This window comes from Elephas maximus, chromosome 2, assembly GCF_024166365.1.
Source record: "Elephas maximus indicus isolate mEleMax1 chromosome 2, mEleMax1 primary haplotype, whole genome shotgun sequence".
Lineage (NCBI taxonomy): Eukaryota > Metazoa > Chordata > Mammalia > Proboscidea > Elephantidae > Elephas > Elephas maximus.
Genome location: NC_064820.1, coordinates 204,752,194 through 204,824,282, shown reverse-complemented (window position 1 = coordinate 204,824,282; position 72,089 = coordinate 204,752,194). Strand labels below are relative to the sequence as shown.

Genomic DNA, 72,089 nt, shown 5'->3' with positions numbered 1-72,089 from the left:
CCTTGTCTTTTAAGAAATACCATTACTAAGATTGGAAAGAAAATGTAAATATGGGATGTACTCACACAATGAGACTAACCTCTTCTTTTTCATTCGTTGAGTTAAAAACTCATTCCAAGCAGTTTTAAGAGAATTGGTATCTGTTCATAGAAGTGTAGAGTTCGGATAGAGTGTAGATGGAATGATGCCATCACAATGCCTCCAGCTTCAGTATGAACAATGCTAGTTTAATTTGATACTTTAAAAACTTCAATTCTTGTGTGTTGTGTTTACATTAAAATAGAAATAATTATTTATGCATTAGTTATTGCTATTTAATGAATAATTCCTACAAGTGTTTGCGTATTCCTCCCCTTTGTCAAACACTGTACTATATATTCAAGTGCTACGTGGATGGATAGGTAAAATCCCCTAAAATAAAATACAATAAAAATAAATACAATACTTTCTACTTCAGTTGTAATTCTAGGGTATTCTCCCAGCATATTAAAAAAGAGTATGTCAACATTTGTTCATGATTCATTCCCTAGTTTCCAAACCAGTGTCTTCATATAAGTCATCCAAAATATCTTAAAAGATTGAGTAAATTATAAATAAAATATTTAATAAATATGTGAATTAATCAATTGATTACTATATTTATGAAAAAATATACCTTATAATTATTCAGGTTGAAAATTGCATCCTTCAAATCTTTGTAGAAAAGGCAAGAAATCATTTTCTCTTACACTTTCAGGGACAAGAACACTCATGCAATATTGTAGTCACTCATGGCAAACTTTCTTACACAGGGTATCTCCTGCCCATCTGCAGGTAAAGAAATGGTCTCCTTTTTACAGTGTCTTTCAAATCAATTCAGAACATTACATATCGTCATATCCCTTTAATAGAAAACTACTTTAGCAGTTGGTGAGTGGTGGCCTTTTCCTTTGACTTTTTTTTTAATTGTTTTAAAATGGTAATGAGTGTGTGTTAGACGAAGAAATGTAAATATTGAAGGGACCACATGCTTACTGTATTTGCTGAGTGCTTCTTTTTTTTTTTTTTTCTCCATTGGAGCATTCTAAAATATAAAATTCATCATGTCGGTTTTATTAAAAATTTTATAGATGAAGCTGAAGCTGAAAGGTGCTTGAGAGACGCCCCATAGCTACATAGCAATTAAATGGGAGAGTCCGGATGCAAAACAAATCTTTCTCTGAAGGTGCGAAAACCTCAGTTCCACTAAGCTGCAACACAGAACTTCAAGGTAGAAACCTAAAATTGATTGGTGAGTATGAAATAATAAGGGTTTTTCATTCTGTTTTCAAGCTGTGAAAGCCTGCTGCATTTCTATAACATGATATTAGAAGGCTGATATAGCCTTTAATGAAAGAAAGAGGTAAGAAATTTTTTCTTAAATGCAAACCATCAGAATGAAAGCAGGAGGATTATGGTAAAACTACTTATACTACTGAAATAGCCATTCTTTACCGAGACAATGATACCAAGAAATTGTCAGGAAACATGTTGGTATTTAAAATAAACAAACAAACAAAAACTAATGAAACATTTGAAATGGTGTTGAAATAAAGAGCAGAAGAAAAAGAGAAAAATTAATCTTACACGTATGAAATCAGTCAGAAAGATACAACTTCTGGCAGTTGGTAAAGGTTCTATATGTTGCATGTAGTTACTTTTTTCATGAGAAAAAGGGAGCAAAACAACAAGACAGTGATATATGGCAGCATGACAAATTTTCCATTATAAGTATGAAGTTGAGGGTGCAAGGATAAGCCAGTCTGGAAATGCACTTGCTGTTGTTTCAAGTAATCAAGGGAAAAACTTTATGCAATTCTAGGAGAATGTGTGATGTCCTAAGGTACAGTAATTCTTTACAGACCAGCAATTCTTCTTGTTTGATTTTAGGAGCTCCCAGTTATCTAGTTCCTCTTGTGGTGTTTGTGCATTGTTAGTAATGTTTTGTATACTGTTTATACCATGTATTAGGTCTGCTAGTGTTGTCCCTATTCTTTCTTCCATGATCTTTATCGTTTTAGATTTTATATTTAGGTCTTTGATCCATTTTTTAAAAAAATTTTATTGTGCTTCAAGTGAAAGTTTACAGACCAGGTAAGTCTCATACAAAAAATCATAAATACCTTGTTATATACTACTATATTTCTCTCCCCCTAATGAGACAGCACACTCCCTACCTCCACTCTATCTTTTTGTGTCCATTCGGCCAGCTTCTGACCCCGTCTGCCCTCTCATCTCCCCTCCAGACAGGAGATGCCAACATAGTCTCATGTGTCTACTAGATCCAAAAAGCCCATTTTTTACCATTATCATTTTCTATCCCAAAGTCAGTCCAATCCCTGTCTGAAGAGTTGGCTTTGGGAATGGTTCCTGACTTGGGCTAACAGAAGTTCTGGGGACCACGACCTCCAGGGTTCTTCTAGTCTCAGTCAGACCATTAAGTCTGGTCTTTTTATGAGTAATTTGGGGTACGCATCCCACTGCTCTTCTGCTCCCTCACGGGTTCTCTGTTGTGTTCCCTGTCAGGGCAGTCATTGGTTGTAGCCAGGCACCATCTAGTTCTTCTGGTCTCAGGCTGATGTCGTCTTTGGTTTAGGTGGCCCTTTCTGTCTCTTGGGCTCATAATTACCTTTTGTCCTTGATGTTCTTCATTCTCCTTTGCTCCAGGTGTATTGAGACCAATTGATGCATCTTAGATGGGCGCTTGCTAACGTTTAAGACCTCAGAAGCCACTCTCGAAAGTGGGATGCAGAATATTTTCTTAATAGATTTTATTATGTCAATTGACTTAAATGTCTCCTGAAACCATGGTCCCCAAAACCTCTCCCCTGCTACGCTGGCCTTCAAAGGGTTCAGTTTATTCAGGAAACTTCTTTGATTTTGGTATAGTGCAGTTGTGCTGACCTCTCCTGTACTGTGTGTTGTCTTTCCCTTCACCTAAAATAGTTCTTATCTACTATCTAATTAGTGAGTACCCCTCTCCCTCCCTCCGTCCCTCCCTCCCCTTCTCATAACCATCAGAGAATATTTCTTCTCTGTTTAAACTATTTCTCATGTTCTTATAATAGTGGTATCATACAATATTTTTCCTTTTGCACCTGACTAATTTCACTCAGCATAATGCCTACCAGATTCCTCCATGTTGTGAAATGTTTCACATATTCATCACTGTTCTTTATTGATGTATAGTATTCCATTGTGTGAATATACCATAATTTATTTATCCATTCATCCATTGATGGGCACCTTGGTTGTTTCCATCTTTTTGCTATTGTAATCAGTGGTGCAGTGAACATGGGTGTGCATATATCTGTTCGTGTACAGGTTCTTATTTCTCTAGGATATATTCCAATGAGTGGGATTGCTGGATTCTATGGTAGTTCTATTTGTAACTCTTTAAGAAAGCACCAAATTGATTACCAAAGTGGTTGTACCATTCTACATTCCCACCAGTAGTGTATAAGTGTTCCAGTTTCTCCACAAACTCTCCAACATTTTTTATTCTGTTTTTTGCATTAATGATAGCCTTGTTGGAGTGAGAAGGAAACTAATTGTAGTTTTGTTTTGCATTTCTCTAATGGCTAATGATCGTGAGCATTGCCTCTTGTACCTGTTAGCTACTTGAATGTCTTCTTTAGTGAAGTTCCTGTTCATATGCTTTTCCCATTTTTTAATTAGGTTCTTTGTCTTCTTGTAGTTGAGTTTTCGCAGTATCGTGTAGATTTTAGAGATCAGACACTGATCAGAAATGTCATAGCTAAAAACTTTTTCCCAGTAGGTAATCTTTTTACTCTTTTGGTGACGTCTTTGGTTGAGCATAAGTGTTTGATATTTAGGATGTCCCAGTTATCTAGTTTCTTTTCTGGTGTTTGTGCATTGTTAGTAATGTTTCGTATATGGTTTATGCCTGTATTAGGGCTCCCAACATTATCCCTATTTTTCTTCTGTTGTCTTTATCATTTTAGATTTTATATTTAGGTCACTGATCCATTTTGAGTTTGTTTTTGTGCATGGTGTGAGGTACAGGTCTTGCTTCATTTTTTTGCAGATGGATATCCAGTTATGCAAGCACCATTTGCTAAAAAGACTGTCTTTTCCCCAGTTAACTGGCTTTGGGACATTGTCAGATAGCAACTGCTCATATGTGAATGGATTTGTGTCTGCATTCTCAATTCTGTTGCGTTGTCTACATATCTGTTGTACCAGTATCAGGCTGTTTTGACCAATGTGGTGGTTTAATAGGTTCTAAAGTCAGGTAGAGTAAGCCCTCCAACTTTGTTCTTCTTTTTCACTAATGCTTTACTTATCCGGGGCCTCTTTCCCTTCCATATGAAGTTGGTGATTTATTTCTCCATCTCCATAAAAAATGTCGTTGGAATTTGGATTGTAATTGCATTGTATCTATAGATTGCTTTTGGTAGAATAGATATTTTTACAATGTTGAGTCTTCCTATCCATGAGCAAGGTATGTTTTTCCACGTATGTAGGTCTCTTTTCGTTTCTTGCAGTAGTGTCTTGTAGTTTTCTTTGTATAGGTCTTTTACATCTCTGGTAAGATTTATTCCTTGGTATTTTATCTTCTTGGGGGCTACTGTAAATGGTATTGATTTGGTGATTTCCTCCTCAATGTTCTCTTTGTTGGTGTAGAGGACTCCAACTGATTTTTAAAAAATATTTATTGTGCTTTAAGTGAAAGTTTACAAATCAAGTCATTCTCTTACACAAAAACTTATACACACCTTGCTGCATACTCCCAATTGCTCTCCCCCTAGTAAGACAGCCACTCCCTCCCTCCATTCTATTTTCCTGTCCATTTCGCTGGCTTCTAACCCCCTCTATGCTCTCATCTCCCCTCCAGGCAGGAGCAGCCAACACAGTCTCAAGTGTCCACCTGATCCAAGAAGCTCTCTCCTCCCCAGCATCCCTCTCCTAAACATTGTTCAGTCTACTGCCTGTCTGAAGAGTTGGCATTGGGTATGGCTCCTGTTCTGGGCCAACAGAAGGTGTGGGGACCATGACCACCGGGGTCCTTCTAGTCTCAGTCAGAACATTAAGTCTGGTCTTTTTATGAGAATCTGGGGTCTGCATCCCACTGCTCTCCTGGTCCCTCGGGGGTTCTCTATTGTGTTCCCTGTCAGGGCAGTCTTCAGTCTTCGGTTGTGGCTGGGCACTGTCTAGTTCTTCTGGTCTCAGGCTGATGTAGTCTCTAGTTTCCGTGGCCCTTTCTATCTCTTGGGCTCATAATTACCTTGTGTCCTTGGTGATCTTTGATCCAGGTGGGTTGAGACTCATTGATGCATCTTAGATGGCTGTTTGCTAGTGTTTAAGAACCCAGACGCCACTCTTCAATGCAGGATGTTTTCTTAATAGATTTTATTATGCCAATTGACTTAAATGTCCCCTAAAACCACGGTCCCCAAAGCCCTGCCCCTGCTACATTGGCCTTCGAAGGTTTCAGTTTACTCAGAAAACATATGCTTTTGGTTTAGTCCAGTTGTGCTGATCTCACCTGTATTGCGTATTGTCTCTCCCATCACCTAAAGTAGTTCTTATCTACTATCTAATTAGTGAATACCCCTCTCCCACCCTCCCTCCCTCCCCGCCAGCCATCAGATAATATTTTCGCCTCTGTTTAAACTATTTCTCCAGTTCCTATAATAGTGGTCTTATACTGTATTTGTCCTTTTGCAATCGACTAATTTCACTCAGCATAATGCCTTCCAGATTCCTCTATGTTATGAAATGTTTCACAGATTCATCACTATTCTTTATTGATGTTTAGTATTCCATTGCATGAATATGCCATAATTTATTTATCTATTCATCTGTTGTTGGGCACCTTGGTTGCTTCCATCTTTTTGCTATTGTAAACAGTGCTGCAATAAACATGGGTGTGCATACATCTGTTATTTTTCTAATGTTCAACCATCCCTGCATACCTGATATGAATACAACTTGGTCATGGTGAATTATTTTTTTAATATGTTGTTGAACTCTATTGGCTAAAATTTTGTTGAGGATTTTTGCATCTAAGTTCACGAGAGATATAGGTCTGTGATATTCTTTTTTTGTGGTGTCTTTACCTGGTTTTGGTATCAGGGATATGCTGGCTTCATAGAATGAGATTGGGAGATTTCCATCCATTTCCATGCTCTGAAATACCTTTAGTAGTATTGGTGTCTGTCACATGTCTGTCAGTTTGTCATACTGTGGGGGCTTGTGTGTTGCTGTGATGCTAGAAGGTATGCCAGCGGTATTCAGATACCAGGAGGGTCACCCATGGAGGGCAGGGTTCAGCAGAGCTTCCAGACTAAGGCAAACTAGGAAGAAGGACCAGGTAGTCTACTTCTGAAAAGCATTAGCCAGTGAAAACCTTATGAATAGCAGCAGAATATTGTCTGATATAGTGCTGGAAGATGTGCCCCCCAGGTTGGAAGGCACTTAAAAGATGACTCGGGAAGAGCTGCCTCCTCAAAGTAGAGTTGACCTTAATGATGTGGATGCAGTAAAGCTTTTGGGACCTTCATTTGCTGCTGTGGTATGACTCAAAATGAGAAGAAACAGCTGAAAACATCCATTAACATTCAGAACATGGAATGTACGAAGTATGAATGTAGGAAAATTGGAAATCATCAAAAATGAAATAGAATGCATAAACATTGATATCCTAGGCATTAGTGAGCTGAAATGGACTGGTATTGGCCATTTTGAATCAGAAAATCATATAGTCTACAATGCTGGGAATGACAACTTAAAGAGGAATGGTGTTACAATCATCATCAAAAAGAATATTTGAAGATCTATCCTGAAGTACAAAGCTGTCAGTGATAGGAAAATATCCATATGCTTACAAGGAAGACCAGTTTAATACGACTATTATTCAAATTTAAGTACCAACCACTAGGGCCAAAGAAGAAGAAATAGAAGATTTTTATCAGCTACTGCAGTCTGAAATTGATCAAACATGCAATCAAGATGCATTGATAATTACCGTTGATCGGAATGTGAAAGTTGGAAACAAAGAATAAGAATCATGACTTCTTCATTGCAAATACCTTTTTTCGCCAACATAAATGGTGACTATACACATGGACCTCGTGAGACGGAATACACAGAAATCAAATTGACTACATCTGGGAAAGAGATGATGGAAAAGCTCAATATCATCGGTCAGAACAAGGCCAGGGGCCGACTATGGAACAGGCCATCAATTGCTCATATGCAAGTTCAAGCTGAAACTGAAGAAAATCAGAGCAAGTCCACGAGAGCCAAAATATGACCTTAAGTATATCCCATCTGAATTTAGAGACCATCTCAAGAATAGATTTGATGCACTGAACACTAGTGACTGAAGACCAGACGAGTTGTGGAATAACATCAGGGACATGATACATGAAGAAAGCAAGAGGTCATCGAAAAGACAGGAAAGAAAGAAAAGACCAAGATGAATGTCAGAGGAGACTCTGAAACTTGCTCTTGAACATTGAGCAGCCAAAGCAAAAGGAGGAATTGATGACGTAAAAGAACTGAATAGAAGATTTCAAACGGCAGCTCAGGAAGACAAAATAAAGTATTATAATGACATATGCAAAGACCTGGAGATACAAAACCAAAAGGGAAGAACACACTTGGCGTTTCTCAAGCTCTAAGAACTGAAGAGAAATTCAAGCCTTGAGTTGTAATAGTGAAGGATTCCATAGGGAAAATATTAAATTATGCAGGAAGCATCAAAAGAAGATGGAAGGAATACGCAGAGTCATTATACCAAAAAGAATTAGTTGATGTTCAAACATTTCAAGAGGTAGCATGTGATCAGGAACCGATGGTACTAAAGGAAGAAGTCCAAGGTGCTCTGAAAGCATTGGTGAAAAAAGAACTCCAGGAATTGATGGAATATCAATTGATATGTTTCATCAAACAGATGCAGCACTGGAGGTGCTCACTCATCTATGCCAAGAAATATGGAAGAGAGCTTCCTGGCCAAGTGACCAGAAGAGATCCAAGAAAGGTCATCAAACTGAATGTGGAAATTATAGAACAATATCATTAATACCACATGCAAGCAAAATTTTGCTGAAGATCACTCAAAAACAACTGCAGCAGTATATTGTCAGAAAACTACCAGGTATTCAGGCTGGTTTCAGAAGAGGACGTGAAACCAGGGATTTCACTGCTGATGTCAGATGGATCCTGGCTGAAACAGAGAATACCAGAAGGACATTTACCTGTGTTTTATTGACTATGCAAAGGCATTCGATTGTGTGGATCATAACAAATTATGGATAATATTGTGAAGAATGGGAATTCCAGAACACTTAATGGTGCTCATGAGGAACCTTTACATAGATCAAGAGGCAGTTGTTTGGACAGGACAAGGGCATACCGACTGGTTTAAAGTCAGGAAAGGTGTGTGTCAGGGTTGTATTCTTTCACCATATCTATTCAATCCATACGCTGAGCAAATAATATAAGAAGCTGGACTATATGAAGAAGAACAGGACATCAGGGTTGGAGGAAGACTCATTAACAACCTGCGTTATGCAGATGACACAACCTTGCTTGCTGAAAGTGAAAAGGACTTGAAGCACTTACTAATTAAGATCAAAGACCACAGCCTTCAGTATGGATTGCACCTCAATATATAGAAAACAAAAATCCTCAGAACTGGACCAATGAGCAACATTATGATAAATGGAGAAAAGATTGAAGTTGTCGAGGATTTCATTTTACTTGGATCCACAATCAACAGCCATGGAAGCAGCAGTCAAGAAATCAAAAAACTCATTGTATTGGACAAATCTGCTGCAAAGGACCTCTTCAAAGTGTTGAAGAGCAAAGATGTCACCCTGAAGACTAAGGTGCGCCTGACCCAAGCCTTGGTATTTTCAATCACATCATACACATGTAAAAGCTGGACAATGAATAAGGAAGACCGAAGAAGAGTTGAACCCTTTGAATTGTGGTGTTGGCGAAGAATATTGAATATACCATGAACTGCCAAAAGAACGAACAAATCTGTCTTAGAGGAAGTGCGGCCAGAATGCTCCTTAGAGGCAAGGATGGCGAGACTGCATCTTACATACTTTAGACATGTTGTCAGGAGGGATCAGTCCCTGGAGAAGGACATTACGCTTGGCAGAGTACAGGGTCAGTGGAAAACAGGAAGACCCTCAACAAGGTGGATTGACACAGTGGCTGCAACACTGAGCTCAAGCATCAAGAACAATTGTAAGGATGGCTCAGGACCGGGCAGTGTTTCATTCTGTTGCCATAGGGTCACTTTGAGTCAGAAGCAACTAGATGGCACATAACAATGACTATCTCTGCTTCATATTAGTTTAGGTAGGTAGTGTGTTTCTAGAAATTTGTGCATTTCCTCTAGGTTTTCAAATTCGTTAGAGTACAAGTTTTCATAGTATTCTGTTAAGATTCTTTTAATTTCAGTTGGGTCTTTTGTGATATCACCTATATCACTTCATATTCAGGTTATTTGCTTCCTCTCGGGTTTTTCTTTTGTCTGTTGTGGCCAGTGAAACCACTGATTTTGTTGATCTTTTCAAAGAACCAGCTTTTGGTCTTGTTTCATCTTTAAGCTGTTTTTCTTTTCTCTGTTTCGTTTAATTCTGCTCTAATTTTTATTATTTGATGTCTTCTAGTGCCCCAGTACTGCTTTTGCTGCTGTCTTTCTATTTGTTTAAGTTGTAGGGATAATTCTTTTATTTGGGGCCTTTCTTCTTTTCGAATGTGTGCATTTATTGCTATAAATTGACCTCTGAGCACTGCTTTTGCTTTGTCCCAAAGGTTCTGATAGGAAGTGTTTTCATCCTCATTTGATTTTATTTATTTCTTCTGTCCTTAATTTCTTTGATAACCCAATAGTTTTTGAGCAAGGTATCATTCCGTTTCAATGTTTTTGATTTTTTTTTTCCTTGCTTTTTCTGTTATTGATTTCTACTTTTATGGCTTTCTGGTCAGAGAGGATGGTTTGTAATATTTCGATGTTTTAGAGTCTGTTACGTCTTGCGTTATGACCAGATATGTGGTCTATTCTGGAGAATTTTCCATGTGCATTGGAAAAGAAAGTATACTTGGCTGATTTGGGGTGGAGTGTTCTGCATATGCCTATGAGGTTAAGTTGGCCGATTGTGGCATTTAGATCTTCTGTGTCTTTCATAAGCTCCTTTCTGGATGTTTTCTCCTTCACCAAAAGTGGTGTGTTAAAGGCTCCTACTATTATTGTGGAGCTGTCTATCTCTCTTTTCAATGCTGTTAGAGTTTGTTTTATAATATTTTGAAGCCTTGTCTTTGGGTGCATAAATATTTATTATGGCTATATCCTCCTTGTATATTGACCCTTTAATCATTGTATAGTGTCCTTCCTTATCTTTTGTGGTGCCTTTTACTTTGCAGTCTATTTTGTCAGAAATTAATATGGCCACTCCTGCTGTTTTTTGATCGTTATTTGCTTGATGTATTTTTTTCCCCATCCTTTCTATATTTGTTTGTGTCTTTAAATATAAGGTGTATCTCTTGTAGGCAGCATATAGATGGATCTTGTTTTTTTAATCCTTTCTCCTACTCTCTGTCTCTTTATTGGTGCATTTAGTCCATTTACTTTCAGCATAATTATGGATAGGTTTTTTTAATGAGCTTAGTGCCATAATTTTGATGTCTTTTTTTTTTTTTTGGTATGTTGTTGAAATTTCTTTTTCTGCTTAATTTTCTGTGCTGGGTAGTTTTTCTTTATATATTGCCTTTTCCTCTTTTTCATTTTTGATGCTTTTCTATTTGCTGAGTCTTTTTGTTTATTTTGATGAGTATGATTGTTAGTCTCCTTTGCATTACCTTAATATTTACCCCGATTTTTCTAAGTTTAAACCGATTTTTTATTTCTTTATATCGCCTTAGCTTCCTCTCCATATGAAAGATCTATGACTTCATTTTTTAGTTTCTTTTTTGATTTAATGTTGTCATCTTTTACATAGTAACTTCTCTGTTTCCCTATTTTGAGTGTTTTAGCTTTGATTTATTTTTATGATTTTCCTATCTGGGTTGATATCTAGTTGCTTTGTCCTGTGCTCTAGCCTTGGCTGTTATTTGATGTTATTGATTTTCTAACTGGAGGACTCCCTTTAGTATTTCTTTTAATTTTGGTTTGGTTTTTGCAAATTCCCTAAACTACTTTCTGTCTGGAAATGTCCTAATTTCACCTTCATTTTTTAGAGACAGTTTTGCTGGATGTATAATTCATGGCTGGCAATTTTTCTCCTTAAAGGCTTTATATGGTTCATCCCATTGCTTCTTGCCTGCACAGTTTCCGCTGAGTAGTCCAGCTTAGTTTTATTGACTCTCCTTTGTAGATGAATTTTCATTTACCCCTATTCTGCTCTCAATATTCTCTCATCTTTGGTTTTGACAAGTTTGATTATAATTATCTTTGTGACTTTCTTTTGGGATCTACATTGTGTGAGGTTCGGTGAGAATCTTGGATAGGTGTCTTCTCATCTTTAAAGATATCGGGGAAGTTTTCTGCTGACAGATCTTCAACAATTTTCTCTGTATTTTCTGTTATGCCACCTGTTCTGTACTCCAATCACTCATAGGCTATATCTCTTGATGGAGTCCTGCATAATTTTTAGGGTTTCTTCATTTTTTTTTTAATTATTTTATTTGATTTTTCCTCAAATATGTTGGTGTCAATTGCTTTATCTTCAATCTCACTAATTCTGACTTCCATTGGCTCAATTCTGCTCCTATGACTTTCTGTTGAGTTGGCTAATTCTGAAATTTTATTGCTAATCTTCTGAATTTCTGTTTCCTGTCTCTCCATGGATTCTTGCAGCCTATTAAATTTGATTTTATGCTTGTCTCTAATCTCCTTAAGTTCCTCTAATGCTATATCTGTGCAATCCTTGGTGTGTTCTGCGTTTTGCCTGATCTCCATTCTGATCTCTTGAAGATTTATTTATACTAATCTTTTGCATTCTACCTCTGATAGTTCCAAGAAGTTCTCTTTATCCAGAAGATTTCTTGATTCTTTGTTTTAGGACATTGCTGAAACCATGTGGTCTGCCTCTTTTTGTGATTTGATATTGACTGTTGTCTCCAAGCCATCAATAAGTTATTGTATTTATTTCTTTTATTTTTGCTTACTGTATCCTATCTTCTTGTTTTGTTTCGATATGCCCAAATAGGCTGCTTGAGTGGTCTAGTTTGATTATTGACACTTTTGAGCACTAAGGTCCTGTCACCAGGTGGTTAGAGGTGTGACTAAATATATGAGCCCAGGATTCCATTTCCTTTTCTTGTATAGTTTCAGCTCAGGTGTGCAGGTAATTGGTCAACAAGTCAGTGGTGCAGTTTCTCACCTACAGTGTTAGATGAGCAGGGTGATTGGTACAGGCACAGGCATCTGTTTGCAGCAGGGGATCATGCTCTGAGGAAGGCAGAGGTGACTAATAGAAATTTCTGCAATATGTACATTAGATTATATTTTATACCACTACCTTGGAAATAAACTGTACAAGTAATAAGAAAAAGGGATCAGAAGAAAGTATGATATTATTTTGTACTAAGCAATACCAACTAAAAAAAAAAAAACTGGAGAAGATAAAATTGTATAAACGTTAGAAAAGGAACATACTGAGGCTAATTTTTCCCTCATGTTTCATGCTCTCCATTTTTTTCCAAAATTATTTGCATTTGTCTCTCCTGTCCAAAGCAAAGTACCCAAAGATGCCTAATTCTACCACAGTGACTGAATTCCTGCTTACAAGATTTTCTGATGTGTGGGAGCTCAGAGTTTTGCACTCCATTTTATTCCTACTGATGTACTTGGCAACCCTAATGGAGAACTTTCTCATTGTCACAGTAACCACTTTTGACAAGAGTCTTCACACCCCCATGTATTTCTTCCTTAGGAATCTATCTGTCCTGGATACATGCTACATTTCTGTTACTATACCCAAAGCATGTGTCATCTTCCTGCTTGACAACAGGGTAATTTCCATGGTTGGATGTGCAGCTCAGATCTTCCTTGTGGTTTTGTGTGCTTTTTCCGAGATGCTATTCCTCACTATTATGGCCTATGACCGCTATGTGGCCATCTGCCATCCTCTCCACTACCCTGTGATCATGAACCGTCACGTTTGTGTCCAGATGACACTGATCTCCATACTCAGTGGTATTATCTACTCAGGATTTCACATGGGCAACACATTCTGGTTGATCTTTTGTCAGTCCAACGTGGTTCACCTGTTCTTCTGTGACATACCCTCTCTTTTGAAGCTCTCCTGCTCTGACACCTCCAGCAATGAGATTGAAATTTTTGTCTCTGCACTAGTAATTGCAGGTGGCTGCTTTTTTTTAATCATTATGTCTTATATTCGCATATTTTCCACTGTGTTCAAGATTCCAATTGGGGGAGAGAGAGGAAAGGCCTTTTCCACCTGTGTCCCTCATATTGTTGTGGTAACAATCTTTGCCATCACAGGCGCTGCTGTGTACATGAATCCAATCTCCAAATCCAACTCATTTCAGGACATGATTATTTCTGTGTTCTATTGTATAGCCCCTCCTTTCCTAAATCCTATTATCTATAGTCTTAAAAACAAGCAGATAAAAGAGGCATTAAGCAGAATTATAAAAAGAATGCTCTATTCAGGAAAATGATAGAATAATCATTTCAAGATTTTCCCACTTTGATGACATGAGTTAAAAATGGTACAGAATTAGCCTTCTTGCCTACTTCTAAAACTGGGAACCTGTTTTAATTTCTAAGTGAGAAAAAAGTATTATTTGTCAGCATAGAAATTATACATCAGTACTTTTAAAGTTTTCTCTCTCAAAAGTTCACATACCTTTCCAGATTCTTTAAATATGACTGCTAAAGACTGGTATTTTTGGTAAATATTTCTAATTAGAATTATCTAAAGAGTCCTAGAATAGATAAGCTATATATTAACTTTGGTTTATTTTACAACTATAAGAGAAAAATAATCATTCAATCACTTATACATTTAAAAGAGTTGTAAAAATATATAGAATAGCATATAAATCTGTTTATAAAAATAACACTAAAATGTTAACTTTTTTCTAATAGATAAAAAAAGTATTTAAATATGTGGTTGGGAAGAGAGCTCAATGATATGTTATTTTTCAAAATCTGGAAAAATAAATTTTGAATAAAAATTATTTACAAAATGTGAATCATTGGTTTGTTTAGAAAGTTTAGGATTAAGATTATTTGTTAGCAGGTATTATTATCTCCATAACAAAAAGACAAAAATAAAAGTTTCTTTTTTCTATTTTACTATTCTTATGATGCACCCTTTCAATGTATTAGGGAGATACATATTTAAGTAGTGTTTCATGTGGATGCACATTCCAATTGCCCCTCTGTCAGTCCAATGTGACCCATCAGTTCTTCTTTGACATCCTCTTCTGCTGAAGTTCTCCTTCTCTGACACCTTTAGCAATGAAACTGGAAATTTTTTCTCTTCAGTGGTGATGACTTTATCTTCATCTTCATGTATTAAATTCACATATTTTCTACTGTGCTGAAGTTTCCAACCAGGGGAGAGAGAGGAAAGACCTTTCCACCCGTGTCCCTCATATTCTCATGGTGATAGTTTTGTCAGCTCAGCCATTACTGTGTATATGAAGCCAACCTCCAGCTCATCCACAATTTAGGACATGATTATTTCTGTGTTCCACTCTGTAGTTCCTCCTTTCCTAAATTTTATTATCTGTAGTCTTAGGTACAATCAGGTAAAAGAAGCTGTAGGAAGAATTATGAGATGAACACTCTTCAGGAAAATGATAACTATTTCAACAAATTTCTGCTTTGATGAGGCAAGTTGAAAAATGCTTTAAAATTGTCTTTCTTGCCTATTTCCAAAATTGGGAAATTTGACTTGATTTCAGCCACTGCATTATATGTCAACAAAGACAAACTACATCCATGTTTTAATATCAGGTTTTCCCTCCATAAAATACACATTCTTTGATGTTTGACTGCTGTAGACTTACTTTTTGTAACTATTTCTCTAAATAATCCTAGAATAAACAATAGTGTCACTTTGTGTTTCTTTGCATTTAAAAAAGAGAAAGGAGAATGATTCATTCAGTCATGAATTTTAAATATTTCTAAAAATATACAGAATAACTTCAGAAAACTTGTCAAAAATAATACTAAAATATTATTTTCTGAATTAAAAAACGTGGCTGGTAAGAGAAATCCAGTGATAGCTTATCTTTTTCTTTATAATCTTGAAAGATAAATATTAAATAAAAATTGTTTACAAAATATAGATCACTGATTTGTTTAGAAAATTTAGTGTTATAGATTACTTATTGGTAGGTATCATCATCTCTGGAGCCCTGGTAGTGCAGTGGTTAAGAGCTGCAGCTGCTAATCAAAAGGTCAGAAGTTTGAATCCACCAGCCACTCCCTGGAAACACTAAGGGGTAGTACTACTCTGTCCTATAAGGTCACTGTGAATCAGAATTGACTCGATGGCAACAGTTTTTTTTTTTTTTTTGGTTTATTTTATTTGTTTATTATTGTCTCCATGCCAAGAAGCCAAAAGTAATTTTTTTCTATTTTATCTTATATTGCTTCTGATTCATCCTTTTAAAATATTAAGAAGATAAGATATATAAAATATATTTTTTATATCTAAATGGAATTTCATATAGCTTTCTCATATATGAGGACCCATAATCCCTACAGTAACCCTTAACGTAGACCCAGAATTCTCTTGTAGATAATAAAATATTTTGCCATATTGGATCCATAATTACTAAAACATATGAAATTGTCCAAACTATAGTTTTATGTTTGTGGATTATAAAATGGACACACAGTTGTTTATTACAATAAACACTGATAAGTCTCTTGTTTTTTAGATTCTTTTTATCACACTTTCATTACATGTCATTTCCAGTAAGATAATAATAATTGTGTTGGTTAATTTTAAGTGTCAACTTGGCTAGGCTAGGCTACGGTGACCAGTTGTTAGGTCAAACACTGTCTAGATGCTTCTCTGAAAGAATTTACATTTGATTGCTATTTAAATTAGTTAACTTAAGTAAAGCAAATTACCCTCAGTAGTGTACGTGCTGCCTCTTCCAGTTAGTTCAAGGCCTTAAGTGCAAACAATTAATTAGAAGATTCTGCCTCAAGACTGTAAAAAAACATCCTGCTAGAAATTACAGCCAGTCACCTGACCTACCAATTTGGACACAAAGCTAAAGGAGTTTCCAGGCTATTGTCTGAATGGCAAATTGTGGACTCACAAATCTCCACAGTTGAGAGAGCCAATTCCTTATTCTCTCTTCGTCTATCTCATCTCTCTATCTATACACACACACACACATACACACACATACACACATACACGAGGAGGACAAAGTAGGGGGACTCACACTAATCTCAAAACATACTATATAGGTACAGTAATCAAAACATACAGGTACTGGTATAAGGGGCCAAGATAGCTGACTAGGTAGAAGCTACCTCGGATCCCTCTTGCAACAAAGACTCAGAAAAACAAGTAAATCAACCACATGCATGACAATCTATGAACCCTGACCATCAAACACAGATCTGAAGAGTTGACCTGAGTGGCAGAGACTGAGAACGAACAACCACGGGGAAGCAACGACTGCTTCCAGAGCCTGGAGCCAGCATCCCAGTTAGAAAACCTTGGTGCTGGGCTTTGGACTGGGCACAGGGGAGCTGAGCACGGCATCCTGAGACTTCGCGAACACGGGACGCAGCCCTAGCCCCCAGAAATGACCTCGCGGGAAGTCCAGCCAGTGCACAGAGGCAGCACAGTGACGCGGCTGACAGGAGGAGAAGTCACTGGGAGGCAGTGGCTGATTTTGGAGCCTGGAGTGCGGAGTCCCAGCCGGGGAACCTTGGTGCTGGGCATTGGACTGGGAGCGGAGGAAATGACCAGGACTTCTGAGACAGCACAAGCATAGGACGTGGGCCTGACTCTCAGGGGCATTCTCGACAAAGCCAATGCACACAGGCTACACACCCCTCGGGAATCTCAGATAAAACAGTCATCACTGAACAAGATAAGTAACTTTGTCTACATTCCAGGGTGCTACTCTCTCCTATTTATCTGATCCCTCCCCTCCCCTTCCCAGGCAGCTTCATTAACATTGGAATTTCCTGAGCCAGGGAGTGAAGTGTACTGCAGTTTTTCTATTTCTCTTTTCCTAACCCATTCTTCTGGCCTGAGAAAGAAAAAAAGAAGCAGCTACAAAAAACCCAGGGACGAAAAATTCTTCCCTAATTGGACTAAAAATACAGAACCAGCTCCAGCCAAGTATATGAGATCCACGGTCTTGGGCTTTCATCCCTACAGGAAACAAGGTGGCTATTATAATGCAAAGGCAATTCTGATAGGGATCTGACTATAATTGTTTTAGTGGATTACTGGAAAGACAAGTTTCCCAGGTCTGATATCTCTGCATATTCAACAGAGCCCTCACTGACCCACAACAGGGAACTGAGGGCTGAAGCTCCCCCCAGACCACCTAGCCTCCTGCCTTAGGGGTCTAAGGAGGGAGAGACCTACTAATCTGTAGAGGTACTTGCATTGGGTGTCTAAGGTACAGCTGCAGAGCCCACCCACCAAAATGCTTTAGGAATAGAGACACACCTACCTCACTGGCACTTGGGGGAAGCCAGTTAGCATCCTGCTCCCTTGGAGTGTGACCCCCAGCTGCTACTAGAATCTGGTGCACACAACTATCACCACTACTCCTCTAGGTGGATAGGTGACAGTCTGCACCATACTTGGTGATCCAAAATCAGATTCTACTCAAGAATAGTGAACAGACTCTTAGGCTTATGTATCTGGTAACAGCCCAAACCAGCTGGTAATAGGACCTAAGTGATTCAAGGGCTACAATAATTAAGACAGCGCAATCTAGTTTTTTAATCTAGTAGCCCATCTACATATATTGAAAGAAAACAAAACAAGATAAGACTCAGTGAGCAAATATAAAATAAATCATTACAATATCTTATAGATGGGTCGGAGACAGCAGTCAATATCAAACCACATAAAGAAGCAGACCATGATTGCTTCTACAACTCCGCAAATTAAAGAATCAAAATCTTTCCCAAATGAAGATACAATCCTGGCATTGCCAGATGCAGAATATAGAAAACTAGTTTACAGAATGCTTCAAGACATCAGGGATGAACTCAGAAATGAAATAAGGCAATCTACAGAAAAAGCCAAGGAACACACTGATAAAGCAGTTGAAGAATTCAAAAAGATTATTCAAGAACATAGTGGAAAAATTAATAAGCTACAAGAATCCATACAGAGCATTCAGGAATCCAAAAGATTAACTGTAAAATTACAGAATTAGACACTGCAATAGGAAGTCAGAGGACCAGAATCTAGGAATTGGAATGCAGAGTGGGGGAGGTGGAGGATAAGGGAATTGACACCCATATAGCTGAAAAAAAATCAGATAAAAGAATTTAAAAAAATGAAGAAACCCTAAGAATCATGTGGGACTCAATCAAGAAGAATAACTTGCATGTGATGGGAGTCCCAGAACAGGGAGGGATAACAGAAAACACAGAGAGAACAGCTGAAGATCTGCTGGCAGAAAACTTCCTTGACATCATGAAAGACAAAAGGATATCTATACAAGATGCTTATCGAACCCCATTTAAGATTCATTCAAAAAGAAAATCATCAAGACATATTATCATCAAACTTGCCAAAACCAAAGATAAAGAGAAAATTTTAAAAGCAACCAGGGATAAAAGAAAGGTTTTCTACAAAGGAGAAAGGTTTTCTACAAAGGTTTGCAAAAAAATGAAACAGGACCCATACCTCACACCATGCACAAAAACTAACTCCAAGTGGATCAAAGACCTAAACATAAAGACTAAAACGATAAAGATCATGGAAGAAAAAATTGGGACAACCCTAGGAGCCCTAATACAAGGTATAAACAGAATACAAAACATTACCAAAAATGATGAAGAGAAACCAGATAACTGGGAGCTCCTAAAAATCAAACACCTATTCTCATCTAAAGACTTCTCAAAAAGAGTAAAAAGACCACCTATAGACTGGGAAAGAATTTTCAGCTATGACATCTCCGACCAACGCCTGATCTCTAAAATCTACATGATTCTGTCAAAACTCAACCACAAAAAGACAAACAACCCAATCAAGAAGTGGGCAAAGGATATGAACACACATTTCACTAAGGAAGATATTCAGGCAGCCAACAGATACATGAGAAAATGCTCTCGATCATTAGCCATTAGAGAAATGCAAATTAAAACTACGATGAGATTCCATCTCACACCAGCAAGGCTGGCATTAATCCAAAAAACACAAAATAATAAATGTTGGAGAGGCTGTGGAGAGATTGGAACTCTCATACACTGCTGGTGGGAATGTAAAATGGTACAACCACTTTGGAAATCCATCTGGCGTTATCTTAAACAGTTAGAAATAGAACTACCATACAACCCAGAAATCCCACTCCTAGGAATATACCCTAGAGATACAAGAGCCTTCATACAAACAGATATATGCACACCCATGTTTATTGCAGCTCTGTTTACAATAACAAAAAGTTGGGAGCAACCAAGGTGTCCATCAACGGATGAATGGGTAAATAAATTGTGGTATATTCACACAATGGAATACTACGCATCAATAAACAACAGTGACGAATCTGTGAAACATTTCATAACATGGAGGAACCTGGAAGGCATTATGCTGAGCGAAATGAGTCAGAGGCAAAAGGACAAATATTGTATAAGACCACTATTATAAGCTCTTGAGAAATAGTAAACCTGAGAAGACCACATACTTTTGTGGTTACGAGGGGGGGAGGGAGGGAGGGTGGGAGAGGGTTTTTTATTGATTAATCAGTAGATAAGAACTGCTTTAGGTGAAGGGAAAGACAACACTCAATACATGGAAGGTCAGCTCAATTGGACTGGACCAAAAGCAAAGAAGTTTCCGGGATAAAATGAATGCTTCAAAGGTCAGCGGAGCAAGTGCGGGGGTCTGGGGAACATGGTTTGAGGGGACTTCTAAGTCAATTGGGAAAATAATTCTATTATGAAATCATTCTGCATCCCACTTTGAAATGAGGTGTCTGGGGTCTTAAATGCTAACAAGCGGCCATCTAAGATGCATCAATTGGTCTCAACCCACCTGGAGCAAAGGAAAATGAAGAACACCAAGGCCACACGACAACTAAGAGCCCAAGAGACAGAAAGGGCCACATGAACCAGAGACTTACATCATCCTGAGACCAGAAGAACTAGTTGGTGCCCGGCCACAATCGATGACTGCCCTGACAGGGAGCACAGCAGAGGACCCCTGAGGGAGCAGGAGATCAGTGGGATGCAGACCCCAAATTCTCATAAAAAGATCAAACTTAATGGCCTGACTGAGACTGGAGGAATCCCGGTGGCCATGCTCCCCAGACCTTCAGTTGACACAGGACAGGAACCATCCCCGAAGACAACTCATCAGAAATGAAAGGGACTGGTCAGCGGGTGGGAGAGAGACACTGATGAAGAGTGAGCTAATTATATCAGGTGGACACTTGAGATTGTGTTGGCAACTCTTGTCTGGAGGGGGGATGGGAGGATAGAGAGAGAGGGAAGCCGGCAAAATTGTCAAGAAAGGAGAGCCTGAAAGGGCTGACTCAAGAGGGGGAGAGCAAGTGGGAGTAGGGAGTAAGATGTATGTAAACTTATGTGACAGACTGATTGGATTTGTAAACGTTCACTTGAAGCTTCATAAAAGTTATTAAAAAAAAAAAAAGCAACCAGGGATAAAAGAACGGTTTTCTACAAAGGAGAAGCAATAAGAATAAGTTCAGACTACTCAGCAGAAACCATGCAGTCAAGAAAGCAATAGAATGACATATATAGAGCGCTGAAGGAGAAAAACTGCCAGCCAAGGATCATATATCCAGCAAAACTCTCTCTCAAATACGAAGGCGAAATTAAAACATTTACAGATAAACACAAGCTTAGAGAATTTGCAAAAACCAAACCAAAGCTACAAGAAATACTAATGGAAATTGATTGGTCAGAAAACCAATAATATCAGATACCAGCACAACACAAGGTCACAGAACAGAACATCCTGATATCAACTCAAATAGGGAAATCTCAAAAACAAATTAAGATTAATTTCAAAAAGAAAAAAACATTCAAAACAGGGAGTCATTGAAGTCATTATGTAAAAGATCATAATAATCAAAAAGAGGGACTAAATACAGGAGGCATAGACCTGCCATATGGAGAGGGAAACAAGGCGATATAGGACAATACAAGTTAGGTTTCTACCTAGAAAAATAGGGGTAAATATTAAGGTGACCACAAAAAAGTATAACAAGTCCATAACTCAAAATAAAAACCAAGAAAAATATAACGACTCAGCAAACATAAATTCAACTACTATGAAAATGAGGAACACACAATTTACAAAGAAAAATGTCTCAGCACAGAAAAGTAAGTGGAAGAATGAAATTGTCAGCAACATACACAAAAAGGTATCAGAATGACAGCACTAAACACATACTTATCTATAATTATGCTGAATGTAAATGGACTAAGTGCACCAATAAAGAGACAGAGTCTCACACTGGATAAAAAAAAATGATCCGTCTATATGCTGCCTACAAGAGACACACCTTAGACTTAGAGACACAAACAAACTAAAACTCAAAGGATGGAAAAAAATACATCAAGCAAACAACAAGCAAAAAAGAGCAGGAGTAGCAATATTAATTTTTGACAAAAGAGACTTTAAAGTTAAATCCACCACAAAGGATAAAGAAGGACACTACATAATGATTAAAGGGACAATAGACCAGCAAGATATAACCATATTAAATATTTATGCACCAAATGAAAGGGCTGCAAGATACATAAAACAAATTTTAACAGAACTGAAAAGTGAGATAGACACTTCCACAATTATAGTAGGAGACTTCAATACACCACTTTCAGAGAAGGACAGGACATCCAGTAAGAAGCTCAATAGAGACACGGAAGACCTAATTACAACAATCAACCAACTTGACCTCATTGACTTATACAGAACTCTCCACCCAACTGCTGCAAAGTATACTTTTTTTTTCTAGCGCACATGGAACATTCTCTAGAATAGTTAGGTCATTAAAAAAAACTTTGCAGAATCCAAAACATCGAAATATTACAAAGCATCTTCTCAGACCACAAGGCCATAAAAGTGGAAATCAATAACAGAAAAATTAGGGAAAAAAAATCAAATACTTGGAAAATGAACAATACCCTGCTGAAAAAAGACTGGGGTATAGAAGATATTAAGGAGGGAATAAAGAAATTCATAGAATGCAATGAGAATGAAAACACTTCCTATTAAAACCTCTGGGACACAGCAAAAGCAGTGCTCAGAGGTCAATTTATATCCATAAATGCACACATATATAAAGAAGAAAGAGCCAAAATCAGAGAACTGTCCCTACAACTTGAACAAATAGAAAGTGAGCAACAAAAGAATCCATCAGGCACCAGAAGAAAACAAATAAAAAAAATTAGAGCTGAACTAAATGAATTAGAGAACAGAAAAACAATTGAAAGAATTAACAAAGCCAAAAGCTGGTTCTTTGAAAAAATTAACAAAATTGATAAACCATTGGCCAGACTGACTAAAGAAATACAGGAAAGGAAACAACCCGAATAAGAAACAAGATGGGCCACATCACAACAGACCCAACTGAAATTAAAAGAATCATATCAGATTATTATGAAAAATTGTACTCTAACAAATTTGCAAACCTAGAAGAAATGGATGAATTCCTAGAAAAACACTACCTACCTAAACTAACAAAATCAGAAGTAGAACAACTAAACAGAACCATAACAAAAAAAAAGATTGAAAAGGTAATCAAAAATCTCCCAACAAAAAAAAGCCCTGGCCAGGACGGCTTCACTGCAGAGTTCAACCAAACTTTCAGAGAAGAGTTAACACCACTACTACTAAAGGTATATCAAAGCATAGAAAATAATGGAATACTACCTAACTCATTCTATGAAGCCACCTTATCCCTGATACCAAAACCAGGTAAAGACACCACAAAAAAAGAAAATTACAGACCTATATCCCTCATGAACATAGATGCAAAAATCCTCAACAAAATTCTAGCCAATAGAATTCAAAAACATATCAAAAAAATAATCCACCACGACCACGCTGGATTTCTACCAGGTATGCAAGGCTGGTTTAATATTAGAAAAACCATTAATGCAATCCACCATATAAATAAAACAAAAGACAAAAACCACATGATCTTATCAATTGATGCAGAAAGTGCATTTGACAAAGTCCAACACCCATTCATGATAAAAACTCTCAGCAAAATAGGAATTGAAGGAAAATTCCTCAACATAATAAAGGGCATCTATACAAGGCCAACGGCCAACATCACCCTAAATGGAGAGAACCTGAAAGCATTTCCCTTGAGAACAGGAACCAGACAAGGATGCCCTTTATCACCGCTCTTATTCAACATTGTGCTAGAGGTCCTAGCCAGAGCCATTAGGCTAGACAAAGAAATAAAGGGCATCCAGATTGGCAAGGAGGAAGTAAAGTTATCACTATTTGCAGATGACATGATCTTATACACAGAAAACCCTAAGGAATCCTCCAGAAAACTACTGAAACTAATAGAAGAGTTTGGCAGAGTCTCAGGTTACAAGATAAACATACAAAAATCACTTGGATTCCTCTACATCAACAAAAAGAATATCAAAGAGGAAATCACCAAATCAATACCATTTACAGTAGCCCCCAAGAAGATAAAATACTTAGGAATAAATCTTACCAAAGATGTAAAAGACCTATCCAAAGAAAACTACAATGTACTACTGCAAGAAACTAAAAAGGATCTACATAAGTGGAAGAACATATCTTGCTCATGGATAGGAAGACTTAACATAGTAAAAATATCTATTTTACCAAAAGCCATTTATACATACAATGCACTTCCGATCCAAATTCCAATGACATTTTTTAATGTGATGGAGAAACAAATCACCAACTTCTTATGGAAGGGAAAGAAGCCCCGGATAAGGAAAGCCTTACTGAAAAAGAAGAAGAAAGTGGGAGGCCTCACTCTACCTGATTTTAGAACCTATTTTACTATACAGCCACAGTAGTCAAAACAGACTGGTACTGGTACAACAACAGGCACATAGACCAATGGAACAGAATTGAGAACCCAGATAGAAATCCATCCTCATATGAACAGCTGATATTTGACAAAGGCCCAGTGTCAGTTAATTGGGGAAAAGATAGTCTTTTTAACAAATGGTGCTGGCATAACTGGATATCCATTTGCAAAAAAATGAAACAGGACCCATACCTCACACCATGCCCGAAAACTAACTCCAAAGAACAGTGACGAATCTGTGAAACTTTTCATAACATGGGGGAACCTGGAAGGCATTATGCTAAGTGAAATTAGATGCAAAAGGACAAATATTGTATAAGACCACTATTATAAGATCTTGAGAAATAGTATAAACTGAGAAGAACACATACTTTTGTGGTTACGAGGGGGAGAGGGAGGGTGGGAGAGGGTTATTTACAGATTAGTTAGTAGATAAGAACTACTTTAGGTGAAGGAAAGGACAATACTCAATACACGGAAGGTCAGCTCAACTGGACTGGACCAGAAGCAAAGAAGTTTCCGGGATAAACTGAATGCTTCGAAGGTCGGCAGAACAAGGGCGGGAGTTTGGGGACTATGGCTTAAGGGGACTTCTTGCAAAATAAATTCTATTAAGAAAACGTTCTGCATCCCACTTTGAAGTGTGGCGTCTGGGGTCTTAAATGCAATCAAGTGGCCATCTAAGATGCATCAATTGGTCTCAACCCACCTGGATCAAAGGAGAATGAAGAACACCAAGGTCACACAATAACTATGAGCCCAAGAGACAGAAATGACCACATGAACCAGAGACTTCCATCATCCTGAGACCAGAAGAACTAGACGGTGCGAGGCCACAACCGATGACTGCCCTGACAGGGAGCACAACAGAGAACCCCTGAGGGAGCAGGAGAACAGTGGGATGCAGACCCCAAATTCTCATAAAAAGACCAGACTTAATGGTCTGACTGAGACTAAAAGAATCCTGGCAGTCATGGTCCCCAAACCTTCTGTTGGCCCAGGACAGGAACCATTCCTGAAGACAACTCATCAGACATGGAAGGGACTGGACAACAGGCTGGAAAGAGATGCTGATAAAGAGTGAGCTACTTGTATCAGGTGGACAATTGAGACTGTATTGGCATCTCCTGTCTGGAGGGGAGATAGGAGGGTAGAGAGGGTTAGAAACTGGCAAAATCGTCATGAAAGGAGAGACTGGAAGGAGAGAGCAGGCTGACTCATTAGGGGGAGAGTAAGTGGGAGTATGGAGTAAGGTGTACATAAGCTTATATGTGACAGACTGACTTGATTTGTAAACTTTCACTTAAAGCACAATAAAAATTATTTAAAAAACATACAGGTACTGGTATAACAATAGACGGACAAATAGAATATAATAGAGAATGTATAAATCTACCCACATACCCATGGTCAACTGATTTTTTTTTTTTAATTGTACTTTAGATGAAGGTTTACAGAACTAGCTCTCATTAAGCATTTAGTGCACATATTGTTTCATGACATTGGTTAACAACTCCACAACATGTCAACACTCTCCCTTCTCAGCCTTCGGTTCCCTATTACCAGCTTTCCTGTCCCCTCCTGCCTTCTAGTCCTTGCCACTGGACTGGTATGCCCCTTTAATCTCATTTTGTTTTATGGACCTGTCCAATCTTTGGCAGAAGGGTGAACCTCAGGTGTGACTTCATTACCGAGCCAAAAGGATGTCTGGGGGCCATACTCTCAGGGTGTCTCCAGTCTTTGTCAGGCCAGCAACTCTGGTCTTTCTTATTTATTTATTGTGCTTTAAGTGAAAGTTTACGAATCAAGTCAGTGTCTCATACAAAAACTTATACACACCTTGCTATGTACTCCTAGCTGCTCTCTCCCTAATGAGACAGCATATTCCTCCTCTCCACCCTGTATTCTCCATGTCCATTCACCCAGCTCCTATCACCCTCTGCCTTCTCATCTTACCTTCAGACAGGAGTTGCCCACATAGTCTCAGGTGTCTACTTGAGCCAAGAAGCTCACTCCTCACCAGTATCACTTCCTGTCTTATTGTCCAGTCCAATCCCTGCCTGAAGAGTTGGCTTCAGGAATGGTTCCAGTCTTGGGCTAACAAAGGGTCTGGGGACCATGACCTCCGAGATCCCTCTTTTCTCAGTCGGACCATTAAGTCTGGTCTTTTTTACAAGAATTTGAGGTCTGCATCCGATTGTTCTCCTGCTCCATCAAACATTCTCTGTTGTGTTCCCTGTCAGGGCAGTCATTGGTGGTAGCTGGGCACCATCTAGTTCTTCCAGTCTCAGACTCATGTAGTCTGATTTATGTGTCTCTTTCTATCTCCTGGGCTCTTCTTTACCTTATGTCTTTGGTATTTTTCATTCTCCTTTGCTCCAGGTGGGCTGAGGCCAACTGATGCATCTTAAGGGGCTGCTTGCTAGCATTTAAGACCCCAGACTCCACACACCATAGTGGGTTGCAGAATGTTTTCTTAATACATTTTATTATACCAGTTGACCTAGATGTCCCGGAAACCATGGTCTCCAAAATGCCGTCCCTGCTACTCTGACCTTTGAAGCATTCAGTTGTATTCAGGAAACATCTTAGCTTTTGGTTTAGTCCAGTTGTGCTGACCTCTCCTGTGTTGTGTGTTGTCTTTCCCTTCACCTAAAATAGTTCTTATCTACTAATTAGTGAATACACTCTCCCTCCTTCTCCACTCTTGTAACCATCAAAGAATGTTTTCTTCTGTTTAATTTTTTTCTTGAGTTCTTATAATAGTGGTCACATACAATATTTGTACTTTTGCAACTGACTGATGTCACTCAGCATAATGCCTTCCAGATTCCTCCATGTTATGAAATGTTTCACAGATTCATCACTGTTCTTTATCAATGCATGGTATTCCATTGTGTGAATATCCTGTAATTTATCCATTCATCCTTTGATGGGTACCCTGGCTGTTTACATTTTTGGAAACAGTGCTATTGTAAACAGTGCTGCAATGAATGGGTGTGCATATATCTGTTTGTATAAAGGCTCTTATTTCTCTAGGATATATTCCAAGAAGTAGGATTGCTGGATCACACGGTAGTTCTATTTCTAGTTTTTTAAGGAAGCACCAAATGGATTTCTAAAGTGGTTGTACAATTTTATTTTCCCATCAGCAGTGTATAAGTGTTCCAGTCTCTCCACAACCTCTCCAACATTTACTATTAGGTGTTTTTTGGATTAATGCCAGCCTTCTTGAAGTGAGATGGGATCTCATTGTAGTTTTTATTTGCACTTCTCTAATGGCAAATGATCATGAGCATTTCTTGATGTATCTGTTAGCTACCCGAATGTCATCTTCAGTGATGTGCCTATTAATATCCTTTGCCCATTTTTTAATTGGGATATTTGTCTTTTCGTAGTTGAGTTTTTGCATTATCATGTAGATTTTAGAGATCAGATGCTGCTCAGAAATGTCGTAGCTAAAAACTTTTTCCCAGTTTGTAGGTAATCTTTTTACTCTTTTGCTGAAGTCTTTGGGATGAGCATAGGTGTTTGATTTTTGGGAGCTCCCAGTTATCTAGTTTCTCTTCTATGTTTGTGCATTGTTAATAATGTTTTCTATATGGCTTATGCCATGTATTAGGGCTCCTAGCGTTGTCCCTATTTTTTCTTCCAAGATCTTTATTGTTTTAGATTTTATATTTAGGTCTTTGGTCCATTTAGAGTTAGTTTTTGTTCATGGTGTGAGGTATGGGTCGTGTTTCATTTTTTTGCAGATGAATATCCATCTATGCCAACACCAGTGCTAAACATACTCTCTTTTCCCGATTTAACTGACTTTGGGCCTTTGTCAAATATCAGCTGCATGTATGTGAATGGATTCATGTCTGGATTCTCAATTCTGTCTCATTGGTCTATGTATTTGTTGTTGTGCCAGTACCAGGCTATTTTGACTACTGTGGCAGTATAATAGGCTCTAAAATCAGATAGAGTGAGGCCTCCCACTTTGTTTTTCTTCTTCAGTAATGCTTTACTTATCTGGGGCCTCTTTCCCTTCCATATGAAGTTGGTAATTTGTTTCTCCATCTCATTAAAAAATGTCGTTGGAGTTTGGATCGAATTGCATTGTATCTATAGATTGCTTTTGGTAGAATAGACATTTCTACAACGCTAAGTCTTTCTATCCATGAGCAAGGTATGTTTTTCCACTTATGTAGGTCTCTTTTGGTTTCTCGCAGTAGTGTCATGTAGTTTTCTTTGTATAGGTCTTTTACATCTCTGGAAAGATTTATTCCTAAGTATTTTGTCTTCTTGGGGGCTACTGTAAATGGTATTGATTTGGTGATTTCCTTTTCAATGTTCTTTTTCTCGGTGTAGAGGAATCCAACAGATTTTCGTACATTTATCTTGTATCCTGACACTCTGTTGAGTTCTTCTATTAGTTTCAGTAGTTATCTTCAGGGTTCTTTAGAGGCTTCTGTGTATAATATCATGCCAACTGCAAATAAAGATACTTTTATTCTTTTTTACCAACCTGGATGCACTTTATTCCTTTATCTAGCCTAATTGCTCTGGCTAGGACCTCCAGCACAAAGTTGATTAATAGCAGTGATAAAGGGCATCCTTGTCTGGTTCCTATCTCAAAGGAAATTCTTTCAGGCTCTCTCCATTTAAGATGATGTTGCCTGTTGGCTTTGTATAAATATCTTTTATTATGTTGAGGAATTTTCCTTCTCTTCCTATTTTGCTGAGAGTTTTTATCATGAATGGGTGTTGAACTTTGTCAAATGCCTTTTCTGCATCAATTGATAAGATCATGTGGTTCTTGCCTTTGTTTTATTTATGTGATGGATTAAATTGTTTTTCTAAAGTTGAACCATCCTTGCACATCTGGTACGAATCCCACTTGATCAGGATGATTTTTTTTTTTTGTATGTTGTTGAATTCTATTGGCTAGAATTTTGTTGAGGATTTTTGCATCTAAGTTCACAAGGGATATATGTCTGAATTTTCTTCTTCTTTTTTTTTTTTGTGATCTTTTTACCTGCTGTTGGTGTCTGGGATATGCTGGCTTCACAGAATGTGTTTCAGAGTATTCCACCATTTTCTGTGCTCTGAAATACCTTTAGTAGTGGTGGTGTTAACTCTTCTCTGAATGTTTGGTAGATCTCTGCAGTGAAGCCACCTGGGCCCAGGCTTTTTTTTGTTGTTGGGAGTTTTTTAATAAAATTTCAATCTCTTCTTTTGTGATGAGTTTATTTAGTTGCTCTACCTCTGTTTGTGTTAATTTAGGTAGGTAATGTGTTTCTAGAAATTCATCCATTTCTTCTAGGTTTTCAAGTTTGTTAGATTACAATTTTTTGTAGTAATCAGATATGATTCTTTTAATTTCAGTTGGGTCTGTTGTAATATCACCCATATCATTTCTTATTCAGGTTATTTGCTTCCTCTCCAGTTTTTCTTTTGCCTGCCAGTTTGGCCAATGGTTTATCAATTTTGTTAATTTTTCAAAGAACCAGATGTTGATCTTGTTAATTCTTTCAATTGTTTTTCTGTTTTCTGTTTCATTTAATTCTGCCCTAATTTTTATTATTTGCTTTCTTCTGGTGCCTGATGGTTTCTTTTGCTGCTCTCTCTCTATTCGTTCAAGTTGTAGGGATAACTCTTTGATTTTCGCCCTTTATTCTTTTTGGTTGTATGCATTTATTGAAATACATTGACCTCTGAGCACTGCTTTCACTGTGTCCCAAAGGTTCTGATAGGAAGTGTTTTCATTCTCATTGGATTCTATGAATTTCTTTATTCCATCCTTCATGTCTTCTGTAACCCAGTAGTTTTTGAGCAGGGAATTGTTCAGTTTCCAAGCATTTGATTTCTTTTCCCTGCTTTTTCTGTTATTGATTTCCACCTGATGGCCTTATGGTCAGAGAAGATGCTTTGTAATATTTTGATGTTTTGGATTCTGCTAAGGCTTGCTTTATGACCTAATATGTGGTCTCTTCTAGAGAACGTTCCATGTGCACTAGAAAAGAAACTATACTGGGCTGCTGGTGGGTGGAGTGTTCTGTATATGTCTATGAGGTCAAGTTTGGTGATTGTGGCATTTAGATTTTCAGTGTCTTTATTGAGCTTCTTTCTGGATGTTTTGTCCTTCACTGAAAGTGGTATGTTGAAGTCTCATACTATAATTGTGGAATTGTCTATCTCACTTTTCAGTGAGTTTTATTTATCTTGCCGCCCTGTCACTGGGTGCATAAATGTTTATTGTGGTTACACCCTCCTGGTATATTGTCCCTTTAATCATTGCATAGTGTCCTTCCTTTTCCTTTGTGGTGGATTTAACTTTAAAGTCTATTTTGTCAGAAAGGAATATTACCTTTCCTGATTTTTTTTTTGATTGTTGTTTGCTTGATATATTTTTTTCTATCCTTTGAATTTTAGTTTGTTTGTGTCTCTAAGTCTAAGGTGTGTCTCTTGTAGGCAGCATATAGACAGATCATTTTTTTTTTTAATCCATTCTGTCACTCTGTCTTTTCATTGGTGCATTTAGTCCATTTACATTCAGCATAATTATGGATAGGCATGAGTTTAGTGCTGTCATTTTGATGTCTTTTTTTGTGTGTTCTTTATAGTTTCTTTTTTCCACTTAATTTTTTGTGCTGAGTAGTTAATGTTTATATACTGTCTTTTCCTCTTATTCGTTGTTGATTTTGTTTCTGCTGAGTCTCTATTAACTTTTTTTCTTATATTTTATTTTGATATGTAGCATTGGTAGCCTTCTTTGTGGTCACCTCAATTTTTGCCCCCATTTTTCTAAGTTTAAACCTAACCTTATTTCTTTATATCTCCTTGTCTTCCTCTCCATATGAAAGATCTATGAATACATTTCTTAGTCCTTTTTTATTGTTTTAATGTTGTCTTCTTTTACATTATGAGATTGCTGTTTCCTCATTTTGAAGGTTTGTTTATCTTGGTTTATTTTTGTGATTTCCCTATCTGGGTTGACATCAGGTTGCTCTTTCCTGTGTTCTAGCTTTGGGTTGATATCTGATATTATTGATTTTCGAACCAAAGAAATCCCTTTAGTATTTTTTGTAGTTTTGGTTTGTTTTTTACCAAGTCCCTAAACTTCTGTTTATTTGGAAATGTCCTAATTTCACCTTCATATTTGAGAGACAGTTTTGCTGGATATAGGATTCTTGGCTGGCATTTTTTTTCCTTCAGTGCTTTATAAGTCATCCCATTGCCTTCTTCCATGCATGGTTTCTGCAAGTAGTCCAAGCGTAGTCTTATTGACTCTCTTTTGTAGGTGACTTTTCATTTATCCCTAGTTGCTTTTAAAATTCTCTCTTTATCTTTGCCTTTGGTATGTTTGATTATAATATGTCTTGGTGACTTTCTATTGAGATCTACCTTATGTGGAGTTTGATGAGCATCTTGGTTAGATGTTTTCTCATCTTAACAATATCAGGGAAGTTTTCTGCCAAGAAATCTTCCACAATATCTCTGTATTTTCTGTTATACCTCCCTGTTCTGGTACTCCAATCACTTGTAGGTTATTTCTCTTGATAGAGTCCCACAGAATTCTTAGGGTTTCTTAATTTCTTTTCATTCTTTTATCTGACTTTTCTTTGAATATATTGGTGTCAGGTGTTTTATCTTCAATCTCACTAATTCTGCCTTCCGCTTGCTCAATTCTGCTCCTCTGACTTTCTATTGAGTTGTCTAATTCTGTAATTTTATTGTTAATCTTCTGAATTTCTGATTGCTCTCTATGGATTCATGCAGCTTATTCAATTTTTCATTATGTTCTTTAACAACTTTTTAAATTTCTTCAGCTGCTTTATCTGTGTGTTCTTTGGCTTGTTCTACATTTTCCCTGATCTCTTTCCTGATTCGTTCCTGATGTCTTGAAGAGTTCTGCTTGTTAATCTTTTGTATTCTGCATACGGTAATTCCAGGAAGACACGTTCATCCAGAAGATTCCTTGATTCTTTATTTTGAGAACTTGTTGAATTTATAATAGTCAGCTTCTTTATGTGATTTGATATTGACTGTAGTATCCAAGACAGCTATAAGTTATTTTATTAGTTTATTTTATGTTTGCTTACTATATTCTAGTTTCTTTCTTTGTTTTGTTTTCATATGCCCAAATAGTCTGCTTGAGTGAGCTAGCTTGATTATTTTTACCTTTGAAGCTCTAGCACCTTGTCACCAGATGGCTAGAACTGTTACCATGTACATGATCCTAGGAGCCTATTCACTTTTCTTGTATGGATTCAGCTCAGGTGTCCAGTAACTGGTCATCAAGTGTTTGGTACAGGCTCTATCCTACAGCCTTAGAGGGGCAAGGATGACTGGTGTAGGTACAGGTATCTGGTTTCAGCAGGGATTCATGCTTTGAACAAGGCAGGGGGCTGACAACCATCCCCCAAGTGTCTGTGAGGAAAGCATGTCTCTGTTCCATAAGGTGCACAGGTGGGTGGATTCTGCAGCCAGACCATGGGCACCCAATGCTTTTGGTTGTTATGTCTGGAAGGTACCCCTTTTCCTTGGACCCTTGTCATGGGTGGGTAGGTGACATGGGTGGAGCTACCAGTCCTTAGGCTCCTGGTGTGGGCAGGTGAGGACCCATTTTAATAGGCCAAGCGGTGTGAAACATCAAACACCTATCTTTCCACCACAGTGCTGAAACAGTTGCTGCCTGCCAACAAGAGCCTATTCTTCTGAAATGGGCCCACATGACTACTCCGCCATCTTGGCCCCAGCTCTGAAGTATCCATTTTTAAGCAAGTCTATCATATCAATAAGCTGTCAGTAAATAGGTTGGTATAAAACAGCAAGAACAAAAGCTACTGATTTAACCATTTCAAATGGTCCTAAAGTAATGAGAATCAGAAAAAACAGTTATGTTTTGAAAACGTGAGGCAAATTTGAAAAGTATATTTTCTTTGCTTCCTGAAACTTATCAGAGTTTGGCTAGTGGTTAAGAGCTAGAGCTGCTAATCAAAAATTCGGCAGTTCGAATCCACCAGCTGCTCCTTGGAAACTCTATGGGGCAGTTCTACTCTGTGCTATAGGATCGCTGTGAGTCAGAATCGACTCAAGGGCAATAGGTATACGTTATAGATGTTTACACTGGTCACAAGAACAGAGGAATGGGAAAACAAGAACACGAAAAGTTATGGCATGGCAATTTTTCCACTGTATGTGCGAGGTTGACGGTGTAAGGATAAGCAGGTCTGAAATGCACATTCCATGGTTTAAAGAAAATAGTTTATGCAATTTTAAGAGTATACCTGCTGTCTTTGAGGGTGTAGTGATCCTTTAAGCTACAAGATTGCAATTCTTCTTGTAAAGGATACGATTTTTATTACACACCATTGAGTCAGTTAGGATTCACAGTGAACCTCTGTACTACAGAATGAAATACTACCTGTTCCTGCGCCATCTTCACAATTGTTGCTCTGTTTGATACCATTGTTGCAGCCACTGTATCAATCTATCCCTTTGAGAGCCTTCCTCTTTTTCTCTGACCCTCTACACATACTTTTTCTCTGACTCTTTGACCCTTTACTTTATACATACTCCTTTACAACTTATAGTGACGGTTATGAAAGGGAACATTTTCACACATTTGGGGTTGAGCCCAATATCCATTATCTACTCACCTATCATAAACATTCCATATACTCTGAAAATACACAGAAAACAATATCTTTATGTATTAGGTTACTTTATTGCCAAAATGTTTCAGGTTGTATGGGAAAAATAACAGTAATTTAACCAAAACAGAAGCCTCACCACATTTCATCTTACTCAACTTGATAATGTTATTAAATAAATACTGGCTTTCACAAATAATAGCAATGTATCATAAATTACAAAGAAATATCCTAAGAGCATTTTTTAATTTTTTAGAACTTTAAAATCCTTTGGGGTAAATTTAATGAATGCATCAATCAATCACATTTTCATTTAAGTTTATCATCCCTGCATATTTTTTATCCCTAAGATATTGAAATACATATTTAGGGTAAAAAAGGTATCTTATTTGTCTAATGCTACTATAATAGAGATATCACAAATTGTTGGCTTTAACAAACAGAAATTTATTCTCTTACAGTTTAGGAGGCTAGAAGTAAGAATTCAGGGTACCAGCTCCAGGGGAAGGACTTCTTTCTCTGTTAGCTCTTGAGAAAGGTCCTTGTCATCAATCTTCCCCTGGAGTCAGGAGTTTTTCAGCACAGGAACCCCTGGTCCAAAGGATGTGCTCTGCTCCTGGCTGTTTTTTTTTTTTTTTTTTTTTAGTGGTAGGAAGTCTCCCTACTCTCTGCTTGCCTCTCTCTTTTATATCTCAAAAGAGATTGACTCAAGATACAAACTAATCCTGTAGATTGTGTCCTGAATCATTAACACAACTTCCTCTAATCCTGCCTCATTAAAATCGTAGGTTAGGGTTTATAACACATGAGATAATTACATCAGATCACAACATGGAGGACAACCACCCAACACTGGGAATCATGGCCTAGCCCAGTTGACACAATTTTGGGGGGGCACAATTCAATCTATAACAATAAATATTACAGTTAACAAATTCAAGGAGCAAAAATGGAAACAAAATGCAAGCATAAGTACATATCCCCTCCAGTAATTTCCCAAAAGAATACATTTCAAGGATTTTTGTAATTTTTGCAGAGAACTTTTATTTGAAATATTTTACAAATATTAAATTTATAAGAGAGGCATTATTGGAGATTTCTTGAAGAATTAGTAAGGATGTAAGTTCAATAGCGCATTGACTAAATTTTAAGTATTTTCTATTTATGGCAGGGATCTAAGCTATGCACTCATGACCCATCAACTTTAAGTAGTGTGGGATCTGTTTTTAAAAGATCATTTCAAAGACAGTATTACCAGAAATCAGAAAGACACATATTATGTCTGAAGTCAGTTAGGGTGGTTTCATTTTTTTAAATATTATCTGAGGTATATCTTAGAGACTTGGCAGGATTGTGACAGCTATTGATTGCAATCATAGTAAAGGATAAGGGGGGAACATGAGCGAGGTTTCAAAGGAATGGTAGAGGACAGAGAGAAAGAATTGGAAGAATATATAATAACAGAATAAAGAAGAACAGGAAAAGGGAGAAAGTTAATAATAGGATGAAGGGGAAAATTCCAAACAAAAAATTTTATAATGTAATGATGATGCAATTTAAAACTGGTTATTGAAGAAGGATATCTTAGACGCCCATGTATCTTTAATGGAATGAGTAGCTATAAGAATGTACAGGAACATAAGTGAGCAGAAATGTGGCACCAGTGGAAGAAATCCATGTAGCATACTCCAGTGTTGAGCGGGTCTAAGAAACTAAAAACTGAGGAAGCTGTCGCTTGATTTTCAAGTGAAGATGTCATTGAAATGATATGGTTATATGCTGGCAAAGAGAAACATTGTTAAGTTTCAAGGCAAAATAGAGATGGATAGATATAACACTATGATAAAAACAAAAAATCAAACCCATTGTCATCAAGTCAATTCAACATTATTGAAAGAGCTAATGAAAAGAGGTAGGAGAAAAAAAGTTAATAAATGAATGGATTGGAGATTCAGAAATAAATGTTTTGAACAGAGGATCCTAATCATTTATTTAATTTCAAGGAGTACATGGAAATGGATTATAAACTTAAGATGGTATATAATGAAGAACATAGTGTAAACAGAAGAGGAGAGAGATTGAAGACTAGAGTTGGTGAATTAACCATAGATATTTTTTATAGATGAATCTACATCAAGAGAAAAGATGAGTGAAAATAAATAAGAATTATTTTATATTGAGATTATTAAAATATTAGGATAAAATATCTTAGGGATTTTTACATGTATTTTAAAGTACAATCACATTGAGAAGAGGCACGGCAACATCAATATTTTGCTCTTCTCAGTGGGATAAAATACAGATCATTATATATTGTCTCGTGTTGAAGCCAGAACATACCGTAGTGGAACATCAAGAAATATGGACCAGTATAGAAATATGGTTTTGGACATTTCTCATGATCCACTTATTACTCACTATGTAGGAAATGAATGCAGTTATGTATTAGCTCTGGATTGCCGTGGTTTAAATTAATCCAAAAATTAGTTCTTCTGTTGTTTACATTACTCAGAAAGCGGGAAGGTAATCAAACAAGCGAGTGATCAGCTTGTGTAATGGTCATGTTTTGTGTTGTGAGAAGCAGGAAAACAATAGGATCAGGGTTACTGGTGGAGGAAATGTGGGAATGCACCATTTGAGCAGACAAGCCTGGATTTGAATGCATGCCCTTCCACTTACATTTCCATGGATGAATAAATTACTGCATCTTTCATGACCTAGTCTTTTCATTTTAAAAATTCATATAATTCTTGCCAATTTTCAGAGTTAAAATGAGAATTACGATATGTAATATGTGAGTAAAGTAAACTAAATAGGATATTCTAAATAAATAAAACTAAGAGGTAATATTATTCACTTTAATTGATTCTAATCTCTAGGGTATAAAAGAAATAATAAAAAGCCACAAATTCTAATAAATATTTTTTAAAATAGAGTGAGATAAGTTGAAGAATCAAGTGTTAAAATAAAAAGAGTATGGAGGGGTTGGAGCAAGATGGCAAAGTGAGTGGACATTCCCATCTACTACCACAGCAACTAGCACATTAAACAATGAAAAAGACAATCACAGACTGAAATCTCAGAGCTCCAGACAGCAGCTGAGGAACTGGAGAGTTAGGATGAGTCCAGAAGCAGGGCAGAGGAGGAACGTGGATAGCACAGAAGCTGAGAGACCTTACTTCCTAACATCAGGAGTGCGCTCATCACAGCCCTTCTGGAACAGGACGGGGTAACACCCCAAGCAGAGAACACAGAAAATGAGCTTATATGAGGAAGCTCTAGCCAGATTTTTTATGGCTGTGCAAATTGGCAGTGGGAGTTTGAACAGGCCATAAAAGTGGGAGGAAGAAAAGGAAGACTGTAAAGATGCCTGAGAGCACTGTTGAATCTCACTGAGGCCCAAAATAGACAGGCAGTAGGACAGGAAGAGCTGCAAGGGCAAAGGATGAGGGGAATGTTCCAGACTGAGAGGTACGCAGGAGATGGCCCCCAGCAGGATACCATGGGTAGTGGGCATGCTGGTGCTGGCGAGCTGAAAAGGTAAAGACTAAAAAAAAATCCCTCATCATCACAATCCCCACCACTCATACCAGCAAAGTCTCCCAGCACAATCCCCCCTCTCCCATCCATGCACATTGAATCCCAGAGACCAAGCATAGAGATCCCCTGAGTCAACACCAGAAAAAACATCCTGAGAACAAGAATGCCATGTGTTTTTTCTCAGGAGAAGATGCCAATCCTGCTGACACTGAGACATTCTATCTAACAGGGAACCTGCAGGGTTGAGGCATGCTGCTTCCTGGGGTTCCTGGGCCTGTGAGTCTTGGATGGGGCAGTCTGCCACATTCTGATCTTTCACTTGGCAGCCAGATGATTGATTGGCTGCTGCCCAACCATGGCAGCATAACCCAAAATGGCACCATAGTAGAATTTTTTCCTACAATAAACAAAATTAAAAATAAATTTTTTTAAGATAATGAAATGGCTCAAATTCAACAAAAGCTAGTAAAAAACACAAAAGCACAATAGAAGAAGGAACAAGCAAAAGCAAAACATGAAGAAGAGGAAATCTTTCCTATAATGTAAAGAATTGATAAGTATCAGACTATAATGCTAAAGATGTTTAAAGAAAGCAAACACACACACACACACACACACACACACACACACACACAAACGAAACTAGTGGAGTCCAGAAAGCAAATGGAGGAACAAAATGAGAGATTCAAGAAGAAATTTGGAACCATAAAAAAAAAAAAAGACAGAACTACTGGAACTGAAGAATAAAACATCTGAAGTAGAAAAAGAGAAACAGTCAACAATAAAGTTGAAAAAACAGAAAATAGACTATCTGAACTAAAAAAAAAAAAAACTGAATTTATCAAGTCTCAAGAGAAAATGAGAAAAGAACAAAGAGAAGTGAACAAACCCAAAAAGAAATGTGGGATTCAATTAAGAAATCTAACATTAGAATCATTGAAATCCCAGACACCATGACAACAATAAAGGCATGCAAACAATTTTCCAAGAGATAATCAGAGAGAATTTCCCAGAGAACCAAGCCTGCAAATACAGGAAGCTACATGAACCCCAATAACAGAAAGATCAACTCTGCAACATATCCTAATAAAATTCTTGAAAGCCAAAGACAAGGAGAGAATCTTGAAAGCAGCAAGAGAAAAATACCATTTGACACACCAAGGGTCTTTCGTAAGAATCAGTGTGGATTTCTCCCCACAAATTCTAGAGGGCAGAAGACAGTGAGTGGAGAGATGTATATTAAATACTGAACCAAAACAATTGCCAATCAAGAATACTTTACCCAGCAAAGTTGTCAGCCAAAAACAAGGGAGTAACCAAGACATTCCCAAACAAAAAGAAGTCTGGGAATTTGCCACTACTAGGCCAGGTGTGCAAGTATTACTCATGGGAGTACTCCATATAGAATGGCAAGAAATTAAGATTTTAGTATAAGCTAATCCTATGAATTAAAAAAAAAATGAAATATAGGTTATGTTAATGGAGACACACCAATAGAAATGGGAGAGAGAGGAGAATATCAGGAATAGATTTGTTATGTTAAGGTTGTAAGTTAACAGTTATTCATATGCTAGACTTGGTAGGAATTGTAAGTCATATAATGTATCATATGTGGTAAACACTAAGAAAACAGCTTTGGGTTTCGTTTGCTCTCCTTTTTTTCTAGTTCCTCAAATTGTAGAGTTAGACTGCATTTGAGATCTTTCTTCCTTTCTATGTCAGCATTTATTACTATAAATTTCCCTCCATGGACTATCTTTGCTGCACCGCATATGTTATGTTTTCATTATTGTTTAAATCCAGGTGCTTTTTTTGTTTGTTTGTTTTTGTTTTAATTTTCTCTCTTGATTTCTTCCTTGATCCAATGGCTGTTTAGTAATGTGTTGTTCAATTTCCATGTATTTGTGTGTTTTCTTTCTGCTGTTAATATCTAGCATTATTCCTTTGTAGTCAGAGAGGATACTTTGGATCATTTCAATCTTTTGAAATTTGTTGAGACTTGTTTTATAGCCTGGAATATGATCTACCCTTGAGAATTACCCATATGCACAGGAGAAAAATGTGTATTGTTTAAATGTTGAGTGGAGTGTTCTGTATATGTCCATCTAGTTGTTTTAGTGTGCTGTTTAAGTCCTTTATGTACTTATCTTCTTTTTAAGTGTTTCGTTCTGTATTGAAAGTACTGTATTGTAATCCCCAACTATTACTGTGGAGTAGTCTATTATTCCTTTCAAATCTGTCAGTATTTGTTTCATATATTTTTTTTTGTTTCATATATTTTGAAGCACAGTTTTTAGACACATATATATCTATAATTGTTATGTCTTAATGGATTGACCATTTTATTATTATATAATGTCCTTCATCACTTTTAACAGATTTTTATTTAAAATTCATTTTTTTTATATCAATATGGGCACCCTGGCTCTCTTTGGTTACTAGTTGCATGGACTATCTTTTTCATGATTTTACTTTCAGTCTTTTTTGTATCATTGGGCCTAAGATGTGTCTCTTGAAGACATCATAAGGATGAATTATTTTTTTTTAATCCTTTTTATCATTCTCTGCCTTTTGAATGGAGAGTTTAAACCATTTATCCTTAAGGTAATTACTTAAAATTAAAGACCTACTTCTTTCATTTTGCTAAATGTTTTGAGTGTATCTTGTATCCCTTTGTCCCATAATTCCTACACTTTTTTTATTTTTACGTTTAGTTCTTTTTTCTTTTTTTATGTTCAATCTTTTTTATTTCTTCCTTCTTTCCATGTATATTTTCAAAAATTTTCCTAGTGGTTACCACAAAGATTACGTTTAACAACTTACATTTACAATAACTTATTTTAGCTTGATACCAAAATTTAACATACAAATGATAAATAACACACAACATTAACATACTAAAACTCAAATGCCACTTTGTTCCTCCCTTTCCATCTCTATTGTTTTGTCACCAATTAAATCATTACACATTCTGTGTCCATTAGGTTACATTAGTACTTGTTTCTTACACATTTGATATCATAATGCTTACAGAATTTAAATACTAAATTTGTTCACTGGAAACAACATACAGCTGGTTCTTTATTTACCCAAGCCATTACCTTTTGGAGCTCTCTCTTATTTTCTAATTTTCTTTCCAATGCATGACTCTGAGTATCTTTCTAATGTCCTTTTCTTTGGAGGACTCCCTTTAGTAATTCTTGCAAAGCAAGTCTGCTGATAATGTATTCTGACAACTTTTGTTTATCTTGAAATCTCTTGATTTCACCTTCATTTTTAAAGGAAACTTTGCTGGGTAAAGAATTCTTTGTTGAAAATTCTTTTATTCAGTAGTTTATGTATATTGCTCCATTACCTTCTAGCCTCCAGGGTTTCTGAGCAGAAACCAGCAGTTAGTCTTATTGAAGACACCTTATATGTTATACTGTGCTTTTCTCTTGCTGCCTTCAGAATTCTCTGCTTGTCTTTGGTTTTCAATAATTTGGTTACAATGTGTCTTGGTGTAGTCCTCTTTGGATTCATTTTGCTTGAATTTCACTAGCTTCCTGAATTTGCAGGTTCAACTTATTCTGGTATGGAAAATTTTCTGTCATATCTTGATATTTTTTTTATCCCTTTTTCTCCCTTCCCCTTCTGGAATCCCCATAATCATTATGTTGGATTTCTTAATGGCTCCCACATAAAAAGTTAATGATTAGTTTTTTTTCTTTTCCACTTCTGTAAAAATGCTTTTGGAATTTTGACTGGGATTGATTGCTTTTCTTTCTTCTTTTCTCTTGTAGCTCTTGAGACTTGATGATTTCAGTTTCTATGTCTTCTAGTTCACTTATTCTGTCTTCTGTCTGCTCAAATCTACTGTAGAATTCCTTCTTTTCATTTTCCAATTTGGGTATTTTATTCATCAAGTCCAGCAATTACATTTGGTTCTTCTTTTTTTTTCCCCCTTCTCCTTATTGAGTTTCTCATGCTGTCTCTTGATCTCCATTAATTTGTTGTCTGTGCATTATTTACGTTCTTTGAACATATTTAACATTGCTGTTAGAAACTTTTCCATTTTTTTTTTCCGTTAGCCTAGCCTCCATAGAAAACCACGGAAGCATAGTGGTTAAGAGCTATGGCTGCCAACCAAAAGGTCAGCAGTTCGAATCCACCAGGCGCTCCTTGGAAAACGTATGGGGCAGTTCTACCCTGTCCTATAGGGTCACTATGAGTCAGAATTGACTCAATGGTAACAGGTTTGGTTTTGAGCCTCCATAGGACTCACCACCCGGAAAACCTTCTGTGTGGGAAGATGCCTCTCCAGACTGTGCTATCCCAAAGCTTTCGGGAAGAGGTTACTTCTGCCTGCCATGGGACCAGTCAATCATTCTGGGAATGTGTGTCTCCCATCCCTCTTCCATGGCAGACCTCAGATACTTCCTTTGTTGATTTAGGGCTCTGATCTGATTCCACAAGTTGTAGGTGTTTTGGAAGTTTTAAGTTTCTGGGAGTTGGTTCAGAGATTCACCTTATTATTTATATACATTAAGTTCTAAAGGGTCTCTTTTGTCATAAAGACTGGAGGCAATACAATACCCCCCTCTCTTTTTTTATTTTTTAAGTCTTGTTGGATTGGGAAAGACTGTTTTCTGCCTGTGGATCCCACTTTTCATTTATTTTTCTGGCTGTCCCCAGAAAGATATTAAGACTTTGAAGTAGTGAACCATCAATGAAAGGTAAGTTCCTCTACCACTACCCTGGCTCTGGGAGTGTGGTTCACTGTTTTGTATGTTGTGGTGCAGCTCTGCCTGCAACTCACAGTGATTTCAGCTTATAGTTCATATGGGAGCTGAATGGGAGGGGTTCATAAGCACTGGAGAAAAAGATTTTCTTACCTGTATTCTTGCTTTTCCTTCAGCTAGGTGCTTTATTTCTTGAAATGGTCACTAGAACTCTGAGTCCATCAATTTCTCTGTGTTGATTGTGCTATTTTTTTTTTTCTTTTAAAGTGTTGTGGGATAATAGAGATATCCAACTACCTGTATTGCCATCCTGGGGAGGAGCCAAATAGAAATCTCTGAATGAACAAAATGTGAAGGTATTTGTGTCCCACATGAACGTGCACCAAAGGGTGACCTCAGCAGATAATCAAGTGGACAGGTGGACCACTCTGTGAATATGTCATCACTTTCCCCAGTCATTCCTATTATTTCCCAATGTGATCATGAACAAACTGGCCATGTGGCAAAGTTGGAGGTTATGTATGAGCTCAGAAACATGGACTTACACTTATCAACATGGCTACAGGCACTGCTGAGTGCCTGATCTGCCAGTAGAGGAGAACAACACTGAGTCTCTGATGTGATACCCTTCCCTGGGGTGATCAGTCAGCAACCTGGTGGCAGATTGAGTATATGGGACCATTTCCATATGAAAGGGACAGAATTTTGTTCTCATTAGAATAGCACTTCTTCTGATGTCTGCCACCTTTCACATAATACTTTTGCCACAACTACCATTTGTGGACTGACAGAATGCCTTATCTGACTTCATGATGTTGCCCATATATTGTCTCTGATCGAGAAACTCACTTCACAGCAAATGAAGTGGGGCAATGGGTTACATGGAATTCACTGCTCTTACTATATTCTCTATCATCCTGAAGCTGCTGTTTTATTAGAACTGTGGAATGCCTTTTGAAAATGCAAATACGGTGAATGCCACATAGGTGACATTACCTAACAGGGGTACAGAATGCTTCCGAGGATACTGCATATGCTCTAAATTAGCATCAAATCTATGATGCTGTTTCTTTCATAGCCAAAATTTACAGATCCGGGATTCAAGGGATGAGAAAGAGTGTGGCACCACTCAATATTACCCCTAGTGTTCCACTAAAACAATTGTATTTTCCTGTCTCTGAAAGCTTCATCTCTGCTGGTCTAGAGGTCTGAGTTCTTGCCTCCATCAGGTGACACAACAATTTCATCGAATATGCAGTTAATATTGCCTCACAGCCACTTTGGGCTCCTCATGCTTCTTAATCTACAGGAAAAAAAATGTTATATTGGCTAAAGGGTCCCTGGGTGGTGCAAATGGTTAAAGTGATTAGCTACTAGCCAAAAGTTTGGAGGTTTGAATCCACCCAGAGATGCCTGTGAATAATGGCCTGGCAATCTGCTACTGAAAACCCTATGTAGCACAGTTCTACTCTAGTACAAATGGTTTAACCAAGTGTCAAATTCGACTTGATAGCCACTGGTGGATTATCATAGCTTCAAAATATATGATGCATAAAATGACATAACAGCATGAATTTGAAAATCATAGCTAGAGAAGGAAGTACGATTCAGTTAGCATGTGAAACAAGAGACAAATATTGATAAAGGTAGGAAATTCTTGTACAACAAAATTGACTAGGTTGTCCTAATTAGCACATATAGAATATGGTTTCAAACAGTGCAGAATAAAAATTCTTTTTAGGTGTATGTTGAGAAAGTACTAAGACAGACCATATTCTGGGTGAAAATCAATGCGTATCAACAGTTTTTAAATAATAAAGAATGTATTGTCTGAGCACCATTTAATTGAACTATAAATTCAAATTGAAAATAAAGGTGCACCTCTAAGAACCAGAAGAAGCTTCTGTTTTCCTGACAGAGTCTGACTGATACTCTCACACTGTTGCATGAAAGCTAAACAACAGGTAGTACTGCTCTTTCTAATATGCATCATCTGCCAGGTACAAGCCCAAATGCTTCACAGGTTCCTTTGTGTCACACTCCGAAGAGGCCAGAAGAGTAGACACTCTTGTTAACAAAACAGATAAAGAGACTGAGGCACAAGAGATGAAGCAACCTATGTTTGATCACAGAGCTCGCAGCTGCTGGGCTGGACTTTGGTATTTCTCGTGGAAATAGAAATAAATCCCTTTATGTTAACACTTTGTAGAACTTCAGAAGGACTTTTTGTCATTTAATCTATTCGAATTTCAGTGCACTTGGTGGAGCTAGTTAAATCACACTGTTCCTCAGAGATATACTCAGAGAATGAAGGGAACACAATTTCCTTAGATCAAGTTAAACCTGACTCTAGATTTCTTCTTCTATGCCACTTGATCTCCATGATCCACAAGAACTTTACCTTATGGGGCCTCAGAATATTAGGGTACTGCTGTTTACTTTGTGTTTAAACCACTGGCTCATTAATCTTCACCAATTCTTTTCCCAGCCTCAAATGTGAGTACATCTTGATATACAAAGATCATTCACAGGTTTTATTTGCATCCTGATTCCTTATCAACTAGAGCCAATTTTCTCCTAAAAATTACCCCTGGGCACTGGTTATTATTGAAAGCCCCAGACAGTGTTCCCAAGGGTTTTCCCTACTGTCATCAGGATCACCAGACCCTTATGGTAAAATACATGCAGAGGGTTTTGTTATAAAACACAAGAATTACTTCACGTTCTCAGTTATCTCAAGTAAGTATGCCCTCTCATTCTTGCCTGCATCTGAAACATCACTGGACTCTTAGCAGAAATTTTGGTTTCCATATCCAATCTAAGAAAACATATTAACTCATGAGTCTTTGCTAATTTAACTTTATTTAACCCTCTGTTCTCCTCCCTCTTTTAATTACCACTTCTGCCCTGCACCGCTTACTTATGTTTTGAGAAGAAGCATTAATGAGATTAAGATAGAAAGTACAGCTAGAAGAGAGGCTCCCACAATAAGACCAACCTCTTCTTTTTTACTCATTTCATTAAATATTCAGTCTCAGAAGTTTGAACAGAGTCGATAGCTGATTATGGAAGCACAGAGTGAGCACATAGCAACAGATGTGGCTGATATCTGGAACAGAGGCAAGAGCAGGAGAGGCTCTGCACATTCCATTGCTTTGATATGCAGACTGTTGATTTAAATTTATATTTAAATGTCTTTAATTACGGTGTGTTGTATATACCTAAAACATGGAAATTATTTATGCATATTAATGCTATTCAATTAATTCCAACAAAAATGTCTGCCTATCTTCTCTTTGCCAAGCACTCTGTTATATGTTCAGATGCTACATGGATGAATAAGTGAAACCCTGTCATAAAATAAAATGTAGAGATAGTCCCTCATACTTTAATTGCAATTTTACAGTTTTTTCATAGCATATTATAAAAGAGCATGTAAGCATTTGTTCATGATTCATTCCTCAGCTGCCAGACCAGTGTCTCATCTTAGTCACCCAAAATATTTTGAAAGATTATGTTAATTATAAATAAATTAAATATTTTATGGGTGTGGGGATGAATAAGTAAATAAATATATTGATAAAATATATTTGCCAATTCTTCAGGTCAAAAATTATATCCTTCAAGTCTTTGTAGGAAAGGCAAAGAATCATTTCCTTTTACACTTTTAGGGACATGAGCACTCTTCTATGCAGAATCCCCCTTGCCAGGGTGCAGGTAAAGAAACGTTCTCAATTTTACAATCTCTATTCAAAGCATTTCAAAATAATATATATTGTCATATTCCTTGATCAAAAAACTACATTAGTAATAGCTGAGTGGTGGGTATTCCTTTTCCTTTTTTATTACTCTCTTAAAAACAGTACTACTATGGGTGTTTGATGGAAAACATGCAAATACTGAAGGGATCAAATGCTTTCTCCTTTTGTAAGTCATTTGTAATTCTTATTAATTTTTCTTTAATTTAACAATTTTGAGTACCTCACTACCTCACTGTTTAAATGTTTTACAAATATAAAATTCATGTAGTATTAACAAATACAAAATTACAAACAGTTTTAACAACTGAGGTTTAAGGGTGTTTTAGAAACTCCTAGGAGCTAAAAAGCAAATAAATGGCAGAGTCAGGATCCATATCTTCCCATAAGGCAATAAAGCCTCAAGTCCACTAATCTGCAATACTGAACATCAAGGTAGGAACTGAAAATTGATTGGTGAGCATGAAGTAATAAAGGGTTTTCACTCTTTTCAAACTGTAAAAGCCAGTTCCATTGCTATAACATGGTATTAGAAGTCAACATGAGATTTAGTGAGAGAAAATGTTATTATTTTTATAATCTAAACCTTAGAATAAGTGGCGTAACTAGGGTAGAGCTACATGTAAATACTAAATTAGCCATTTTAAACCAAGAGAATCATGCAACAATATCAATAAAATGTCAGTAAACAGGTTGGTATAATGCAACAAGAACAAATACTACTTAATGAACCATTTCAAAGGGTCCTGAAACGAAGAGCAGCAAAAAAACAAACAAACAAAAAAGCTTTCAGTCTTGAAAGCACGAAATCAGTTTGTAAGGTTTACCTGCCCAGTCTTCTGGCAGTTAGCAAGGTTCTATATGTTGCATGTGGTTACAGTGTTCATGAAGAAAAGGGATCAAGGAAAGAACAATGTAAAATGTGGCAGCACGGAAAATTTTCCATTATAGGCATAAAGTTAGGAGTGCAAGGATAAACAGGTCTGGAAATGAACATTCTACTATTTAAAGTTAGCAAAGAAAATAGTTTATGAAATTCCAGGAAAATGTGAGCTCTTTTTAAAGGCATAGTAAGCCATTTTTCATAAAGAAAACAAAAATCTTCACAACTGGGCCAATAAGAAAAATCATGATAAATGGAAAAAATATTGAAATTGTCAAGCATTTCATTTAACTTGAATCCGCAATGAACACCTATAGAAGCAGCAGTCAAGAAATCAAATGACTCATTGCATTGGGTAATCTACTGCAAAATATCTAATTAAAGTGTTAAAAAACAAAGATGTCACTTTGAGAATTAAAGTGCGCCTGACCCAAGGCATGGTATTTTCAATTGCCTAATATGCGTGAGAAAGATAGACAATGAATAAGGAAGACCAAAGAAAAAACTATGCCTTTGAATTTTGGTATTAGCAAAGAATATTAAATATGCCACGGGCTGCCAGGAGAATGAGCAAATTTGTCTTGAAAGAAGTACAGCCAGAATGCTCCTTAGAAGAGGATGGCAAGACTTCGTCTCAAGTACTTGTTATCAGGAGTGACCAGTTGCTGGAGAAGGACATCATGCTCGGCAAGGTAGAGGATCAGCAAAAGAGAGGGAGACCCTCAATGACATGGACTGACACAGTGGTCGCAACGATGGGCTCAAACAGAGCACCAATTGTGAGGATGGCGCAGGACCGGACAGTGTCTCATTTTATTGTACATGCGGTCCCAGTGATTTGGAATTGACTGAATCTAACAACAACAGTAAGCTTTAGGTTAAAAGCCTGCAATTCTTCTTGTAGAGTTTGCAAAACATATGTCAATCCATCACCACTGACAGTGACAGCTGTGGAAGACAATATTATCAAGCAATTGTGTTTTAGTAAAATATCCATTAACTATTCATCTATATTCTACCATAATCCATATAGTCTTAGAATGTACAGAAAACAGTATTTTTACTTATCAGATTATTTAAGTTCTGAAATATGTTTTGGTTGTATGGGGAAAAAAATATGTATTTTAACCAAAACAGAAGACTGAGCACATTTGATCTTACTCAATTTGATAATGTCATTAAATAAATACTGACTTCAACAAATAATACCCATGTATCATAAATTATAAATAAATATAATAGAAGACATTTTTATTTTCTAGAACCCAAAGACCCATTGTGGTAAATGTGCTGAATACTTGAATCAACAGTCAATTAATCCGTCACATTTTCAGGTACGTTCATCATGGCTACATTTTTTTATCCCTAAAATATTGAAATATATGTTTATGGTAAGAAAAGTATTATAGTTAACAAGCTCAAAGAGGAAAAATTGAAGCAAAATGTAAAGCATAAATACATATCCCCTCCAACTGCCCCCCAAAGAATGCATTTCAAGTTTTTTTTTAAATAATATTTGCATAGACTTTCTCTTTGAAATATTTTAGGAATATTAAATTCATGAGAGGTGTATTCTTGTAGGTATTCCTTAAAGACATCTTCTCCTAGGTATTTCAACTAAACCATGCATTACAGCTTGGTCCTAATTCAATAATACATTCACTGAAATTCAAGTACTTTTTAATTCTAGTGGAAATATAACCAAATACATTCAAGTTCCATCAATTTCAAGTAGTATAGGATCAGTTTGAAAGTGAAGATTTCATATGAAATCAGAAAGCCATGCCATATATCTGAGATCATTTAGAGTGGCTTTATTTTTTTAAATATTATCTAAGAGAGACCTTAGAGATTTGTCAGAACTATGATAGCTACTGACAGCAATCAGGGTAACAGGTATTGGGGAAACGTGTAAAGTTTCAAAAGCATTAAAGAGGACAGATAGAGTTGGAAGAATAGATGATAGCAGATAAAGAAGAAAAAAAAAGGAGGAAGAATTGGGGAATTAGAAAAGGATAACTCTAAATTAAAGATTTTGTAATGTAAAAATGATGCAGTTTTGAACTATTACAGAAGGTTCTATTAAAGAAATTTGGAGTCCTGGTGGTGCAGTGGTTAAGAGCTCACAGTACGAATCTGCCAGCTGCGTTTTGGAAACCCTATGGGGCAGGTCTACTCTGTCCTATAGGGTTGCTATGAGTCAGAATCAACTCCAGGGCATGGATTTATTAAAGAAGGAGGAACTTGGTGGCCCAATGGTTACAATTAAGTACTGGCTCCTAATAGAAAGTTCAACAGTTCAAACCCACCAGCCACTCAGTGGGAGAAAGATGTGACAGCTTGCTTCCTTGGAAACCCTGTAGGGCCGTTCTACTCTGCCCTATACTGTTGCCATGAGTTGAAATCAACTAGGCAACAATTTTTTTTTAATTAAAGAAGGATATTTTAGACCCCCATGCAAATTTAATGGAATGAGTGGCTGTAAGACTGTACAGAGGCATCACAAGTGAACAAATATGGGGCACTGAGAAGGAAATTCCTGTACCATACTCCAGTGATGAGGAGGTCTAAGAACCTGAAAACCCAGGAAGTTGTCACTTTAGATTCAGGTGAAGATGTTATTAGGAGATGTTTATACGCTGACAAAGAGATGGATTGTTAAATTGCAAGGCAAATTTAACATGGATGGATATAACACTATTAAATAGGGCTAATTAAAAGAGGTAGGAGCAAAAGAAGTTAGAAATTAATGCATCAGATTGAGAAATGAATGTTTTGAACCAGGGGCAGATTACTCAAAAAGCAAGGTAAACACCTGTAGCGAACAATTTCACATTTTTCACCACATCAAAGATTCTGCTTTTAGGTATGGTTGGCATTTATCTCTCTCCCAACCCCATAGCACCTTCCTACAGAATCAAAGCCTTATTTCAAATTTACAACCCCTGACAGGGACAGATTACCCAGTAAACAAGGTAAGCAAGGCTTACTTATGCTTACTTACTAATACGTAGTGAGCAATTTCACATAGGTTTCATCACAGCTTCAATGTGGTGAGAAACGTGAAAGTTCACTACAGATTAGTAAGTAAGCACAAGTGAGCCTGTACTAACCTTGCTTCGTGGGTAATCTACCCCTGTTTTGTGCAGAGGAACCTAATCACTTATCTACATGCGAGGATTGCATGGATATGGATGAAAAACTTAAGATGGTGTATAACTGGGAACATATTATCAGTGGAAGAAGAAAAGACAGAATGAAGGCTACAGCTGGTGAGTTAACCTCAAAGATGGATGCCTCTATTTCAGGGAGAAAAGATGAGTGAAAATACATTAGAACGTTTTATATTGAATTTCTTAAAATACCAAGATAAAATCTCTTTTGATTTTTAAAATGTGTATTAGAAGATGTTCACATTGAGAAGAGGCTCTGGCAATGTAGATATTTTACTCTACTGAGTTAAAATACGAATAATTATATATTATCCTCTGATGAATTGAAAACATACCATTGGGCAAGTCTAAGAAATATGCAGCATTATAGAACGTGGTTTTGAACTGTTCTCATAATCAAATTAGAACTTAATATGTGGAATATCAATGGCAAAACCATGGGGTCGCCATGGTTTAGCTTAATCCAAAAGTAACCCTCAGTACTCAGAAGGCAGGAACAAAATAAAACAAGTAAATTTCAAAAGCTGTAACAAAATATTTTTTAAAAGAGTGAGACAAATTGAAAAATCAAACGTCAAGATAAAAAAAAAGAGTACCTGTTAATAGTTGCCAGGAAGAGATATATGTAGCAAGTAAGAGGCTGGTCATCAGGGAGAGAAATTCACAAAGGTAAATTTCTTAATGAAATCATGTATAACAAAAATAATTAGTGATGTAAGTGGAATAATTTTTTTTTTTTTTTTTGCCTGTGTGCAGAGTTTGAATTTGCAACTGCCTGTAGAGTTTTCAGAGGTTCTTCTAAAATAATATGTTCCAGTTTGTATTCAAATTCTGTTTGGTCATTAATTAATGACATGTTAACATTTATATAACAATCCTCATGGGTCAAGATACAAAGAAGTTACCTGTATTAACTCAATCTTCCTGGCAAACTTAACCTCCAACATACTCATTTTCCAGGAAGTGAATGAAAGAAATTTATGCAAAAATGGGCACAAAAGTATATTTTATACCATTATATTGGAAACATGTTACACAAGTAAGGAGAATAAAGGAGCAGAAGGCAACTCAATACCATTTTCTGCTAACCAATCCACCCCTGTCTCTCAGTTTGTCATATCTTGGTGCCTTGCATGTTGCTTTGATACTGGAAACTATGGTATTGGTATTTCAAATACCAGCAGAATAACCCATGGAGCACAGGTTTCAGTGAGGCTTTCAGTCTAAAATAGACCAGGAAGAAAAGCCTTGTAATCTACTTCAAAACATTGTTGTTGTTAGCTGCCATCTAGTCAATTCTGACTCATAGCAACTCTATGTTCAACAGAATGAAACACTGCCGGACCCTGTACCATCCTCACAATTATTGTTATGCTTGAGCCCATTGTTGCAGCCACTGTGTCAACCCATCTCATTGAGGGTCTTCCTATTTTTTGCTGACCCTCTATTCTACCAATCATATTGTCCTTCTCCAGGGACTTGTCCCAACTGATAACATGTCCAAAGTGCATAAGACGTAGTATCACCATCCTTGTTTCTAAGGAACATTCTGGCTGTACTTTTTCCAAGTCAGATTTGTTCATTCTTTTGGCAGCCCATGGTGCATTCAATATTGTTCGCCAACACCAAAATTCAAAGAGATCAGTTCTTCAATCTTCCTTATTCATTGTTCAGTTTTCACATGCATATGAGGCGATTGAAAACACCATGGGTTAGGTCAGGCACACCTTAGCCTTCAAGATGACATCTTTACTTTTTAACACTTTAAAGAGGTCTTTTGCAGCAGGTTTGCCCAATGCAACACATTATTTGATTTCTTGACTGCTGCTTCCATGGGTGTTCTTGTGGATAAAAGCAAAATGAAACTCTTGGCATCGTTTCTATTAGCAAAGCCATACTTTCCAACTACCGATCCTTCTTCACTGTTTCCAGCTTTCGCATTCCAATCACCAGTAATTATCAATGCATCTAATAGCATGTTTGATTAATTTCAGACTGCAGAAATTAGCAAAAATCTTCAATTTCTTCATTTTTGGCTCAAGGGTTGGTACATAAATTTGAATAATCATATTAACTGGTCTTCCTTGATATATAAATTTGAATAATCATATTAACTGATCTTCCTTGTAGGCATATGGATATTATCCTAGCACTGCCATTGTTGTACTTCAGGATACATTTTGAAATGTTCCTTTTTTTTTTCCAAAATATTAGCCAATGAAAACCCTGAGATGACAACAGAATGTACTGGAAGATCAGACCACTAGGTTGGAAGGCAACAATAAACTCAAACATGAGGATGGCTGGGAGAGGCAGTATTTCATTCTGTTGTACATGAAGTTGCCATGGGTCAGAGAAAACTTGATGGTAACTAACAACAACAAAACTAATTACCAACTAGAGAGGATAAAATTAGATAAATGTGAGACAATAAACAACTTTTGGCTAATTTCTTTCCTTGTTATTATTCCCTGTGTTTCCTAGGGATTATTTACAGTTGTCTCTCCTATGCAAAAAAAGTATCCAAAGATGCCCAACTCTACCACAGTGACTGAATTCCTGCTTATGAGGTTTTCTGATGTGTGGGATTTCAGAGTCTTACACGCCATGTTATTCCTATTGATGTACTTGGCAACCCTGCTGGGGAACCTTCTCATTGTCACAGTAACCACTCTTGACCAGAGTCTTCACACCCCCATGGACTTCTTCCTTAGAAATCTGTCTGTCCTGGACATGTGCTACATTTCCGTCACCGTCCCCAGGGCTTGTGTCATCTTCCTGCTTGAAAACAGGGTGATCTCCATGGTTGGATGTGCAGCTCAGATCTTCCTTGTGGTTTTGTGTGCCACCGCAGAACTGCTTTTCCTCACCATCATGGCCTATGACCGCTATGTGGCCATCTGCTATCCCCTTCACTACCCTGTGATCATGAATTTTCGTGTCTGTGTCCAGATGACACTGATCTCTGTATTCAGTGGTCTGATCTATGCAGGTGTGCACACTGGCAACACATTCCAGTTGTCCTTCTGTCAGTCTAACGTGATCCATCAGTTCTTTTGTGACATCCCCCCTTTGCTGAAGCTCTCCTGCTCTGATACTTTCATTAATGAGGTTGTAATTTTTTTCTCTGCAGTAGTGATTGTAGGTGGCTGCTTTATCCTCATCATATCTTATATTCGCATATTTTCAGCTGTGATAAAGTTTCCAACCAGAAGAGAGAAAGGAAAAGCCTTTTCCACCTGTGTACCTCACATTCTTGTGGTGACAGTCTTTTCCAGCTCCCTGAACGCTGTGTATATGAATCCAACCTCCAACTCACCGACAATTCAGGATATGATCATTTCTGTTTTCTACTGTATAGTCCCTCCTTTCCTAAATCCTATCATCTATAGCCTTAGGAACAAGCAGATAAAGGAGGCTGTAAGGAGAATTATGAGAAGAATATTCTACTCAGAAAAATAATAAGATCATTATTTTAAGACAATCCTACTTTGATGAGGCATGTTGAAAAATGTTTCAAAATTAGATTCCTTGCCTAATTTCAAATTTGAGGGACCTGACTTGATATCTAAGTGACAGCCAATATATTATATATGTCAGCATAGAAACAAAGTTGTTGATGCTAGTTGCTGTAGAGTAAACTCTGACTCATAGCAGCCTTATGTGTAACAGAATGAAATGCTCCTTAATCCTGCACAGCCTTCATGATCTTGGGTGCGGTAGAGTCCATTGTTGTGGCTGTTATGTCACTACATCTCACTGAGGGTTTTTCATTCAATTTTCCTGAATGTCTACCAGACTTAAGGGTAGAAACAACACTTTCATATTGTAACCTGAAGTTTTCCCTCTCCAAAAATGTATATTCCCTGATGTCTGAAGCATGTCTGCTAAATACTCTTATATTTGTTGAATGTAACTCTTCAGAATTACCTAGCGTCTTGGAATAGATAAACTATATCTTAGCTTTTACTTTTTTGTAATTATGACAGAAGAATCATTTATTCAGACATATATTTAAAATATAACTAAAAGTATATAGAATAGCATGTGAAAGCTGATCATAAAAATAACTCAAAATATTAGGATTTTCTAAATAAAAATAGAAGCTTCTGAAGGTGTGGTTGACAGGAAATATCAAACCACACTTTTATGCTGTTTCACATAATCTGTATGGAAAAATTTACATAAAATTATTTACAATTTGTAAATCACTGTTCATACTGTCTCCACGCCAAGAGGACAAAAATTAAATAATGTTTTCTGTTATCTTACTATACTTTTCATGCATCTTTTCAACATATTAAGAAGATAAAATGTATAAAATATATTTTTAAGTGAAGTTTTATATAAGTTTTGCATATATGAGGACCCAAAAATCCCGTAGTAACCCTAGAGGTAGTCACAGGACTCTCTACCAGGACACAAAATATTGTTATATTAGATATGCAGTTACTAATGCCTATGCAGTCTTAAAAATTACAGTTTTCAGTTATTTATCTATAATTTGGAGACAATATTGTCACTAATTGCCAAGAGCACTATAACTTCTTTTACTTTGGTGATTGTTATTATCATAAAATGATTTTATCACACAACATTTTCAGAAAACTAATACTGAGGCTGATGGTTAATTTTATGTCAACTTGGTTAATCTGTGGTGCCCCGTTGTTTGGTCAAATACTAGTCTAGATGTTGCTATGCAGGTATTTACGTATGACTAACATTTAAATCAATTGAACTTAAGCATATTACCCTCTACAACATGAATATGCCTCATCCATTCGTTTGAAGGCCTTAGGAGCCAAAACTGAGGTTTCCCAAGGGAGACTGATTTTGCCTCAAGAGTGTAAATAAACATTTTTTCCAGAATTTTCAGCATGCTGCCTCTTCTACCAATTTCAGATACAAGGCTTTTGGAGGTTCCAGTCAGTTGCATTACCTACATATTTCGAACACAAGACTTCCAGAGTTTCAAGGCAGTTACCTGACCTAAGAATGTTGGACTTGCTAGCCCTACAACCATGTTGGCCTTTTCGTTCAGGTCTCTCTCTCTCTCACTTTCTCTCTCTTTAAATATATATTGTGTTAATTCTGTTTCTCTGGAGGACTCTGACTAACATAGTCTTTGATACTGGAAATGATTCTAGAAGAATAAAATCTTAGGGATGATTTTTGTGATTTAATTCTGGGGTTTCTGAAACTGGTCCTCAAATCTATTTAGATGTTAAGGCACTAATGGCTAATGCAAGAAGTAAAGGGGGTATTGATAGTTCATGGAATGATGTGGAAATAGAGACATGCAATTAAATACTCCTGATAAAATAATTAAAAGACAATATTCTGAATGATCATGCATTTAATACCTTAGAAGATTTTGTTGAACTGATATATGTAATAACATTGGCTTGTTGCTCTTAATTTCACTGGACAAAGTGGGGAAAGGAAAGGATGAGGTGAGGGCTCCAAATCCCTGGTCAAGCATTGCATAATGACCTGAAAGTTTCTATGGATGCTAAAAAATAAAATCTAATGTTCTGTAGCCATGGAGATGAGGTAGCTAAAAATAAAACTCAGAATTTTATGCTATAAATGGCTGAATTACAATGCAAATTCAATTCCTAGCTTCACTGTTTGTCTCGATGTTAAAGTGTAATGGATTGAATTGTGTCCCCCCAAAATATGTGTCAACTTCATTAGGCCATGTGTAATTATCCTCCATTTTGTGAAAAAAAAATTTTTTTTTCATGTGCTATAAATCCTAATCTCTACTTGTGCTTAAAAGGATTAGGGTGGGATGTAACACTAAGAGACGATGGAAAATCTCAATATCATCAGTCAGAACAAGGCCAAGGGTCGGCTGTGGAACAGTGTCTCATATTAGCCACCCCAAAATTTTGAAAGACTGTGTTAACTATAAATTAAATATTTGATGCACACATGAATGAACAAACAAATTAATAAATATGTTGATGAACAAAATACACCTGCCAGTTCTTCAGGTCAAAAATTACATCCTTCAAGTCTTTGTAGAAAAGCAAAGAATCATTTCCCTTACACTTTTACAGACAGGAGTACTCTTCTATGCAGGGTATCCCTTGCCAGTGTGCTGGTAAAGAAATGCTCTCAATTTTACAATCTCATAGCATTTCAGAATATTGTATATTATCTTATTTCCTTGAACAAAAAACTACGTTAGTAATAGCTGAGTGGTAGATTTTCCTTTTTGTTTTTTGTTACTGTCTTGAAAATAGTACTACTATGGGTGTTAGATGGAAGAAATTTAAGTACTGAAGGGATCACATGCTTGTTCTTTTTATAAGTCATTTGTAATTTTTATTTTCTTCAACATAATAACCATTTGGAGTATCTCTCCATTTGAAATGTTTTACAAATACAAAATTTGTGAAATATTTTCTAGTATTAAAAATATTTATAGATAAGGAAACTGAGGTTTAATGATGTTTTAATGGCTCCTTATAGGTGAATAGCAAGTAAATGGCAGAGTCAGGATCCCATAAGGCCGTAAAGCCTCAAATCCGCTAATCTGCAACACTGAACATCAAGGTAGGAACATAAATTGATTGGTGAGCATGGATAATAAAGGTTTTTTGCTGTGATTTCAAACTGTAAAAGCCAGTTGTATATCTATAATATGGTAATAGAAGTTGAATATGAAATTTAGTGAGAGAAAATGTTAAGATATTATTTTTTAAATCTAAACCTTCAGAAAGAAAGTGGCATAACCAGGGCACAGCTACTTGTAAACATTAATTAACCATTCCTAACCAAGTGAATCATACATTGATATCAATAAATTACCAGTAAACATTGATATAAAGAAACAACAAAACTACTTAGTGAACCATTTCAAAGGGTCCTGAAATAAAGAACAACCAAAAAAAAAAAAACTTTTAGTCTTGCAAGCATAAGGCCAGTTTGAAAGGTTCAAGCAAGACTTTGTCTCATGTACTTTGGACATGTTACCAGGAAGGACCAGTCCCTGGAGGACATCGTGCTTGGTACAGTGTCAGTGAAATAGAGGAAGATCCTCAACAAGATGGACTGACACAGTGGCTACAAACAATGGGCTCAAGTATAGCACCGATTGTGAGGATGGTGCAGTACCAGGCAGTGTTTCATTCTGTGGTATACAGGGTACTATAAGTCAGAACTGACTGGACCTCACCTGAAAACACAGTAAGCCTTTAGGCTAAAATCCTGAAATTCCTCTTGTAGAGTTTGCAAAACACAAGTTAATCCATTATCACTTACACTGATAGCTATGAAAGACAACATTATCAAGCAACTGCGTTTTAGTAAAATATCCATTAACTCCTTTTGACTATAATCCATATAGTCTTCAAATGTGCAGTAAACAATATTTTTATGCATCAGCCTATTTAAGTTCTGAAATATATTCTAGTTGTATGGGAAAATATGTATTTCAACTAAAAGAGAAGACTCAAAACACATTTACTCAACTTGATGATGTTATTAAATAAATACTGACTTCAACAAATAATACCCATGTATCATGGATCATGGGGCAGTTCTACTCTGTCCTATAGGTTCACTATGAGTCAGAATCGACTCGACAGCAAAGGGTTTTATCATAAGTTACAAGTAAATACAATAAAAGACATTTTTATTTTCTAGAGCCTGAAGACCAATTGTGGTAAATTTGGTGAATACATAAATCAACAGTCAATCAATCCATCACATTTTTGGGTATGCTATGCATTTTTTTAATCCCTAAAATATTGAAATACATTATGGAAAGAAAAGTATGATAGTTAACAAACTCAAAGAGCAAAAATTGAAACAATATGTAAAGCATGACTATACATATCGCCTCTAGTAACAGCCCCCCAAAGAATGCATTTTAAGGATTTTTATAATACTTGCATAGACTTTCTATTTGAAATATTTTAGGAATATTATATTCATGAGAGAGGTATTCTTGTAGATATTTCTTAAAGACCTCTTCTCCTAGGTATTTCACTAAGCCAGCAGTACATGCTGGTCTTAGTTCAATAACATATTGTCTGAAATTCAAGTATTTTTTAAAAATTCTGGTGGAAGTATAATACATGCACTCAAGTTCCAACAATTTCAAGTAGTATGGGAACAACTGTAAAAAGAAAACAACATACAAAGTGCTACCTAAAACCAGAAAGCCATGCAATATATCTGAGATCATTTAGGGTGTCTTTATTTTTTAAAATATTATCTAAGATAGATCTTAGAGATTTACCAGAATAATGACAGCTACTGATAGCAATCATGGTGATACTAAATGGGGAAAAATGACTAAAATTTCAAAAGTGTTAAAAAGACAGAGACAGAGTTGGAAGAATATATGGTAGCATACTAAAGAAGAAAAGAAAAACAGAGGGGAAGTTGGGAAGTTAGAAATGGAGAACTCCAAAGTAAAGATTTTGTAAAATAAAAATGATGCAATTTTGAACTGATTACTAAAGAAGAATATCTTAGACCCCCATGTATCTATAATGGAATCAGCAACTACAAGAATGTACAGAAGTAGGCAGGCGGAGCCAAGATGGTGGAATAGACACACGGTTCCGTTGAGCCCTCTTTACAACAGAGACCCGAAAAAACAAGAAACTAGTATATTTGTGACAAGCTGGGAGCCCTGAGCATCAAATGCAAGCTTACACAATGAACTGAGGGACAGGGGGAGGAAGAGACCGCTCAAAAGCGGAGAGGAGTTGCCGGGAGCCCTCAGGTACCATTTCCGGAGCTTCGGCGGTGGCGGCGGAGGCAGCGGGGGGGGGGGGCGGAGGACTGGTCCTAGTGTTTGGCTGCAGTTTCCTCAGGGAGAAGCAACCAGCCACACAGCCCACTCATATCTCCAGAACCTGAGGAGAACGGCGCGCTCCCCTGCAAAAGCCAAGTGCTTGCGTACATTTTACCGTGCCCACCCCACCCCCAGGCCGGCTTCAGTGGCTGAATTCCTGGCCTGAGATAGACCCTGGTGAGCACCTAGAGCCATCCTCCTGGCCTTGGGGAAGGAAAAAATTTGCAACTGGCAGGAAAAGATAATTCGCTAGCTCCATTAACTGGGGGAGCTCAGGACAGAAGCGGCTCCTGTCCAGGCATAAACTGTGGACCTTGAGCAACTTTTCCTTCTGCACGGACCTCAGGGGGCCTATTTTGGGGGAATAGGCCCATGTTGGCAAAGTCCAACGATTTCAGCTGAGTGGTGGAGAGGTGGGTGTTTGATGTTTGACATCACTTTGCATATTAAACAAGGTCCTCACCTACCCACATCAGGAACCTCAGGACTGGTAGCTCCACTCAGGTCACCCCGCCACCCATGAGAGGGGTCCAAAGATAATTGGTATCTCCAGTCCTTACAACCAGAAACTTTGGGTGCTCATGGTCCCTCTGCAGAACCCACCCACCAGTGTGCTCTAGAGAACAGAGACACATTTTTCTCAGAGACACTTGGGGGCTGGTTCTCAGACCCCTGCCTTGTTCAGAGCATGACCCCATGCTGTGATCAGATACGGGTATATACGCCAATCACCCCTGCCCCTCTAAGACTGTAGGACAGAACCTGTACCACACACTTGATATCAGCTACCTGGAAACCTGAGCTGAATTCATACAAGGAAACTGAATGGACTCCTAGACTGATATAAGTGATAAAAGCTCTAGCCAGCTGGGAACAGGACACCAGAGCTCCAAAGGAGAAAATAATCAAGCTAGCTCACTCAAGCAACCCATACGAGTATACCAAAACAAAACAAAGCAAGCAGCTATGACACAGTAAGCAAGCATAAACTAATACAATAACTTATAGATGTCTTGGAGGCAACAGTCAATATCCAGTCACATAAAGAAACAGAACATGATCACCGCAACAGGCTCTCAAAACAAAGAATCCAGGGATCTTCTAGATGAAAGTGCATTCTTGGAATTACCAGATGCAGAATACAAAAGTTTAATATACAGACCCCTTCAAGACAACAGGAAGGAAATGAGGCAATAAGCAGAACAAGCCAAGGAACACACAGATAAAGCAACTGAAGAAATTAGAAAGATTATTCAGGAACATAAGGAAAAGTTATAAAAGCTGGAAAAATCCATAGACAGACAACAATCAGAAATTCAGGAGATTAACAATAAAATTACAGAATTAGATAACTCAGTAGAAAGTCAGAGGAGCAGAATTGAGCAAGTAACCTAGTACAACCCAGTACTGTCAAGTTGATGAGTGATGATTGAGCAAGTAGAAGCTAGAATTTCTGAACACGAAGAAAAATTACTTGGCACTAATATACTTGGAGAAAATCAGATAAAAGAATTAAAAAAAAATAAAGAAATCTTCAGAATCATGTGGGACTCTATCAAAAGAAATAACCTACGAGTGATTGGAGTAACATGGAGGGATAACAGAAAATACAGAGAAAATTGTTGAAGATTTGTTGGCAGAAAACTTCCCTGATATTGTGAAAGATGAGAAGATATCTATCCAAGATGCCCATCGAACTCCACATAAGGCAGATCTTGAAAGAAAGTCACCAAGACATATTATAATCAAACTTGCCAAAACCAAAGATAAAGAGAGAATTATAAGAGCAGCAAGGGATAAACAAAAAGCCACCTACAAAGGACAGCCAGTAAGAATAAGCTCGGACTACTAGGCAGAAACCATGCAGGCAAGAAGGCAATGGGATGACATATTTGAAAACCTGAAGGAAAAAAATTGCCAGCCAAGAATCATATATCCATCAAAACTATCTCTTAAATAAAAATATGAAGGTGAAATTAAGACATTTCCAGATAAACACAAGTTGAGGGAATTCATAAAAACCAAACCAAAACTACAAGAAATGCTAAAGGGAAGTCTTTGGTTAGAAAATCAATAATATCAGGTATCGACCCAAGACTAGAACACTGGGCAGAGCAACCAGAAGTCAACCCAGACACGGAAATCCAAAAAAACAAAGCAAGGTTATTAAAAAAAAAAAAGCCCAAAACAGGTTAACAGCAATGTTATTATATAAAAGAAGACAGCATTAAAATAATGAGGAAGGGACTACGAAATGTAATTATACACCTTCCTTTTTATATGGAGAGGAAGATACGGCAATACAAAGAAATGAAAGTTATTTTTAAATTTAGAAAAATAGGGGTAAATAATAAGGTAATCACAAAGGAGACAAACTATCCTACTCATCAAAATAAAATACAAGGGAAAAATACAGACTCAGCAGAAACAAAATCAACAACAACAAACATGAGGAAAGGACAATATACGAAGAAAATCTACTCAGCACGTAAAATCAAGTGGGAAAATGAAGCTGTCAACACACAAAAAAAGACATCAAAATGATAGCACTAAATTCATACCTATCCATAATTACCATGAATGTAAATGGACTAAATGCACCAATAAAGAGAGAGTGGCAGAATGGATTAAAAAACAAGATCCATCTGTATGCTGCCTACAAGAGACACACGGTAGACTTAGAGACACAAAGAAACTAAAACTCAAAGGTTAGAAAAAAATGTATCAAGCACACAATAATCAAAAAAGAGCAGGAGTGGCAATATTAAAAAATATATTAATTTCTGAAAAATAGACTTTACAGTTAAATCCATCATAAAGGATAAAGAAGGAAACTATATAATGATTAAAGGGACAATACACCAAGAAGATATAACCATATTAAATATTTATGAACCCAATGACAGGGCTGCAAGGTACATAAAACAAACTCTATCAGCATTGAAAAGTGAGATAGACAGCTCCACAATAATAGTAGGAGACTTCAACATACCACTTTCAGTAAAGGACAGGAGATCCAGAAAGCTCAATAAAGACACAGAAGATCTAAATGCCAAAATTAAACAACTTGACCTCATAGACATATACAGAACACTCCACCCAACAGCAACCAAGTATACTTTCTTTTCTAGTGCACATGGAACATTTTCTAGAATAGACCACATATTAGGTCCTAAAGCAAGCCTTAGCAGAATACAAAACATTGAAATATTACAAAGCATCTTCTCTGACCATAAGGCCATAAAAGTGGAAATCAATAACGGGAAAGGCAAGGAAAAGAAATCAAAAACTTGGAAACTGAACAATACCCTGCTCAAAAAGACTGGATTATAGAAGTCATTAAGGATGGAATAAAGATACTTAGAGAATCGAATGAGAATGAAAACACTTCCTATTAGAACCTTTGGGACACAGCAAAAGCGGTGCTCAGAGGCCAATTTATATCAATAAATGCACACTTCCAAAAAGAAGGAAGGGCCAAAATCAAAGAATTACCCCTACAATTTGAACAAATAGAAAGAGAGCAACAAAAGAAACCCTCAGGCACCAGAAGAAAACAAATAATAAAAATTAGAGCTGAACTAAATGAAATAGAAAACAGAAAAACAACAGAAAGAATTAACAAGACCAAAAGCTGTTTTCTTGAAAAAAATCAACAAAATTGTTAAACCATTGGCCAAACTGACAAAACAAAAGCAGGAGAGGAAGCAAATAACCCAAATAAGAAATGAGATGGGCGATATTACAACAGACCCAACTGAAATTAAAAGAGTCATATCAGATTACTATGAAAAATTGTACTCTAACAAATTGGAAAACCTAGAAGAAATGGATGAATTCCTAGGAACACACTACCTACGTAAACTAACACAAACAGAGGTAAAACAACTAAATAGACCCATAACGAAAGAAGAGATCGAAAAGGTAACCCAAAAACTCCCAACACACACAAAAAAAAGCCCTGGTCCAGATGGCTTCACTGCAGACTTGTACCAAACTTTCAGAGAAGAGTTAACACCACTACTACTAAAGGTATTTCAGAGCATAGAAAAGGAAGGAATACTACCAAACTCATTCTATAAAGCAACCATATCCCCGATACCAAAACCAGGTAAAGACATCACAAGAAAAGAAAATTATAGACCTATATCCCTCATGAATGTAGATGCAAAAATCCTCAATAAAATTCTTGCCAATCGAATTCAACAACATATCAAAAAAATAATTCACTATGACCAGTTGGGGTTTGTACCTTGTACCAGGTATTGTATGTAGGGATGGTTCAACATTAGAAAAACAATTAATGTAATCCACCACATAAATAAAACAAAAGACAAGAATCACATGATTTTATCAATTGACACAAAAAAAGGCATCTGACAAAGTTCAACACTCATTCATGATAAAAACTCTCAGCAAAATACGAATAGAAGGAAAATTCCTCAACATAATAAAGGGCATTTATACAAAGCCAACAGCCAACATCACCCTAAATGGTGAGAGCCTGAAAGCATTCCCAATGAGATCGGGAACCAGACAAAGATATCCTTTATCACCACTCTTATTCAACATTGTGCAGAAGGTCCTAGCCAGAGCAATTAGGCTATATAAAAAAATAAAGGGCATGCAGATTGGTAAGGAAGAAGTCAAAGTATCTCTTTTTGCAGATGACATGATCTTATACACAGAAAACCCTAAGGAATCCTCTAGGAAACTACCGAAACTAATAGAAGAGTTCAGCGGAGTATCAGGGTACAAGACAAACATACAAAAATCAGCTGGATTCCTCTACACCAACAAAAAGAACATCGAAGAGGAAATCACCAAATCAGTGCCATTTACAGTAGCCCCCAAGAAGATAAAATACTTAGGAATAAATCTTACCAGAGATGTAAAAGACTTACACAAAGAAAACTACAAGACACTTCTGCAAGAAACCAAAAGAGACTTACATAAGTGGAAGAACATACCTTGTTCATGGATAGGAAGACTTAACATTATAAAAACGTCTATTCTACCAAAAGCAATCTATACATTTAATGCAATTCCAATCCAAATCCCAACAACATTCTTTGATGAGATGGAGAAACAAATCACCAACTTCATATGGAAGAGAAAGAAGCGCCAGTTAAATAAGGCATTACTGAAAAAGAAGAACAAAGTGGTAGACCTTACTTTACCTGATTTTAGAACCTATTATACCACCACAGTAGTCAAAACAGGCTGGTTCTGGTGCAACAACAGATACATAGACCGATGGAACAGAACTGAGAATCCAGACATAAACCCATCCACATATGAGCAGTTGATATTTGACAAAGGCCCCCAAAATAGTTAAATGGGGGGAAAAGTCTTTTTAACAAATGGTGCTTGCATAACTGGATATCCATCTGCAAAAAAATGGAACAAGAACCATACCTCACTCCATGCACAAAAACTAACTCAATGTGGATCAAAGATCTAAATATAAAATCTAAAACGATAAAGATCATGGGAGAAAAAATAGGGACAATGTTAGGAGCCCTAATACACGCCGTAAACAGTATACAAAACATTATTAAGAATGCAGAAGAAAAACTAGATAACTAGGAACTCCTGAAGATGAAACACCTATGCTCATCCAAAGACTTCACCAAAAGACCAAAAAGACTACCTACGGACTGGGAAAACATTTTTAGCCGTGACATTTCTGATCAGTGCCTGATCTCTAAAATCTACATGATACTGCAAAAACTCAACTACAAAAAGACAAATAACCCAATTAAAAAATGGGCAAAAGATTTGAATAGACACTTCACTAAAGGAGACATTCAGGTAGCTAACAGATATATGAGGAAATGTTCACAATCATTAGCGCTTATTTCATCTCACCCCAACAAGGCTGGCATTAATCCAAAAAACAGAAAATAATAAATGTCGGAGAGCCTGTGGAGAGATTGGAACACTTATACAGTGCTGGTGGGAATGTAGAATGGTACAACCACTTTGGAAATCCATTTGGCGCTTCCTTAAAAAGCTAGAAATAGAACTACCGTATGATCCAGTAACCTGACTCCTTGGAATATATCCTAGAGAAGTAAGAGCCTTTACACAAACAGATATATGCACACCCAAGTTTATTGCAGCACTGTTTACAATAGCAAAAAGATGGAAGCAACCAAGGTGCCGATCAATGGATGAAAGGATAAACAAATTATGGTATATTCACACAATGGAATACTACGCATCAATAAAGAACAGTGAGGAATCTGTGAAACATTTCATAACATGGAGGAACCTGGAAGGTATTATGCTGAGTGAAGTTAGTTGCAAAAGGACAAATATTATATAAGACCACTATTATAAGAACTTGAGAAATAGTTTTAACTGAGAAAAAAACATTCTTTTGTGTTTACAAGATGGGGGAGGGTGGAAGGGTGAGAGAGCGGTTTTCACTAATTAGACAGTAGATAAGAATTACTTTAGGTGAAGAAAGAAGACAATACACAATACAGGGGAAGTCAGCACAATTGGACTAAACCAAAAGCAAAGAAGTCTCCTGAATAAGCTGAATGCTTCGAAGGCCAGTGTAGCAGGGGCAGTGTCTGGGGACCATGGTTTCAGGGGACATCTAAGTCAATTGGCATAATAAAATCTATTAAGAAAACCTTCTGCATCCCACTTTGAAGAGTGGCGTCTGGGGTCTTAAATGCTAGCAAGCAGCCATCTAAGATGCATCAATTGGTCTCAACCCGCCTGGACCAAAGGATAATGAAGAACATCAAGGACACAAGGCGATTACAAGCCCAAGAGACAGAAAGGGCCACATGAACCAGAGACCACATCATCCTGAGACCAGAAGAACTAGATGGTGCCTGGCTACAACCGATGACTGCCCTGACAGGGAACACAACAGAGAACCCCTGAGGAAGCAGGAGAGCAGTGGGATGCAGACCCCAAATTCTCATAAAAAACACTAGACTTAATGGTCTGGCTGAGACTAGAAGGACCCCAGTGGTCATGGCCCCCAGACCCTCTGTTGGCCCAGGACAGGAACCATTCCCGAAGCCAACTTTTCAGACATGGATTGGACTGGACAATGGGTTGGAGAGAGATGCTGGTGAGAGTGATCTTCTTGGATCAGGTGGACACTTGAGACTATGTTGGCGTCTCCTGCCTGGAGGGGAGACGAGAGGGTGGAGGGGGTTAGAAGCTGGCAAAATGGACACGAAAAGAGAGAGTAGAGGGAGAGAGGGGGCTGTCTCATTGGGGGAGAGTAATAGGGAGTATGCAGCAAGGTGTATATAAGTTTTTGTGTGAGAGTCTGACTTGATTTGTAAACTTTCTCTTATAGTCAAAAAAAAAGGAAATTGACTTAAGACACACCTGATCTTGTGAATTGAGTCCTAAGCCATTTACATAACTGCTGCTAATCCCACCTCATTAACAGCATAGAGGTAAGAGTTACAACAAATAGGATAATCACATCAGATGACAAAATGGTGGTCAATCACAAAATACTGAGAATCATAGACTAGCCAAGTTGACACACATTTTGGGGGACACAGTTCAATCCATACCACAAGGTATATTTGCAACGGGGAAAGGATATAAAAGATGTTTGTGGGTTACTGGACACTTTAAAAAAAAAATTACTCTTATACTAATTCCTGAAGATCCAAAATGGTACTGTGGTCCACCAGTCAGTGTAGAACTTATGGCTTGGGTCCATGATACAGTGAGTCCAGTAAATCCTTGAATATTCCTGTGGTTATTTCTCTAGTTCTGAAATATATAATTAGGATAGATATACCAAGAAAATTGACAGAATTCCCACACTGTATCCCTGACATGTGGAGCGAGGGCAATTATGGTAGGAAAGGTCAAGTGGAAACCACTAGAACAGCCTCTACCTAGAACAATAGGAAACCGGGAGCAGTATTGCATTCCTGGTGGTATTTCAGTGATTAGCCCCACCATAAAATGCTTGAAAAATGCAGGGGTGGTGATTCCCATCACATCCCCATTCAACTTGCCTATTAGGACTCTGGAGAAATAGATGTATCTTATACAATGACAGGGGATAATCATATACTTAACCAAGTGGTTACCTCAAGAACCCCTAAGACCCAGAAGATCCATCTGCTTTCCTGATGGGATCTGACTGATACACTCATGCTATTGCATGAAGATTAAACAAGAGATAGCACAGCACTTCCTAATGTGCACTGTGTGTCAGGAACTAGTCCAAATGCTTCACAGGTTCCACTGTGTCACAATTTCAAGAGGCCGGAAGACTAGACACTCTTGTTAACAGAACAGATGAAGAAACGGAGGCATAATATATGAAGCAACATGTGATTGATCAGAGTTCACAGGTTTCTGGGTTGGGCTTTGGTACCAGGCTAGTAAATAGCAGTAACTTCCTTTATGTTAACACCTGGAAGAAATTCCAAAGAATTTTTTTGTTGTTTAATCCATTAGAATTTCTGTGAGTTTGGCACAGCTAGTTAAATCACAATTCTCCTCAGAGATATACCAGAGAATGACCGGAACACAGTTTCCTTCGATCAGGTTAAGCCTGGCTTTAGATCTCTCTTTCTGTGCCACTTGATCTCCATTTGTTGATCCACAGGAATTTTAACTTATGAGACCTCAGAATATTAGGGTACTGCAGTTTACTTTGTGTTTAAATTACTGGCTCATTAATCTTCACCAATTCTTCCCCCAGCCTCAAAAATATCAGTAGTTCTTGGCATACGAAGTTCATTCATAGGTTTTACTTGAGTCCTGATCCCACAACATCTAGAACCAATTATCTTCTAAAAATTACCCCTGGGCACTGGCTATTATTGAAAGACCCAGACAGTGTTCCCAGGGGTTTTCTCTACTGCCATCAGCATCACCAGCCCTTCTGTTAAAGTAAACACAGAGGTTTTTGTTATAAAACAGAATTATTTCAAGTTCTCAGTCATCTCAAGTAAATACGTCCTGTCATCCTTGCCTGCACCTGAAACATCACTGGACTCTTACCAGAAATCCTGGCTTCCATATCCAGTCTAAGAAAAGACAATATTACCTTGTGAGTCTTCGCTAATTTTACCTTCTCTTCACCTCTCTCTATGAATTACTCCAACTTCTATACTGTACTACTCACTTATGTTTTGAGAAGAGTGTTAATGAGATTATGATAGAAAGTACGGATAGAAGAGGGACTCCCACAACTAGACCAACCTCTTCATTTTTACTCATTGCAGTAAAAATTCAGGTCCAAAATTTTGAAGAGAGTTGATAGCTGATTACGAAAGCACAGAGTCAGCATATAGCAACAGTTGTAGCTGATACCAGGAACACAGCAGGGGCAAGAGAATCTCTGCACATTGTTCATTGCTTTTGTATGTAGAATGTTGATTTAAATTTATACTTAAAGAACTTGAGTTATGGTGTGTTGTGTGTACCTAAAACATAGAAATTATTTATGCATATCAATTTCATTCAATTAAATAATTTCAACAAATATCTGCCTATCTTCTCTTTGGCAAATACTCTATTATATGTTCAGATGCTACATGGACGAATAAGTGAAACCCTGTCATAAATTGTAGAGATAATCCCTTATACTTTAATTGTAATTTAGGGCTTTCTCATAGCATGTTATAAAAGAGCATGTGAACATTTGTTCATGATTCATTCCCCAGCTTCCAGACTAACGTCTCGTATTAGTCATCCAAAAATTTTGAAAGATTATGTTAATTATAAATAAATTAAATATTTGATGCATGCATGGATGAATAAATAAGTTAATAAATATATTAATGAACAGATACAACCTGCCAATTCCTTAGATCAAAAATTACGTCCTTCAAGTCTTTGTAGAAAAGGCAAAGAATCATATCCTTTGCCAGTGTTATGGTAAGGAAACGTCTGTTTTACAATTAGGGGCCCTGGTGGTGCAGTAGTTAAGTGTTTGGCTGCCAAACAAAAGGTCGGCAGTTCAAAACAACCAACCACTCCTTGGAAACCCTATGGGACAGTTCTACTCTGCCCCGTAGGGTCACTATGAGTTGGAATTGATTCAACAGCAATGAGTTATTCATAGCATTTTGGAATATTACATATTGTCATATTCCTTGGACAAAAAACTATATTAGTAATAGCTGAGTGGTAGATTTTCCTTTACCTTTTTTGCTACTCTCTTTAAAAACAATACTACTATGGGTGTTAGGTGGAAGAAACGTAACTACTGAAGGGATCACATGCTTACTCCTTTTGTAAGTCATTTGTAATTCTTATTTATTTTCTCCAGCATAACAACAATTTTGAGTACCTCACTGTCTTAGTTATATCCTTCTGCTATAGCAGAAATATAACAAATGTATGACTTTAACAAACAAATTTATTCTCTCACAGTCTAGTAGGCTAGAAATCTGAATTCAGGACACAGCTCCAGGGGAAGTCTTCTTTCTGTTGGCTTTAGAGGAAGGTCCTTGTCATAAATCTTCCCTGGTCACAGAGCTTCTCAGCTGAGGGACTCTGGGTCCAAAGGACATGCTAGTCTCCTGGGTCTTGTGTCTTGGTGGTATGAGATCCCCCTGTCTCGCTGCTTGCTTTTCTCTTTTGTTTCTCAAAATAGATTTATTTAGGATACAACTTAATTTTGTAGATTAAGTCCTACATCATTAACATAACTGCCTCTAATCCTGCCTCATCAATATCATAGAGGTAGGATTAACAACACATTGGAAAATCACACCAAATCACAAAATGTTGGATGATCACACAATACTGGGAATCATAGTCTAGCCAAGCTGATACATGTTATGGGGCGGGGGGGGGGGACAAAATTCAATCCATAATATTCCACCCTTTGGCTCTCAAAATTCATGAGCTTGCCACATGTTAAACATATTCACCACATCATACCATAGCAAAAGTCTTAAATCAACTCCAAGTCCAAAATTCAAAAATTTCTGTTCACCTGTGAAATTGAGAATACAAGTTATCTGCTTCCAAAGTACCATGGTAGAATAGAAACCAGCTAGACATTTCCATTACAAATGGGAGAAACTGGAAGGAAAGAAGGGATAACAGGCACCAAGCAGGTCAGCAGAACATATTACATTAGCCCTCAAGGCTCAAAAATAATCCTGAGAGAACATTTACACAGTGGCCCTGCCCTCCAGACTCTAGATATTGGCCATACTCTCTGGATTCTGAGTGGAAGTCCCTCTGCCCTGGGCTTCAGCTCTGCCTTCCAGGCCCACTGGAAGGGCAACTCTGCTTCATCAGCTTTGGGCAGCCCCATTCTCTAGTCCATCTGAGTGGTCACTCCACCCTTGAGACCCCAGAGGTCATAGCCGTACACTTTGAAACTGAGGCAGCTCTACTTCCTGTGTGCTTTATCTCTTCAGCTTCTGCTTCCTGGACTCTAGGGCCTTATCACCTGAGTCTGCCCTTCTGGGGCAACTGTTCCAAAGCTCTGTAGCTCCACCAATAATTGCCTGGAGGCACCCCACTCTGCCAGGGGTCCTCCTGCAGAAGGCACTAGCCATCTCACTCTGAGGGTCAGTTCCAGTGCCCTCTCGCATTGGCCTCTTGGTTCTGCTGCTGCTGTTTCTCTGCTGCTGCCATTTCTCTGCTGCTGCCATTATTGTGATATTCCTTTAACAGAAAGCTACATTAGCAGATGCTGAGTGAGAATTTTCCTTTCTTTCTTTTTCTTACTTGTTTTAAAATTATAGTGTTATGAGCATTAGATGGAAGAAAAGTAAGTACTGAAGAGATCACATTCCTATTCCTCTGTCAGTTATCCATAATTCTTATTTATTTTACCTCAAAATAACTACCATTTGGAGTTTCTTTCTATTTGGAATGTGTTGTACAAATATAAAATTGATAACACAGTTTTTCTTAAAAAACTATACATGAGGAAGCTGAGGCTGAAAAATGTTTTAGATGCTCATCATAGCTACATAGCTAGGAAATGGCAGGGTCAGAATGCAAAACATATATTCCCCTGAAAGTGATATAGTCTCAGCTTCGCTCAGCTGCAACATGGAACTTCAAGGTAGAAATCTAAAATTGATAGGTGAGCATCCAATAATAAAGATTGTTCACTCTTTTTTCTGACTGTGATTAGAATATGGTAGTGAAGTCTGATATGAACTTTAGTGGGAAAAAATATTTTAAAAAACTAAACCTTCAGAATGAAAGAGGCATAATTAGGGTAGAGATACGTATAAATACTGGTGTAGCTATTTTTATCCTAGTCAGCCTTCTAATTATATCAATAAATTTTCAGTAAGCAGGTTGATATAAAATAAGAGAAAATCTACGTAGTGAACCATTTCAAAAGGCCCTGAAATAAACAGCAGCAAAACAAAGCAAAAAAATTTCACTCTTGCAAACATGAGGTCAGTCTGAAAAGTACACCTGCCCTGCCCTCTGGCAGTTGACAAGGTTTTATATGTTACATGTGTTTACACTGGTAAGAGAAAAAGGGATAAGGGAAAAAAGAAGGTGAAACATGACATGGCAAATTTTCCATTGCAGGTATGAAGTTGAGGGCACAAGGATATGCAGACCCGGAAATGCACATTCTGCTGTTTCAAGTCAGTAAGGAAAGTATTTGTGCAAATCCAGGAGAATGTGTGCTGTTCTTTAGGGTATGGTAAGCCTTTAGGCTACAAGCCTGCAATAATTCTAGTAAAAATTGCAAACACATGCTAAACCTTCATCACATATAACCCGTTGGAGTCAAAGTCAACTTCAACTCATAGCGACCCTATAGGACAGAGCAGAACTGACCCATAGGATTTCCAAGGAGCCACTGGTGGATTTGAACTGCTGACCTTTTGGTTAGTAGCCCTATCTCTTAACCACTGCACCACCAGGACTGGTATAAAAAGTTAAAAAAGAGAAATTGGGTGTTAGTACAACATCCATGAACTACTCACCCATTACCAACAATCCATATATTCTGCAAATGTGCAGAAAAAATAAATTTATGTACCAGCTTATTTAAGTACTGAAATATGTTCAGGTTGCCTGGGAAAAAAATTACAATATTTTTACAAAACCAGAAAAAATAACATGCTTCATCTTACTCAGCTTCATAATATTATTAAATAATTAGTAACCTACACAAATTCCATGAGTTGTAAGTTGCAGTAAAATATACTAAAAGCCATTCTTATTTTCTAGAACTGTGAAGATTCATTGTGGTTAAATTAGTGAGTGTATAAACAAATCAATCAAACCATCCGTCACATTTTCAGGTAAGGTTATCATTCCTATGCATTATTTGTCCCTAAAA

At 37.2% G+C, this 72,089-nt stretch overlaps 2 protein-coding genes and 1 long non-coding RNA gene across 3 annotated transcripts; all 3 read left to right on the top strand.

Annotated features, from left to right (window-relative positions):
• The first annotated feature begins 12,753 nt into the window (after positions 1-12,753).
• Positions 12,754-13,689, top strand: LOC126067631 (olfactory receptor 14C36-like). Its single transcript, XM_049869726.1, has one exon. It carries the CDS (start codon positions 12,754-12,756, stop codon positions 13,687-13,689), a length of 936 nt encoding a protein of 311 aa, XP_049725683.1.
• A 38,817-nt stretch (positions 13,690-52,506) lies between these two features.
• On the top strand, positions 52,507-53,439 carry LOC126067625 (olfactory receptor 14C36-like). The gene has a single exon (XM_049869716.1). It carries the CDS (start codon positions 52,507-52,509, stop codon positions 53,437-53,439), a length of 933 nt encoding a protein of 310 aa, XP_049725673.1.
• A 1,506-nt stretch (positions 53,440-54,945) lies between these two features.
• On the top strand, positions 54,946-66,231 carry LOC126070419 (uncharacterized). The gene is made up of 3 exons (XR_007516205.1): positions 54,946-55,018; positions 56,458-56,541; positions 66,129-66,231. It is a non-coding gene; the product is annotated as an uncharacterized LOC126070419 (long non-coding RNA).
• Positions 66,232-72,089: the final 5,858 nt, after the last annotated feature.

Excerpts from the sequence above, each read along its gene's own strand:
- LOC126067631 (XM_049869726.1), top strand. The coding sequence starts at position 12,754 with ATGCCTAATTCTACCACAGTGACTGAATTCCTGCTTACAAGATTTTCT.
- LOC126067625 (XM_049869716.1), top strand. The coding sequence starts at position 52,507 with ATGCCCAACTCTACCACAGTGACTGAATTCCTGCTTATGAGGTTTTCT.